This window comes from Magnolia sinica, chromosome 10 (assembly GCF_029962835.1).
Source record: "Magnolia sinica isolate HGM2019 chromosome 10, MsV1, whole genome shotgun sequence".
In the NCBI taxonomy this organism is placed as follows: domain Eukaryota; kingdom Viridiplantae; phylum Streptophyta; class Magnoliopsida; order Magnoliales; family Magnoliaceae; genus Magnolia; species Magnolia sinica.
This window is the reverse complement of record NC_080582.1, coordinates 85,324,057-85,385,004: the sequence shown is the minus strand read 5'-3', so window position 1 is coordinate 85,385,004 and position 60,948 is coordinate 85,324,057. Positions and strand designations below refer to the sequence as shown.

The 60,948-nt window shown below is 39.6% G+C and overlaps 2 protein-coding genes across 8 annotated transcripts; both read right to left on the bottom strand.

Moving 5' to 3' along the window:
• Window positions 1-714: 714 nt before the first annotated feature.
• On the bottom strand, window positions 715-31,396 carry LOC131217260 (protein TRANSPARENT TESTA 9). Of its 7 annotated transcripts, XM_058212134.1 has the most exons (21): window positions 31,032-31,384; window positions 22,973-23,024; window positions 22,810-22,886; window positions 22,595-22,728; window positions 22,402-22,498; window positions 22,167-22,224; window positions 21,386-21,494; window positions 21,147-21,270; window positions 20,718-20,907; window positions 20,273-20,601; window positions 18,956-19,044; window positions 18,800-18,870; window positions 10,391-10,501; window positions 9,917-9,979; window positions 7,015-7,152; window positions 5,748-5,853; window positions 5,595-5,666; window positions 5,410-5,456; window positions 3,750-3,909; window positions 3,164-3,330; window positions 715-1,870 (listed from the first exon to the last, which is right to left on the bottom strand). In XM_058212134.1, the coding sequence occupies exons 1-21, from the start codon at window positions 31,082-31,084 to the stop codon at window positions 1,472-1,474; spliced, it is 2,646 nt and encodes an 881-aa protein (XP_058068117.1). In that variant the 5' UTR covers window positions 31,085-31,384; the 3' UTR covers window positions 715-1,471. The 7 variants fall into 7 exon arrangements, with proteins under 7 accessions (XP_058068117.1, XP_058068115.1, XP_058068116.1 ...); XM_058212132.1 differs by having other exon boundaries at window positions 22,402-22,728; window positions 31,032-31,386; XM_058212136.1 differs by having other exon boundaries at window positions 1,727-1,870; window positions 3,164-3,353; window positions 22,402-22,728; window positions 31,032-31,396.
• Window positions 31,397-55,851: 24,455 nt separating this feature from the next.
• LOC131257587 (uncharacterized) lies at window positions 55,852-56,297 on the bottom strand. The gene has a single exon (XM_058258369.1). The coding sequence runs from the start codon at window positions 56,205-56,207 to the stop codon at window positions 56,004-56,006; it is 204 nt and encodes a 67-aa protein (XP_058114352.1). The 5' UTR covers window positions 56,208-56,297; the 3' UTR covers window positions 55,852-56,003.
• Window positions 56,298-60,948: the final 4,651 nt, after the last annotated feature.

Here is a 60,948-nt window from a genome sequence, read left to right as displayed (position 1 = left end):
CAGGTAGACCACACCACAGAAAACAGTGATATTGAAGACCCACCTTTAAAATTTTCATAAGGCCCACTGTAATGTTTATTTGCCATCCAACCTGTTGACTAGGTCACAGAGACCTGGACGAAGGGAAACACAAATATCAGGTTATCCGAAACTTTTGGCCCCCAATAAATTTTCAATGGTGGCCATTCAATCACCACTATTTACTGTGGTGTGGTCTACCTGAGATTTGGATCTGCCTAGTATTAGGCTAATACCCTAAAATGAGCTGGCAAAATGGATGGACAGCATAGATAAAACACATACATCATTGTAATGACCAGTAGGGGTCACCACTGATTCTGAGTCCCTAAACTTCCGCATAAACAATCTATGTATCATAACAATCTAACCGATCACCCACATTCATGGCACCACAACTTGTACCGAAAATCCTTGCTACCAACACCAACGTGCTATGGTAGGACATTGGTGCCATGACAAAGGTGGGCCTCACCAAGAAGATCATGGGGAACAGAAACCAAGCCGTACAGAAAATGGTCCGCTGAACATACAAGTGCGGCCCATCTAGTGGGCAGATCCACTAGATTTTTAAGAAAGCTAACCATCATGGTGTGGCCTATCTTTTTCACAGTACAAGTAGCATGATGGCAGGAAGGTTGACGTAGGTGATTAGTTCTCCATACCAAATAGTAAATGGAACAATGTACAGACTCACAACGCAAAGCATCATTCTTAATTTCTCATCCCTCCCAATTCACACGCTCTGTATATTGAATATTTCATGATCTAAATTTTACACACTTGTACTTTTTCACTGAATTGAAGAAAAAAAATAGGCGCAGAAATCTCAAATACGCTGAGAGAATCAGAGCTCAAAAGAGAAAAAGACCCCCTGCTAGGGTCTCTTATGTTAAAGAATGACCACTGAGAATAAGATACATATTACAAAATCAGGGCACAAGGAACGAAGAGATAATATACAAAGAATGGCATTGACCCACTGATGATTCAATGGCTGCAGCCCCACATCTGTTTCTGAAGGCTGCCCTATGGAACTAATAATGTGCATAAGAGCAGTCTGTACTCATATATATCAATGCAATGGCTGCTGGCAGCCCTGACCTGCCGATGTGACATTGTTGCACGTGTGAGGTCCAATCCATTCACTGGTGGGCCGTACTACGTGCCGCATGGGAATTGGATGATTTGGTCATCAGGTTGGCCACATGTATGAAAATAATGGAGAGTTAAAAAATGACAACAAGGTCGACGTTGATTGTACACAACATGTGATCACTTTTTGGGGTCAAGGCACAGGCAATGGGTCCACCTGATGAACTGTGCTGATCTAGCACACTGGCACGTGGGGTAGGTAGGGATTTGAGAGTAGCCGGAAAGGGGCTCACTAACACAAGGCAATGACACTTTCCACCCACAAAGCAACTACAGATGAGAATTCCACAAATTTGGCCTATGAAGAATGAGTTGTTCCTGACGATGCTTCTGTAACAAAGCCAGAGGGGGCTCGGGCATGCACAGGCCGATCAAGGTCAAACAAAGGCTTTAATCTCTTCTCCACCTCACTTCCCGGGCAAGAAGAGTGTATGGAATGTACAGGCTTGTCGAGATCAAGCCAAGGCCTTAGCCTCTTCTCCACCTCACTGGACTGTAAATTCATCTCCTCAAGTATCATAGACTCGGCAGACTTGCAAGATAGCTCATCCCTGAAAGCAAGGGTCCACCTCCCATCAATCAGAGCCTTCGCCTTTGCTATTCCAATGGTGCCCAACTTGGTGGGTTCCAGTAAAGGTAAGGTTGACGGTCGGATGCGCAAATGTAGCCATTTTGGATGCTTATCATCTATTCTGGGCTGATGGAGAAAAGACAAGTTATCATCAGCACAATCACAATGGCTTCTACTAGTCAGTTCCTTTAGTATGGATCATTTTTAGATTTCCATGCAAGTGTTAAAGGGTCAAAGGTCAAATGGTGAGAGCTCTCTCAAAACAATGGAAACCTAGTTTCGTTTTATTTTATTTTATTTTATTCGAAGTCATTTTACTTGTTTTTTTAGGAAAACTGTGGAAATGGTAATAGATTCCACACCCTTTTTTCTGTTTTCACAAACAAATGAAAACTTCACATCTGTGGGGGGAATCATGTAAATATGGTGTTCGAATTGCTTGATACTAAGTCCCATCAAACTATAATAGCATATCTTGAGCAAAAAGAAATTTGCAACTACCAAGAGAGAGAGAGAGAGAGAGAGAGAGAGAGAAACTGATTTTGCCATTTTGTGGGGCCCAATGATCAATTCGTTTAGTAACTTTTTTTTTTCTGGTAATCAATTAGTTTGCAACTAATGGAGACATTATTATTGAAGGAGCTTCCCATAAGGCCATTTTGTAAGCCACCTCAGCAGACCTGAGGTATTAGAAATTACCTGTTCTTAGTTCTGATATCAAGGTTGTATCCTTGAAGATGGGAGCTATTTGTTCCTATGCACCTAGAGCTGCAAAAGGCATGGCAATTCTCTTGCCAAGCAGGAGCGATGGAAGGGTTGCTTGCTTACATCTTAATCTTTGTTTTCGAGTTATGTCAATGAAATTTGTTTTTGGTTTTTTTTTTTTTTTTTTTTTTTTGGGGGTTGCTGAAATTCCAAACCTGGTTGGAACAGGACCTTCCCATTTTTACATCAACCACGATATGAGGCAGAAGGGTGGGAAAATACAACCATGCTTAATGCAGGTTGTGTTTTACGTATTGTACCCAAACCCCAAGCTTACTGAGCTTGCTGAAATTCCAAACCTGGTTGGAACGGGACCTCCCCATTTTTACATCAACCACGATATGAGGCAGAAAAGGCGGGAAAATACAACCATGCTTAATGCCGGTTGTGTATTACGTACAACCATGCTTAATGCAGGTTGTGTTTTACGTATTTTACCCAAACCCCAAGCTTATTGAGGTGATTTACCCCAAGCTTATTGAGGTGATTTGGAAGCCCCATCAACAACGACTTGGCTGTGCACCAAAATGCTACATAAGGGTCTTTTTTTTTTTTGTTGGAGTGAACAATGTTAGCTCAAGATAATTTCAGGAAGGAAAACTCCAGAAACAATGGCATTTGAAATGTAAAATTGGGAAAAAGATGTGTACGTACATTTGAGCCAGCCAATGGTGCTGCAACGCGAACAACTCCAAAGTTCTGCTTAAGGGGTAACTCTTCTGCAAGGACAACCCACCCAGATGTTCCCCTAGAGATTGCCAAAAAGCAAAGGTGACGCTCTTTCCCTCTCTCAAATGCAATTCTACAAGGCACCGCATCAACTGCAGATGACAACCATCAATCACTTTGGTTTATCAGTTTATCAGTAAAGAGAAATGTGATGGCCGCTTGAATGAGTATGACTGTAAATCATACTCCCAAAATGTACCCACATAACAAGCGTGACAGTCCTCAGGCATTCATAAGGTGGGACGTGCACACACCATGTCTATGCCCTGGCCACAAAATTCAAGCTGGTCCAGTCACCAGGTGGACCACACATTTAATAAAATGGACAGTTAAAATGGATTGATTAACCACATCCCATTTGCATGTGATTCCATGCCATGCATGGATGGTGGGACCTTCTTGATGAACAGCCACGATCATCCACACCATGAAGTAGTAACATTGCCCCATCATCTGTTGAGTTGTTAGGTAAGAAAGAAAGGCAAGAAGTCAAACACACATCAAAACTAACCTAGCTTTAGTTCGATATTGGGCTTTGGAACTAAAACATCCAGGCCAGCATTTTTCGCTCGGTAGTTTACAGGGGGCTCCAACGGAGAAGAGACGGGCGATTGATCAGGCAATGTCCCTCCACCACAGAAAATTCTAAGTTGATGATGAAGTACAAACACCTGCACATGAGAAGTGAAACCATGAGCTACAAAGTTACATGAACAGAAACTACCCATACAGATGCATATAAATTAAAGACATTCAAGTGCACTTTCAGACTGCTTGGTTTCAATCATTGAATAGAAAGAAACACATTCGCTAATTCAAACTTCAAAAGTACACTTTTACTCTCGGTATTGCAGTAAGGATGAAGTTATTGCATGGTTAGCAGGTGATTGCATGTATCTGGAATAGTCTCACCTCAAAATGGGGCAGGAACACCCTGACATCATTGAAAAAAAAGGATGAAGTTTGTGATGCTCAACATATCCTCACATTTACAGTTTGTAAAATTGGGCCCATGGTTCATTGATTGAGAATGGGACCCAATAGGCCCACTGCGGATGGACCACAACCCAAGAGTATCCTCAATGGGAGAATCCAAGACTTAAGTTTCTGGGCAGGAAAAAAGGTGGATAGGACAAGAAATACAAGTAAAATTCCATCCAGGGAAGATCCATCATATTCTCAGTATGAATCACTGGACCATAGACTGCAGCTGGACAAACTATCTTGTACATTCTTGATTGTCATACAATTCACGTATAATAACACCAGCCTGGATCATTGGGTGTGTGTGTGTGATCCAGACTGGTGTTATTATACGAATTGTCATAGACTGCAGCTGGACAAACTATCTTGTACATTCTTGATTGTCATACAATTCACGTATAATAACACCAGCCTGGATCATTGTGTGTGTGTGTGTGTGATCCAGACTGGTGTTATTATACGAATTGTCATAGACCGCAGCTGGACAAACTATCTTGTACATTCTTGATTGTCATACAATTCACGTATAATAACACCAGCCTGGATCATTGTGTGTGTGCGCGTGTGTGTGATCCAGACTGGTGTTATTATACGAATTGTATGACGAGAGAGAGAGAGAGAGAGAGAGAGAGAGAGAGAGAGAGAGATTTTCTCATAGGAACTGGCTGTATGGCCTAGATTGCATATACAACTCTCAAAGGGTTCTAACGAGAGAGATTTTCTCGTAGGAACTGGCTGTATGGCCTAGATTGCATATACAGCTCTCAAAGGGTTCTAACGAGAGAGATTTTCTCGTAGGAACTGGCAGTATGGCCTAGATTGCATATACAACTCTCAAAGGGTTCTAACGAGAGAGATTTTCTCGTAGGAACTGGCTGTATGGCCTAGATTGCATATACAGCTCTCAAAGGGTTCTAACGAGAGAGATTTTCTCGTAGGAACTGGCTGTATGGCCTAGATTGCATATACAGCTCGCAAAGGGTTCTCATGGCTCTCTCTCAATCTCAAGTGTCATACAATTCGTATAATAACACCGGTTTGGATCACTACACACACACACACACACACACACACAGAGGCAGATAGATTGTGTGTGTGTTGATTCCTCTGCAGTAAGGCCTATTTGATCTAATTTAATGCCTTTTTTATCGTGATAAGGAAAAAATCAACATGAGGTCCGACATAACCTTAACTGTCTCGTACATTCTTTCGCCTCCAGCAGAGGATGAATCGCCTGAAAAAGAAAGAAGGAAAAATAATAATTTTAAATTTAAAAAAAATAATAAAAAGAGAGAGATCTACCCATGGCAAGGCCTGATTAAAAAGTTCCATTTTGCTGTCAATACAGAGGCAAGTTGTCAGTCTAACGAACCATCTAGGGAGCAAGTGTGTGGAGGCAATAGTATGCTCTTAGGATCTTTTTGAGGAGACGAAGCTTCAATTGCTGCAATAAGAAGGTGATTCACACGTCACCCAACACATCCACATGTTCTCATCAATCAACCCTCAGAATTCATATGCGTACCTCTTTTGCATTTCTTCCATTCATCCATCATAACTGCTATAAGTAGATCACACCAGCTTCCTTTGATTTCACCAATAAGACCATTAGTGCAGTTACTGTAAGAATCCTGTGCACCAAGAAACTTACCATGTCACTCCAAACAGTGAAGTATCACTTTAACAATAAGAAAAGTAGTTTCATAGCAAAAGCATGTGCATAAATGATACTGCACGACTAAGATGTGCCAAAAGCAGCTTCTTCTGAATACTTTAAAAAATCCAAAGGTTCAGGAAAAAAAAGTTAGAAAATAAAGAAGATAAAAATAGGGCAAAAAAAAAAGATATCACATACAACACTACAACATGGTAGATGTTCTAATGTTTTCCCAAGAAAGCAAACCTCTGCAGCTTCACCTAAAAAGCCACTTCCAAGAAGGATGACTGCTATAATGAGTTTTTCGTACATGATAAAGAGATCCAAGTATGTTGCATCAGCATCCTTGGTTGACTTTAAGATTGAACACAAACCACTAGACCGGTGAAGAAAAAGTCTAATGTTTTAGGGACAGCACTTGTTACCTTGAATCGCTCTGAATATTGCCCCTTCACTATTATATTTAGACATACTAGCAAGCCTCTGGATCAGAGGGAGAATCTAGGAAGCTAGTATGAATATTCAACTGTTTGACGGACAGCATCTCTCAAAAAAAAACTGTTTGACAGACAGCAGCATGGGGTAACAATGCCCACACTACCCACAGAGAAATTTGCAGCAAATTGTGGGCTAGGCCTGCAGTAACAATGCTATCATGCATGTACAGTGCCCATAGACTCCATGCAAGGGCTTAAAACCAAAGTAGCCAAGCCAAAGGTTAGAGAATCCTCATCCAAAATAGAAGAGATGCACCAGCAATAACCAAGCCCAGGTATGCATTCCAGTGCATAGAAATGGCCTTAAATAGGCACCCAACCAATCCATCGGTGTCATGTAGGGCCACCATTTCACAAACATGCATATGGCTTGAACCCATGTGCTAAAACTAAATTGTATACATGGCACAGTTTTGTGCATGTGAGCTGCCTCGCATCACATACCTTACATGTGTACAGGGAGTTACATAACTACTATGGCTGCCACATGCAAAAACTACATATGCATTCATGTCAACTGGGCTACATACAGCTAAAGCTTGACAATAGAAATGCCACCAATCAAACTTAGATATGATATCAGCAAAGAGCTTCAATATCCACATAAAATTTGAGAAAGACACGGTTAATCATCTTACCCTGAGTAATTTAAAGTGGTGACTGTTAAATTCCTCCTCGCTGTGTGGAAGAAGCTGGCGTAGAAGCCAACCACCATCCCATAATGTCTCTGCAGATATACCTGACCTACATAAAAGACTAGCCAATGCATCGAGCACCTACAAAAAGAAAATACCTGATTGTAAGCTTCCAATTAATTGACTCCAATGTAAAGATCCATCTTTCAACCAAAATAACAATAGCTCATGCCATTCTCTTTCTAGATCAGTGTTTCGATAGGAGTCAATGGCCTTCTAGTTCCATAAACAGAACCATTTTAAGCCAAAGCATGGATGGAGAGTGCATGAATGTATACCATATAGTGGCTATATGTGCATCAAACACACATGCACGATCATAGCTGCTTATCATCTGGAATTGTGGGCTCATCCTCACCACCTGAAAGCATTGGGCCCCAGACAAGGATCATCGATCGGATTCTGATCATCAATCAGACCATTCTACACCCTCAATAACGTCAAGATCTACAATCGGGACAGTTGGATTTTTCATATCTTCAATCTGGACAGTCGGATTGTCCCAATCCTTGAAAAGGCACACAGCCACGTTGAGTGGGGTTTTTGGACTATATGTTGAGTTGGTTCGTGTTCAGCTCAAGTGGAGAATAAGTTCAGATCAAGGGTGTGCCAAGAAGGTTCTTTAAATCCTTGCATGGTCTAATAAGACAGGGGGACCCGTTGTTGCCATTTCTCTTTGTGGTGGTAGCAGATGCCTTGAACGGAACGTTGTCCAGGAGCTTAGAGGTGGGCCGCACGAGCAGGCTTAAGGTGGATAGAGGGGAACTTCAAATTTTCCATCTCCAGTTTGTTGGCAATACTCTCTAGTTTTGCAATGCAGAAGCTACCGGAAGTGGATAATTTAAGAAAGGTGATTTGTTGCTTTGAAGCAGTGTTCGGTCTTAAGGTGAATACATCCAAGTGCGAAATGCTAAGTGTTGGCACCTCTGGGAAAGAGGTTAGGGAGCTGGCGGAGGTGTTTGGGTGCCAGGCGGACCTTTCCTTTGTCATACTTGAGCCCTCCTCCTTGCATTGGCAAGCCTCCCAAACATTTGCGGGATAAGGTCATAGAGAGCGGAAAGGAAGTTATCTGCTTGGAAGTGACGGCACTTGTCTTGGTGGGAGACTAACACTCATCAAGGTGGCTTTGGCGAATCTACCATTGTACTTTTTATCCTCGTTCAGATGCATGATGGATGTCTTAGGGAAGTTGGAGCAGTTGAGGCACAACTTTTGTGGCACGGGCCGAGGAAAAGAGAAGGTTCCACCTAATGAAATGGGACAACGTTTGCAAGCCGTATAATGAAGGTGGAGCAGGCATTTAGAACTTGGAGGTGATGAATGAAGCTCTCATGGGCAAATGGCATTGGCAGTTTTATACAGAAGAAGGCAGTTTGTGGAAATCATGTCTAGAAAGTACAGCCTAGATTGGTTTAGGCACAACTTTTGTGGCACGGGCCGAGGAGAAGAAAAGGTTCCACCTAATGAAATGGGCGAAGTTTGCAAGCCTTATAATGAAGGTGGAGCAGGCATTTAGAACTTGGAGGTGATGAATGAAGCTCTCATGGGCAAATGGCATTGGCAGTTTTCTACAGAAGAAGGCGGTTTGTGGAAGTCATGTCTAGAAAGTACGGCTTAAGAGAAGGGGCTTGGTGGACAAGGGGCTCTTCTTTATATAGGGCCTCAACGTTGTGGAAAGGAGTTTCTAAGCTTAGGAATCAGTTCAAGGGGTGGATTTCTCATTTGGGGTTGGACGATGATCAGATTTTGGGATGCTGTCTGGATAGGGGATAGGGCTCTCCACGATGATTTTCCAAGGATTGATAGTCTATCCCCCGGGTCAATATCTCAGTTGTGAACTGCTTCACAACGATGGGCAGTGGTGCGATGTGGACCCTTTCTTACCGGAGAAACCCCATACATGGGGAGGAGGAAAATTTTGTTGCCTTGTCATCTAGGCTAGCAGGCATCTTGCCCTCTCCTTCATCTACAGATTCGTTGTCATGGAAGATTGAGAAGCCAGGGCTTTTCTACACTCGCTCTTTCTATGGCTTGCTCTATCAACCTTCCCCCAGTGGTGGTTGGGCACACACTACCTTACTTTGGTCCTGTAGGGCTCCCCCGTAGTATCTTGTGCTAGCTTGGCTGGTTGGTAGCAACAAGGTGCTCACCTTGGATTATTTACGGGAGAGGAACATGGCAATCACAAATGCATGTCCTCTTTGCTTGTGTAATGAGGAGTTTGTCAATCATCTTTTCCTTCATTGCCCTTTTGCGAGCGTCATATGGGATCATATTTTATGCTCTTTCGGTGTTTCCTGGGTAAATGCTGAAGTCAATCAGTAAGCTCTTTCTGGCTTGGCATGGGAGAGAGGTGGGAAAATTAGGTAAAAAGGTGTGGAGATGGGCATTATTAGTGGGCGTTTGGGTTTTATGGGGGAATGGAACAACCGTTGTTTCCACAATTTTAGTGGGGACAATGGAGGATGTTTTGAGACGAATTAAGTACTAAGTTTTTGAGTGGGCTTTGATCTCTTGGGTTATGGGGATCACTCTGTTTGAATTTTTCTTGGGGTTGTTGTCCCTCTTTGTAATTCTTTGTATTTTTTAGCCTTTTTGGAATCATCACATTTCAAAAAAACAAAAACAAAAAAGATAGTTGAATGGGTCTGATTAGCACCTAATATGCAATGTGAGGGTCCAATCCTTGATCAACCAGGTAGTCACCCAGATGCATCAACATCTTGTTAAGTAGATGAATACATGAGGAATTATAAAATCCCCAACAATAAAATGTACTTTCCAAAACCATTTGGATCATCAACAATGGAAGATAACAAGAATTTATAAAGTGACAGAAAAGGACCTGGTGTCTATGGATTTGAGGGTTTATTGTCAGTTCCCTTGAATACACCAACCCATAATGATCCTACAAAAAGGGGTGAGAAAAAAATCAAAACAACTAGAACTGAGTTCATCATCATCATCTAAGCTTTATTCCAACTAGTTGGGCTCAGCTGCATGAATTATGTTCCGCCATCCACTCTAATAAGTAGAACCAAGTAATCAAAAAATTAAAATGATGGGAGAAATATAAATTACAACTAAAAAGAACTTTAAGGGTACCAAGTGGAGGCAATTGCATGAATTTTCTACTCTTTACAAAGTACAACTTTCCAAAGAAGTGAAAAACCAGTGCAAGGCCATGGACCTTTCAGTTAATGGAAATCCTAGAATGTTCCTAAATTTTACTTTGATATTTCATTGAGGAAAGCTACGTGAAATCAAATGATCATCCCATTAGATTATGTGGCAACCGAGAGAGGTGAGATAAGTATACCTTAAGATTTTGCAGGTATATATCAAGTTCACTACTGATGTCATCTTTTGTCAGGCTACTAGCTGAGGAAAAGAGTTGCTCTTCACCAGAGCCCTCGCCCACTAAAGCTTGCTGCAGGCATAAACAGAACACACCACATTTCAATTAAACAATGCAATGTCATGGGAACTCAGCTGTCAAATACAAGAATACGATAATATAGAAGTTATTCTTTCTTTCTAAAAGTTGGTTCTCTAGAATTCAGCAGTGCATTTACCTAGACATTAAGATCAACTGAAAATTAAGCATACAATTTACCAAGATCTAAGATCAACTGAGATGCAAGATTACTGTAGAAGAAGGCGAACGGCGTCTCTCTTCATAGGGAGAGGATACAGTAGAGTCAGTAGAACCGGAGTATGGTAGAGGCATCATTGCTCTATAATGTGGCAGGATGATGCATCAATCAGGACCGTCTATCTAATGGGCTCTATCATGGATGGCCTAATATTTCAGAAATTGCATATATCAGACAGCCCTATTCACCATTTTTTCACTTACCTCCACCGTATGTATACTGTTAACCACTTCTGCTTTCTTCTATCGCTTTGATGGTCCCTCATCAGAAGGCTAGAATCATCTAATCTTTGTTTATTTTGAACTATTTTCGATCCAAAGTAGGGAAAACTAGATGGACAGCTCCCAGATGGTATGTCACCTTGTCATGTGTACAGTGGAGGAGAGATGACTCTACCATATTCCATTTCTACTGGCTCTATGGATCATCTGCCCTCTACTTACGGAAGCAACAATCTATTGTCAGCCACCCAATAAGAGACACAAAGGGAAACATCCACAAAGCCATAAATGATTTCAGGAACATACATCTTTTTTACTGGTGTCATGACGTAAACATTCTTAAAAAATCCTTTTTAACATATTTTTCAAGGAACTCCAACTGGTATGCTTTGGAGTAATTAACAGACGATAACAGCTTGGTAGACTGAAACGAAGTTGGAGTTTTTTGTTTTTTTTTTGTTGGCTTGTTAGTACACCCCACTGTCAGTTCACACTTCACTGTTAGCCACCCCCATAGGGATCGATACCAAGACCTCAGTGTTGAAACAAGGTATCTTTCACTCAGTCTACCCCTTGAGCTATGGATCAGGGTGTAAAGTTGATGGAGTTAACCTCATTCTAAACCAGAGAACTCTGCTCTTTCAAACTGATCTAATGTAGGGGCATTTTCACACCAGGCTCGAGTGGGGTTGCCTATGGTAAGCAAGGGCACACTTGGGGTGGGCGAGGCCCACGAGGGAGGTCTCGTGTTCGAGACTCCTCACCGGGGGTGATTAATGTAGGGGCATTTCACACTGGGCTCAAGTAGGGTAGCCTGTGGGATGCAGGGATACACTCGGGGTGAGTGGCTTGTGTGAGGCGGACCCATGTAATTTGGGGCCCACGAGGGGGGTTTGGCCGAGGACCTACCCATGAGATGTGGGGCCTGGGCTATGAGATAAAGGGATTAATTCACCATGCTCTAACAGTTCGAGCTTTTAAAGCAAGTGGTTAATTGTCCTGCATCATGATCCAATGTAGATAACCTATTCCTAAGTAAAGAACAGTACTCCAAGACATTTAGCAAATCCTTCAAGAATTGATGACAACTAAAGAATCTTAATTGATCCAGACAACCCAAAGTTCTCCAAGCTCAACATCAGGCCTAATCTAGTAGTCATGGATTATGCTTTCCATAACTAGGACTACAGGGTGCTAGCCACATGTATAAAGGGCAGAATTTGACACCCAAAAAATGGTTAAATGAAAATCTCCAGTGCAGTTCTAATGCCAGGATTGTACGAAGTAACACAATGCCTTGAGCACCGAAAATTGCAGAAATTGTAGGAGTGTAACACAGTAAAAGAGCTCAAGCAACTCACCAGTTGGAAGAACTATTTTGGAATAGAAAATGCTAGACTCAATGAAACATGTTGCTCAAAGTAAGAAAGATCATCCTATGATACTTCGTTGCTTTACTTGTTAGAGTCTTATGAGGGCAATGATACTTTGTCTCTCCCTACTTCTTATCTTGGTTTGCCTTTGTGTGGTAAACTCGGCCTGCACATTTATGATAGCATCATAAAAAGTGATGGGGACATCTCGCGCATACGCACACGCACGCTGCCTCACCTATGCACATACGCACGGAGTAGGAGGGCCCCACCATCGATCTGTCTCGATGATGACGTCCAGGGAGGGCCTCCTACTTAGAAGACGAAGTTTAGTTCGAAAGATTGGGCCCGATAATCAAGAAAAGCTCATCATGGGATCTCATGATCGTGGCCCACTCGTCGGATTGATTTCATATTTTAGGTTTTGTTTATTGTTATTATTTAGAACATTGTGAACGCTTTAGATTTCTCTGTTTGGTTTTTATTTTAGTTTATTTCATCGCCAAGTAATAGGTTGCGCACAAGGTGCGAGTTTTGGAGTATAGGAATTTCCTTATAAATAGGCACCCCTTATAGTTCTTTTAATTCATTGAAGTTAATAAAAAAATTCCTGCTTTATTTTTCTACTCTCTTCGTGAGTTGTGAAAGAATACAAAAGTGGGTTCGAGGCCCTCCCTTTTCAAAGGGCTACCTACCGTGGTGCAAAGCCACATCGATCCCGATTCACCCCCATCCTCCATCATCTTTTTTTCCATCTTCCCCCACCATCCGTACTTCGAATTCGTCATTTTGTTGCATCAGATTTCTTCATTACAGTAGGTTTCCAGATTTTGGCCCGCAGGTGAGCTGAAACTTCGGCGGAGCACCACGCGCAAACCGTACATCGGATCGAGCTGAGATTTGGGAGTTTTGGAGACCATCCCTAGCCGACCAGGACCAAGGTGGCCTTTTTCTGAATAATGAGCCCCACACACGTGCGGCCGGGATCACACGCACGTCCGTCTAGCCATTATTGCTGTCCACATGCGGGATCGTCTTTTGGCTCAGGTTTTTATCCTCTTTTATCCTCTCATGGCCGTTTTTCATGAATCCTAGCCCTAGATTACGTTTTCCCTAAGTTATTTGCCAATTTTCTTACCTTAGGGTTCCCCCAATTGGAATTTCTGAATCCTTTGGATTAGGGACTGATTACTATGCATGCGTGGATGATTATTTCTTATCTTTGAGTATTGTTTGGTTCATAATTTTTATTGATTCAGCCCTATCATGTGTAAGCCTAGACCTGCATAGATTCCCCTTAATTGAATGTTTGGACTTTCATGTGGGATATGGAATTTGTGTAATTGTTTCTGAACTAATGTGATCTTAAGCATGAATCTCACATATCATATTTAATTTCATGTACTGCATCAAATCTGGTATCAGAGCCTAGGGTTCTTGTAGGGGAATTCACCACATATTTAGGGTTTAGTTTGTTTGAGTCATTCATACATCCAGTCCATCATATATAGCTACTAGAAAACCGTAGCCCCTAATATATATAGCTGAATTTTCGTAACGGTGTATAGTCTCCTTCATATAGAGTCTTGTAGGGTCATTTAGTTTTTAGACGCATATAGTCGTCATAGAAAGTCCTTAGGTTGAGTTAGCCAGTGTATGCCCACACGTACGGGTCATGGTTTTGGCTTGCACCCTACACTAAACATGGAGCAACTGCTAGAGTCAATGAACAAGTTGTCCCAGCAAATCTAGTATTTGGGTAAGTGCTATGAACAATATATAGACCAACGCTTTGATTAATTTGATGCGCGCCTTACCTAACTAAAGGCCTCCGCCAGGACAAATCCTAGCATTGGGGTAGATGTCCAATCTCAGGCGAGTGGCCAGGAGGATAGACCAATGAATGGAGGTGGCTAAGGAATCAGTCATGGGCATGCACCCGTACACCCACCCCAACAGGGGCATCAAGACCACTATTTTGAGTGACACAACACGTACGGCGTTGTGGCTAGAGAGTGCCCCAGAGGCTAGTATAGAGTTACCCACTGAGGCCATTTCGGTAGTAAATGAGTTTCGTGATGTCTTTCCTGATAATCTACTAGATGAGTCTCCCCCTAGGAGGGATATAGAGCACACCAGAACATGGGACACCGTAATACCTACAGCTGAGGTTGCGTTTAATAGGCCATTCCGGTAGTAAATGAGTTTCGTGATGTCTTTCCTGATGATCTACCGAATGAGTCTCCCCCTAGGAGGGATATAGAGCACACCAGAACATAGGGCACCATAATACCTACAGCTGAGGTTGCGTTTAATAGTTCCATCGATAGGTCCACAAGTCTCAGTCCTTATGAAGTCATTACTGGTTATAAACTTGAGAAACCTATTGATCTTGTCCATATGTCACTGTCCCATAGGCCATCAGAGCCTGCAGAGTCTTTTGTGCATCACATTCATTCATGGCATCAAGAAATCAGGCAGAAGATCACTACTAATAATGAACATTACAAATTTTCTGCAGACCAGCATAAATGTTTCAAAGAATTCAATGTAAAGGACTCCGTGATGGTCCGCATCAGCCCCGAGCGGTACCCTCTAAGGGCCGTTCGTAAGTCACACGTGCGTAGCGCTGGACCCTTCAAAATTATAAAACGAAACGGTCTCAATGTGTATGAGGTAGATCTTCCACCTTCCATGGGAATTAGTTCCACATTCAATGTGGAGGATCTAGTTGCATTTCAAGGGACTATTGATGCATTGTCTAGCCTTTCGCCTAACCATCCTGATTCATCAGACCTTTCCATGATCCATGGCCCCCTCCCTACTCATTTTCTCAGCCTCTATCTCCCATACCTATCCGTCCCGACCCATCTTCCCAGTTACTACGTCCCATATCTATCCCTCCTGACCCATTTTTCCAACCTCTACCTCTCATACCTATCCGTCTCGACCCATTTTTCCAGCCTCTACCTCCCATACCTACCTGTCCTGACCCATCTTCTCGGCTTCTACGTCCTATACCCTAACTTTTTCGACCCATTTTTCCAGCCTCTACGTCCCATACCTACCCGTCCCGACCCATTTTCCCAGCCTCTACCTCCCATACCTACCCATCCCAACCCATTTTCTCAGCCTCTACGTCTCATACCTATTCTTCCTGACATTTCTTCTCAGTCACTCCCTCCTATACCTAACCTTCACACACCCAGAGAGGAAATAGAGGATATCCTGGACCATCAGATAGTTTTAACGTCGGATGGCAAGTTTCAGAAGTACCTGGTCAAGTGAAAGTCACGCCCAGCTTCAAACAACACGTGGCTCATTGCGGGGGAGCTCCAGAGACTTGATCTTGAGGTCCTGGAGTGATTTAGGAGTTTTATTTCGCCAGTGGCGAAATCTTCGCAGCCGAGGAGAATTGATGGGGACATCTCGCGCACACGCGCACGCACGCCGCCTCACCTACGCACATACGCACCGAGTAGGAAGGTCCCACCATCGATTTGTCTCGATGACAACGTCCAGGGAGGGCCTCCTACCTAGAAGACGAAGTTTAGTTCAAAAGATTGGGCCCGATAATCAAGAAAAACCCATCATGGGATCTCATGATTGTGGCCCACTCGTCGGATTGATTTCATATTTTAAGTGTTGTTTATTGCTATTATTTAGAACATTGTGAACGCTTTAGATTTTTCTGTTTGGTTTTTATTTTAGTTTACTTCATTGCCAAGTAATAAGTTGCGCACATGGTTCGAGTTTTGGGGTATAGAATTTTCCCTATAAATAGGCACCCCTTGTAGTTCTTTTGATTCATTGAAGTTAATAAAAAAAATTCTGCTTTATTTTTCTGCTCTCTTCGTGAGTTGTGGAAGAATTCAAAAGTGGGTGCGAAGCCCTCCCTTTTCGAAGGGCTAACTACCGTGGTGCAAAGCCACATCGATCCCGATTCACCCCCATCCTCCATCTTTTTTTCCATTTTCTCCCACCATCCGTACTCTTTTGTTGCATCAGATTTCTTCATTACAACAGGTTTCCAGATTTCGGCCCGCAGGCGAGCTGAAACTTCGGCGGAGCACCACGCACAAACCGTACATCGGATCAAGCTGAGATTTGGGGGTTTTAGAGACCATCCCTAGCCGACTAGGGCCAAGGTGGCCTTTTTCTGAATAGTGGGCCCCACACACGTGCGGTCGGGATCTCACACACGTCCGTCTGGCCATTGTTGCTGTCCACACACGGGATCGTCTTTTGGCTCAGGTTTTTATCCACTTTTATCCTCTCATGGCCGTTTTTCATAAATCCTAGCCCTAGATTACGTTTTCCCTAAGTTATTTGCCAATTTTCTTACCCTAGGGCTCCCCCAATTGGAATTTCTGAATCCCTTGGATTAGGGACTGATTACTATGCATGCGTGGATGATTATTTCTTATCTTTGAGTATTGTTTGGCTTATAATTTTTATTGATCCAGCCCTATCATGTGTAGGCCTGGACCCGCATAGATTCCCCTTAATTGAATGTTTGGACTTTCATGTGGGATATGGAATTTGTGTAATTGTTTCTGAACTAACGTGATCTTAAGCCTGAATCTCGCATATCATATTTAATTTCATGTCCTGCGTCAAAAAGTAGAGAGAAAGCTCTCCCCCTGAAAGAGTAAACTCCTTTCTTTGGGAGGCCGGATTACTCTCATCAAAGCCTCCCTATTGAATTTGCCCGTTTATTTCATGTCTCTTTCTCGTTGTCCCAAATCTATTATCCTCCACATTGATAAATTGAGAAGGGAATTTCTGTGGCAAGGTGGATCCCCTGGCAGAAAATTTCCCATCCTTAGAACGAGGTTTGTTCTCCCTATGATGAAGGGGGGGCAGGAATTAAGTGTTTAGATTTGGTTAATATAGCCCCTTTGGGGAAATGGGCATGGAAATTTGGAGTAGGGGGATCGAGCTTGTGAAGATCAATCATTGTTGCTAAATATGGGGTGTCCCCTATGGGATAGAGGACAAAGCCATCATCTTTATATTGTTCCTCTCCAGTGTGGAGAGTTATTGCCCGGGTAGCCAACAACGTCTTTCTTTGCATGGAATTCTCGATCGATGATGGATTTAGGACTAAATTTTGGGAGTATCCTTCGTGTGGAGACTCCCCCCTTAGATCCTCATTACCGGCCCTGGCTTCCCTCTGCCCCAAGGCTGATATCTCGGTGGCTAGTTGTTTCTCAGGGGATTTAGCTTCTGCCATTCAGGCGGAACCTGAGAGACAGTGAGATCGTTGATTTGGTTCTTCTTCTTTCCAGGCTACAGGGATTCACTCCCTCCTCTGAAAAGGAAGATTCGCTGATCTAGAAGATAGGGAGCTCGGGAGTTTTCTTGATGCAGTCCTACTCCTTTCTGTCGCAGCCTGAAGCTTCTATTTCCATTTGTCATACTAGCCTGGTCTAGGCCTATGGAGCCCCTCCGAAGGTTGGGACATTCACCTGGCTAGCAGGGAGGAATAAGATCAGCATGGTCCTGCCCAATGTCTGCCTCTGGTGTACGGGGGATACGGAATCCATCAATCATTTATTCTCCACTACCCTTTCCCCTGCTCTATTTGGGGTGCTATTCTTGCCCAAGCAGAGGTCTCTTGGGTTATGCCTCTGTCTATTGAAGGTCATTTACCGTCCTGGCATGCAGTCTATGGAGGAGAGCAGGAGAGCTGGATAGGAAAAGATGGAGACTAGCTCTCCTTGCAGCCCTTTTGTCTATCTGAGGGGAGAGAAATAATAGTTGCTTCGACAGTAAAAGGCAGCCTTCTTCCAGGGTCCTAGTTAGGGTTTTGCTGAGGGATTGGTTGTAATAGTTCTTCAGGTTGTCCAGCTAGTTGGCTGGTCCGTTGTTTTTTAGTTTTTAGTTTTGTTAGGTTTTTCTTCTTTTCTTGCTTTTTCTGTCTTTGTTATGTCTTTTCTTTTTGGCTCTGCCTAAAAAAATTGCTTCATCTTTTAAATTTACAAAAAAAAAAAAAAAAAGAAAGAAAGAAAGAAAAATCCTATGGGATAGAAAGACCAGTCATAAATGCTATTGGGAATGAAATAGGAAGAAATATTCCATGAGACTCTCTGCTTTGGGATAGTAAATGCAACTTTGAACTGATAAGAACTTTGGGCAAGTGCATGCTCCAAACCATCAAACATGATTATATTATTCACAAACAAGACCTCTCAATATTCCAAATTTGAACTGTTGCCAGCAACAAAACAGTAGGCTGATCGCAACCGGAACCATGCAACTTCATGACAGTCCTTGAATATTGAAGGCATTCAAAAGACATGATAGAAGCTTTTAACTCTTAAGGAATCTTTCCAGCTCAGCAATTGAAAGACAATATGCAGACGTCAATTTTAGAAGTTAAAGGGAGATCAGACCTCTGACATTCACCAAAAAAAACAATATTTAGAAAATTGAGAAGGGTAATCCAAAACGGCCAACAGCCAATCACACTTACCAGCAAGAGCTTCTTGTGTTGTTTTCTTTGGGGAAGAATTCCAAGTGCATCTAGCATTGACTCATCCAGTTCTACATAAACAAGAAAGATTTCAACAAACAAGATGTCAGGATGAGAAGTAAAAAGGACTAGATGTAATGATTTAAATAGTTTGACCTTTTGTTTGCAACAATGTAGCTAGCAAACTCAAAGCACCAGAAGCTTGTATGTCATCCCCACTTATGATGTATGATAGCAACACGTCCCTACAGAAAGACTGTAGATTAGGAAAACAGAAACAAATACAGATTCTCACATATTAATGTACATAGAAAAGAAACTTTCCAGTGAATGATAAGTAATTTCGGAAATGTCTAAAAGAAGTGCCCTGCTAGGACGCATGAAATTGTACATCTAAAAGCAAAATAAACCTTTAAAGGGTAAGTGACAAATTTTAACAAGTAGCCCAAAGACAAGTTCCTATGAGCAGGAATTCGAGTTATTATCAAATATTCCAGAAGCTAAGAGCAGCGATGGCAGTGATCTGGCAAGCCAAATATTTAAGAATAGAATTTCCTTAATTATTCCCTTTAAATTTTGATGAACTCAAGGATCCATCAAATGACACCCATGACAATACTTAGCAATAGAGATGGTATTATTGTAGAATTAAGAGATGGCACCTATAGCATTCATGGTCAACATGCCAGTATATAACAAAATTCTAAGATGTTTCTGGCATGCATGGATAGAGGACGGTGGTAGCATTTACAACAGCATGCTGGCGACACAAAGTTTGGAAACTTGAATCAAATTGGAATCAGTAAAAAGCATAAATGCGTAAATTTGGATATGCAGATGTTAGTTTAAGTACAGCTGGAGTGTCAATTCGTGAATTTCTCAGTAATTTGACAGCATCTTTTTTTTCTTATGTAAGTGTTTGCTTTTCAATCATTATTAGGCATGCATGTCTCAATATCAACACAACACGTTCTTTTCCCATCAAATTGTCACTTTCTCATTGGTAGGACGTGGATCATTTGGTAGTTGTCAGTGGATCACATATTTTAAGACTTAACACAGCCCTGCAACACCCTCAGTTTCCTGGAATTGTCCAATTATCTATTACTCACTTTGCTGCCAGCATGACACTAAGATAAGGTTAACAACACAAGGAAAGAACAGGTTAGAACCTAGTGCCTGAGAATGTTCTTTACCGATCATTCGCTGATGAATCTCAAATTAGAAGGAAGAGGAGAAGGATAATAAAATTCATAGAAACTTCAACCCCTGATGAATCTCAAATTGGAAGAAAAAGGAGAAGGATAATAAAATCCATAGAAACTTCAACTGAAAGTTTTTCCTTACCGAGTTACAAAATTTTATATGAATTTCCTGTGTGTGTGCACGTGCCGTATGTGTGCATGCGTCTGTTTGAGAATAAATCTAAATGTGGATGTAGACTTTCATCTGTCACAATTATAGTGATTTTACCTTAAAGACAAATGCGCACCATTATAATTGTGTTGTGAGCAAGTGTCCTCTACTGGATGATTCTGAGAAGAACAAGACAAATCCGGTATGGTAACACTTGAAGTTCCCGTGTCTGCCACACCAAGAGCATCAAGGTCCACTTGTTGGCTTTCATGAGGTAGACCATGATCAGATACACAGCCATTAGTTTTGGATTCCAACTTCGGAATGAAGGCCTCTGGAGGACAGAAAAGGGCAGCACCAATACTACTTGCCAATTCCTTGGTCTTAACCACACGCAAGATGCAGGAAATCAAGTATAAGGAAGTAGCAGCACCTATTTGCATTCCCTGGAGTAGCAAACTAGCAAATGGTTAGGAGTAAGTAGTTCATTAAAAAATTATCGGAGAATCAAGCAACAAAATGAATGTCACTGCTGGGAAACAAAAATTGTAAAGAAACTTACGTAGCTAGACTCCCTCTTCAAAGAAGGTAGAAGCAAGGGAAATACCAAAAGCTGCAAGATATTGTCTGTTATTAATCTTCCAAGATTAGGAACCCCAGAAGAAATCACATCACTAAAATAGTACAAAGTGTCTTCAATTTCATCTACTGCAGAAAGAATGGAAGAAGTTGAATCAGACGAGCCCGGGTTCCTGTCTCAGCATCCAAATGGTGTTTGTTAGTAGAAATAAAGTGCAACCACCAACCGACAAAAACATGACATAAAATAACCAATCTGATACTAACGTCGTCGTCATCATAGCCTGGTCACAGCTATTTGGGGTTAGACAATTTGATAACAAATTTAATACTATTATCTCAGGAAAACAATGTCATCGTTTGATCATTACATGGATAAGACTCCCACTATTTCCAACTCTAAGATTCTTACTTGGCAGCTTCGGCAACCCATTCATCTAAGCTGATACACTGCTTCCTGAAATTTGTAACTGAATTTGCGAAATAGTCTGATAGAGGAGGGCTTGTGACATATCTATTAACATATTCATCTCCAACTGCAAACAAAAGCATGAAAATAATAATAATAACAATAATAATAAGAGGTATGACCATAATTTCATTTCCACAAAAACAACATTTCCATAAGCAGGAAAACAAATGCAAACTTACCATGATAGACATTAAGTGTCAAAGCACGTACGGCAATGCGGACCATGTTCTCCTCATGGAAAGCAAATCGTATTGCCTTAACGTACAAGGGAAAAGAAACTACTTCATCCTGAATTCATGCATAAGCCAACTTTATATTTAGATGACACAACAGGAAAAAAAAAAAAAGCAGGTCGCAGCTCAATAGCAATATAGCATGAAATGTAAGGGGAGAAAAGCACCTATTATGTGGTCAAGACTCTTTGCCTCTTATCAGGCACATGGAATTAATATGTCAGAACTAAGCACCAATACAAAACCACCACTGGGTGGAGCAAGAAAACATGCATCATGGCCCAAGATAACTAAGGCATTTGAATTCGTGCTAATCAATCCAACCAGGCAGTCAACTGATCCAAGTTGACGTCTTGACAGGGCCAACAAGTTGTGTAAAGGTGTCATATTAATACCAACTAAATGGGAACAAGCATACCTAAATGAGAGATTCTACATGCAGCAGCCTAAAAGAATTACCCGAGAAGCCCAAAAATAATTTTTTGACTGGAAATAAGTCATGTGGGGTCTCAAGCTGGTTCTGCCAAGATTGAGAGATATAGCTCATTATCTGACCAGATTGGCTTCAAAGTGCAATGCATAGTTCTTAAAAACATCCTCTAAAAGGTATACACTACCAGCATGTATGAAATTGAGATTCAAGAAGATAACATAGTACTGGGAATCCTTATCATAAAAGATTTGAAAGGATTGATAACACAAATCAAGAGGTGTGTACTAGACATACATTTTGGGTCTTCACTAGAAGAGAAATTGTATTCTTGTTCAGCTTCCCACTTATTGCCCTTCAGAGACCAGAAAATATTTTTTAAAAAAATGCATTAGCTGTTGAGATTATGTAGAGATCGTAAATAATCAAGACCACCATATCTACAATGAAAGTAGCCAAAGACATGAAATCACAAAGAAAAGATTCTATAAGGTGAGAAAGATGAGAGAAAAAAACAGCTAGGTAAGCTAACCTTAGAAAGGATATGTAATACGACAGTAGCTCATCAATGCCAAAGTCAAAGGAATATGCTATAAGGTGGTTAATATGTTCATTACTGAAAATGTAATCTGCACAACATGTCCAAGAACAGACCATAATATTAGAGCCAAAGTAGCTACTTTGTATGCTTAAACTAGTTTCCACTCCAGTAGTCAATGACTTACATATAGCATGTTCACTTTTTAAATTCTGAATCATAATACTCATCGTCTGTAGTAACTGAAGTGAAACACTCGCAGTCTTACTAACTTTTAATATGCGCACGAACTCTCCCATGACCTGGTTCTCCATGAAGAACCTATAGGAGATCCATAATACAATCAAGATTGTGCAACTAGAGCATAAATATCAAAGAAAACAAGATTTTAAGAAATCTCACTCAAAAAAAGTTGGATCATGCTGGTCACCATATGTTATTATCTCAGCAATTGATCGCAGAGCCTCAATAACATAATCCTTCATAATGGAACATAAAGAACATGAGAACATATACTACATGGAAATTACTCAGATAAATCAATTAAAGCCAAGCAATCATTTACCTTGTTAAGATCATTTACAATAGGAACTCTTTGCAGTTGATCAGTTAGATATCTGCAACGGAAGATTCGTATTAGTCTTCAACAATCGAACAATGAGAAGGAAATGCTAACTCACACAAATGCGACGTGGCAATCAAGCCAGAATAGAAATTCTCAGCAATACACAATTGTATGACAATATCCATGAAATTCGCATTTAGAAAGAAAAGGCAAAAATCACCTGCCATTCTAAAAGAGATGTCACAATTTATGGTTGGCACAAGAATGGTAAACAATGCAACAGGCATTTAGATCCCTCAAGCTAATCCATATTCGAGAAATAGGGTTGTAAATCGGTCAGCAGACCCAATGGGGTACCCACACCCGTCCCATTTGTTAAATGGTACGGGTATGGGTCCCAAAACAAACCCGGTTGCTAAACGGGTCTGGATTTGGTTTCCTTTATATTAGGCCCAAACCGACCCAAACCCATTTTAGTAAATGGGCGGGTCTACTCTATGTTGCAAGGGACCCATCCAGACACGGTTTTAAACCGGGTAAAAATGCTTGCATACCTTGACAAGCAACATGGAAAAATGAGAAATCCACCCCATGTCCGGCTGAGAATACAAGGCACCACGGATTGCATGTGGGATTAGTGAATTAGGATGTACACGGATTGCACGTGAAAGGCTTTTGCAAGAAGTTTCTGCGCTAGGATGCTAAGTCGGGCCCACCGTGATGTTTGTGAGAAATCCACCCTGTACATCCATTTTGCCAGCTCAGTTTAGGTGATGAGGACATCACGTCACGTACACCCTTACGTACGTATTAGAGGAGGAAGCGGGCCGCACTGATTTCCCTGTGGCTAGACAAGTACCCGTGATCGTGTTGAAGACCTCATGTGCATGTGCGAGCATCTAGAAGACACTGGGAAGATGCACGTGGGCTGCTTTATGGACTGATCCAGACCATTGGATCAGAGGGACGCGACGATCGGGCCAGTGGATCGCATGGATTACATGATTGGGCCATTGATCATTAATCGTCTACATTAGTTTTAGACTTTATCATCTTTTAGGATTTAGTTTTTTATTATTTTACATTTAGACATATTATGAGTGTTTTGGTTGATTTTATTTAGACTATGATTATTTTCGTTTAGATTCACAAGACATGGGGATAATTGTAATTTTTAAAACTTCTTGAATCTATAAAAAGAGGGGGGCATGTGACCTCCCTCTCATTGGATTTTGTATTTTTTAAAAGAGAGAGAGAGAGAGAGAGAGAGAGAGAGAGAGAGAAGCTCTTGCTTTCTTCTCCCATCTTCATGCGATTTGAAGATACTTCCATACGATTTGGAAGTAAGATTGGTGCGAAGCTAATCTTCATCAACGGAGGTGCGAGGTCTCCATCTATCCCCACACCATCTTCTCTTTTCTCTCTTATCTAGGTATTTTCTTCAAGTTCTTTATTCTCTCCATCCCAGATCTTCCTCTTCTCCCAAACCCTACTTTCCCATATCCATCCACAATCCAAATCCTAACCGACCTAAACCCATCCTCCTATGCCACACGTGTGAATCTCACTTGCCTCTTTTGGTTTCCCACAATCATTATATCAAAACTCCTTTCTTCAATCCCTGAAACCCTAAACTTAAACCTAAAATTCCTAATTTTCCTACTTTCCCCAATTACCGAAACTCTAATTTTCACCCTAGGTTGTATTAGGTTTCTTATTTTGAAAGAGACTATACCCTATGTTAATTGGATGTCCTTACATCCATTAGATCCTAATTTCATTTTATTTAATGATCTTGTGTTACGATGTTGGTAGCTTAAGCTAAGATTATGCATGATGCTCTTTTGATTTTCATGATATTTGTGATGATTACAATGATGTTTGTTTTTTTGTTAAATATCTTAATTCGGCTACTTGATCTCACAAGTTAATTGGTTCATGCATCGGTCCTGCATCATTAGGACATGAGACCAAAAATAAGGCGGATAAAAAACTCAAGTGGGCCACATGAGAGGAAACAATGGGCATTGAACGACCACCGTTGAAACATTCGTATGGCCACAAAAGTTTTATATTAGTCTAAGTTTTTTGTGTTTTCAGTTCATCCAAGTGGACACGACCTTATAAACAGTTTGGATGGCATATAAACATCAAGGTGGACCCCAGGAAGGTTTCAACGGTAGGCATTTCTTTCCACACTTTTCCCTCTCGTGTGGCCCACTTGAGTTTTGGATATGCCTCATTTTTGTCTCATGGTCTAAAATGAGTTGGCAAAATGGATGGACGGGGTGGATTTCTCACAAACATCACAGTGGGCCCAACCTAACATCCCAGCGCAAGAACTTCCTGCAGAAGGCAATCTACGTCCGATTAGGATACGGAAGTTGTTTACCGGACTGCGTTAGGGCTGTACACGAGTCGAGCTAGCTCGAAAAGCTCGCTCGACTCGGCTCGAGTCAGCTTGGATTGACTCGGCTTGAATGGCCGATTTGAGTTGAGTCAAGCTAATTTTATGAAGCCCAAGTTGAGTTCGGGCCGAGTTTGAGCATGGTGCGTTTCAACTCGAAGCTCAAACTCGAGCTCGACTCGGCTCGATTAATAAATTTAAAATTTCTAATATTATATTTATATTATATTATATTATATATATATATATATATATATATATAAAATATACTTAAGTTACTTAAAGTTTTCAAAAAACAAAACAAAACATTTTAAAAAAAAAACAAAACAAAACAAAAGAAACCCTAAACCGTACCCGCACGACCGGCCTCCTTTTCCCTTTCTTCTTTACCTCTCTACTACCCCACCCAGTCGACGCCTGCCCCTCCAGCACTCCATTACTTCCAGGCTCAGCACACTGCTCGCACGACCAGCACTCCACCGGACCACCAGTCTCTATCTCTCTCTCTCACTCTCCCGATCTCTCCAAGCGAACCCGTGCCCAATCCCGACTCGGCCCGATCACTCTCTCTCCCAATCTCTCTGAGGTAGGTGTTTAATTTATTTTTTATTTATTTAACTTGTATATTTATTGTAGATTTATATCAATGTAGATTTAATGTAGATTTATTGTATATTGGGGGTTGGGTTGGGTCGGGATGGGTCGGGTTGGGGGGGTTGGGTTGGGTTGGGTCGGGTTGGGGTTTGAGATGTATGAACAAGCTCGAGCTCGACTCGACTCGAACCACTAGCTCAACTCGAACTCGACTCAACAGCTTTGGCAAACAAACCAAGCTTCAATGTTGAGCTCGAGGGCGAGCTCGAACTCGAGTATAGCATGGACGAGTCGAGCCGAGCTTGACCCACCTTGACTCAACTCGGCTCGATGTACAGCCCTAGATTGCGTGGTAGTGGAGGTCGGTGGTGTGGTGTGTTGACATCAATAACATCACCAAGATTTGTGGGGCCCACCATGATGTATGTGTTATATTCACACCGTCCATCCATTTTGCGAGATCACTTTAGGGAACATTAGAAAAAATGAGACAGATCCAAATCTCAGGTGGACCACATCACAGACAGTGACGCCCACCGTTCAAACCTTCCTCGGTCTCATCTTGATACTTATTTTCTATCCAACTTGTTCATAATGTCACAAAGACCTAGATGAAGGGAAAACACAAATATCAACTTGATCCAAAACATTAGTGGCTCCGAGAAGGTTTTAATGGTGGGCGTTCAATCACCATTGTTTCCTATGATGTGGTTCACTTGAGATTTGAATCTGCCTTATTTTTGGGCTCATGCCCTAAAATGATCTCGTAAGGTGGATGGATGGTGTGGATATAACACATACATCATGGTGGGGCCCACATGAAGAAAAGTTCATGGAGACTATCACCATGGCCAAAGTGGAGTAACTGACCAAGTAAAAAATAATCATCTCTATCATTCCGATCTTTATTGTCATTATTTGCATTCTTGTTATTATGAAAAGAAGTTAAATTTAATTTTTATTATTAATTGACATTGATTAATTTTGATATAAAATCAAGGTGACCCAAACCCGACCAGACCCGTTAAATCCATTTATAAGTGGGTCTAGTTCAAGGTCTGGATATCCCTTAACCAAACCCATTAGCCATGGAGCAAAAACCAATCTAAAATTTCAACTAACTTAATAGAAACTCCACTACAAATACCTCAAATGAGACAATATAGTATAAAAGATCATAGAGTTGGCTCCTTAGCTTACAAAATTGTCACCAAATTGAAGAAAATGAATAAAATGATAAAAATCATAGAACTCCTTCCCTCCCTCTCACTGATTTTCAGGATGAATTTGAAGCACGAAACATTACAATCAGTCGCATAAGTTATGTTGAACAGTAAGCATAGATCTTGAAAAGACCTATGAAACGAGCTATTGATTACTTAAAATTGATTAACATGCAAGAAAAATCTACCTGCAACTTACCATCAACTTCTCAAACTCATCTCACACCTTCGGAACCCATATTTGATTTGTATAGGTTTGTTTCAACTTTATACCTTTTGAAATTTATTTTTAAAATCTCTCAAAGAAAATAAACTTTATTTTTTGAAGAATAGTCTGACTAGTCCTTGACAGACTTCGACAAGTTTAGCCAGACATGTTTTTGGGCTTGCAGATTTTATCTGCATCAATAAAGGCCAAGCCCTTTAATCAATTGAGTTTCTAGTAAAGTCAAGGAGCAAACATCTCAAAGGAGGTAATCATAAGAATTATAACACTTTTTTTTTCCTTTTTTAACATCCGTCTATCTTGAAGAGAAGATACCATAAAATTATCCATTTCCTCGATGTGGAAATAATGAAACCCAATTTAACAATCTAACTCAACTTAGACCTATAGGATTGTTTTGAAAAACAAATGTTCGTGCCAGTACCATGCAAGTAATTAGTTGATAACAAGTACTAAGTGACCAGTGTCTAGTCTGATGGCTAAAATCAGAGAAGAGTAGAGCTAAAAGCTTAAACATTTGATCAAATGCAACACACACCATGTGTTTATGGAAGCTTTCACACATGTGGTGGGAGGGGGACCATCGTTTTTGTCATGTATGATCAGCCACAAGGGAAGAGGCTTGCCTTAGTGGTCTTGAACAAATTATGAACAAACAAGGCAAAGCCATTATTGACAACTCATAGGTTGAATGAAGCATGTCGACTGACAGGCTAACAAAGACCAAAAATTATGGGCACTGATTGGGTACTACCCCCACCAGGACCTAGCTAGAGACGGACAGTCCTGTCAGGCCCTCAGTGGGGCCCACCATGATATATGCGTTCTATCCAATCCATCCATCCGTTTTGAAAGATCGTCTTAGAGCATGAGCCCAAAAAGGAGGCAGATCGAAGGCTCGAGTGGACCACATCACAGGAAGCATTGGTGGATCCCCACAGTTGAAACATTCCTAGGGCCCACAATGATATTTATTTTCCATCCAACCTATTCATAAGATCTCATAGACTTGGATGACAAGAAAACATAAAAATCATCTTGATCCATAACTTTCATGGCCCCCCCGAGGTTTTTAGCAATAGGCATTCAATTCCCATTGTTTCCTGTGGTGTGGTCCACTCGAGCCTTCTATCTACCTCCTTTTTGGGCTCATGCCCTAAAATGATCTTTCAAAATGGATGGACAGCCTAGATAAAACACATATATTACAGTGGGCCCCACAAAGCCCCTAATAGGACCATCCCTCTCTAGCTAGGTCTTGGTGGGGGTTAGTACCCAATCCCCACCCAAAAATTATGCTGGCCCACTTAGGCCCATTTTATGGCCCAGCCCACTTAAGCTCATCTAAGCTCATTGTAGGACCCAGCAGGGCATAGGCCCATAGCCTACCGTAGAGTCTAATATGTGCTAAGTTTTTGGCTGATTATTTACAAATCTGGGGACCTAAATCAAGAGTCGTAATTTACTATTTTTGGGAGATATGGGGGGCTGATTTGAGGTTGTGATTGATATGATTGAAGATATGGGATTGTTTTATAGATATAATTACTTTTCAAGTTTGTTTTTTATTATTAGGCGTTTACCATATTAAAGAAGATTAGATTGGTTTGAAATAAATTGTGATTGATTTAAAATCAATATCTTAGTTTGAGGGATTTTAATTAAAGATTCATTTAGGATCTATAAGGGAGGGAGGCAGAGTAAGAGTTAGGCATTCAAATATTTTTCTAAGTGTGAGTTTTCTTATAGGTTTTGTAAGAAAAGAAGGTTGATATTTATGCCAAATTCTCCTCTTTATGTAGGAGTTGAGAACAAAGGTCATCACAAACAACTAGGGATGGCTCTCCGGGATCAATTGTGATGTGCCACATGGATCAAAAGATGTTGGCTCAGAAAAAATGAAGAGCCGCCCCATCATAGTCAAAATTTTGTCCTCGGGGATAATGATCGGATCGACATTGGATATTGCATTAGGCTAAGGATGGAAAGAAGTGCATCAATGAGGGAAACCACCTCAATAACATCTCAAAAGTTACTCCAAGTTCCTGTATAATCCAAATATCCTAGAAGCTATGGACCTCCTTGCTGGTTGGAGATTCTATTGAATATGACAAGCTCGGAATGAAGCCCTTTGGAAAACCCTATGAAAGCATGCAGTAACGGGCCTTAAGTCCTATTGCCTTGGCAGATCTGTTCACTCAAATACGAGGGTCCTTGGCCATGGGAGCTACTACCTTCAAAAGGTAAAATATGGGTCTATGTCACAAGGATCCACTGTGACAACTTCTGGCTCTCACCATTTGATCACCTAGGCCTCAATGCTACTAGTAACCCAAACCTCCTTGGATATATCTCACGCATCTTTTGTGCAAAGTGAGCCTCAAACAACAGAAATCGCCAATCACGACATTTTCTGCATCCTGAAGGCAATCCAAATGTCATTCATGAAGCAACAATTGCCATGCCCATCACATTGCATCAAAAATTTTCCTATTAAAGCAAGTTAACAGCACTTACAGTACTCTCTTGCCTAAAGTCTTTAGTGCTGATCCAATTACCAAATCAAGCCTGCTAACCATTGCAAGGTTGCTATCGATATCATTAATAACATCATGGTCAATCAACAAAGTCCCAAGTGTCACAGGGCAAATGATGAAGAGATGCTCCATTGATTCCTCTCTTTTTTTAGATTATCAATCATCATTACCTCACCCAGACATACCATTCAAACAAAAGCCTTCACCTTTTTTGGAATTGGCACTCTCCACAAGCTATGAAACAGTGCCCAAGTAGAAGAATGAACAAACTACCTTTCTACATTCTGGATGTGCTTCTGTACTCCCGATCAACAAAGTACAAGGCAAAACTTATTCAAGCATACTAACACTCTCAATTAGTGCATCCTTGACAATGGGCGACAATTTCCATATTGGATCAGCCGCACCCAAGCATGTGTTTGGATGCACCATTGAATTGAATCACAATTATCAGCCCTATGAAGTGGAAACAACTAAAATAAAAACTCCTCCATTAGCATTGCTATTGAAGCTCCAGGTTCTAAATTCCAACCTCGTCACTTCCAGTCTCAAAAGTAACACAGGTGACAGCTAGTTCAACATTTATGTTCTGTATGCTCGTCTCAAACAAACTGAAGGTCCGCAATCCACTCCAATTGCACATCCAACCGCATACTTAGGGTTTTTCATATGTTATAGTCCCCCTCCCCTCCCCTCTCTAATTCTCTCCAGATGCATTCAGATGCATTGAATTGCCCACCGTCAGTTTAAACATACCGCAACGACATCCACTGCCACTCAGAATCCCAACCATTTCGAGTCCAACTCAAAACCAACGGAATCACAATTTCCAGCCCCAATTCCTCCACTTCAACGCCAACAGAGCTAATTAAAATTTCAACTTCTCCACTTCATTAGACTAATTATCACAATCCAATTTGTCGGCGCATCCAAACACCACCAGAAATGATTGCGATCAGGGCAAAAATTATAAATTTTATCAAAAGAAAATCAGCATCTGGTACCGAATCGAAACCCTAAAATCACAACGAAAAAAAAAAACGTGAAAGATGCGGAGAGAGCGAGAGAGTACCTGAGTTCTTCCAAGGAGAAGCGATTTCTAGATCGCCAGAAAGCAAACCGCATGTTGGAGAGAGGAAATCTCAGAGCTGAGGATTGTTATACATGGCCGCCCACGGAATTGATGAAATTCCAGGGAATATTCGACGGCTGAGTTCAGATCCCGTTTTCTATGAAAAAGGTAATGAGCGACGGAGATCCGATGGTGATGGGGTGATGGGCCATTTGCAGAGAGAGAATGAAGAGAGTTTGTTCGTTCTTCTTCGTTCTTTTTCTTTCTGCTGCTGCTGCATCTGTGTTTTGTTTCTCCTTTCTTATTACCGCGCTGTCACATAAATACCGGTCGGTGTCTTGTATTGCATTTTGAGAGGATTCCTGCAAAGACATATACATCTTGATGTATTAGAATAAGGTACATCGAGACTCTTATCCGTTGGATTTGGGAGCGGATCGCCTGTGACCCCGCTCAGAGAGATATACATGTGCCCGGGTTCCAAAGAGTTGTCCGTGAAAATCCCACTCCGTCCATCTGTTTTAAAAGACCAAAATAGAACAGGATTGGAAAAATCAGACAAATTCAAAACTCAGGTGGGCCACACCAAATGAAACAATCAGAAACTAAACTTCCACCATTGAAACCTTCCTGGAGCTGATCATGATGTTTATATGTCATCCAAACCGTTTATAGGGTTATTACCACCCAGATAAACTGTAGCGACAAATATCGTCCTGATACAACACTTTTGTCACTCAAAGCTTTAAATCCCCACTGTTTGGTGTGGTAGGCCCACGTGAGTTTTGGATGCGCCTATTTTTATATTCCATCCTATTTCGTTATTGAAAAACAGATGAAACCCCCCTGGATTTGTAAGGCAAACTGCTCTTCCTTGATTTAGTATTTTTTTTTTCAATGAAACAAACCGTTGATTTATTGACAGGGCTCCTGTGGATGGAGATACCGAAAAAGATTATGAGGTAGAATATTTTAAACCATTGATTTATACCAGAGGTTATGATGATCGGACGCGGATTGCCTCCTATCCCCGCCCAGACGGTAATCCATTCGGGCAGGGCTCTGTGGGGCCCACCGTGATAAATTTATTTTATCCACGCCGTTAATCGCTTTTCTCATATCATTTTAAGGTATGATGATAAAAATGGAGAAGGTCCACAGCTCCAGTGGACCACACCAAGGGAAGTTGCAGTGATAATGACACCCACCGTTGAAACATTTCTAAGGGCCACCGTGATTTTTTTTACCATACAACTTATTCATAATGTCACGTAGACGTGGATGAAGTGAAAAAATAAATATCAGCTTGATCGGAAACTTCTCCAACTCCCAAGAAGTTTTTAATGGTGAAATTTCAATCCCCACTTTGTGGTCCACTTAAGCCATGTGCGTGCCTCATTTTTTGATTCACTTATTAAAATGATCTAATAAAAACGATGAATGGCATGGATAAAACATTTACATCATGATGGATCCCACGGAGCCCCGCCCGAACGGATTACCGTTCGGGCGGGGGTAACACGAAATCCGCGTCCATGATGATCATTCATGTTCAAGCAATGGAGCCAAAAATCAAAGGTTGAAATAATTCGGTTGGAAGTTTTTTATTATTATCCACCCAATAAAGGCGGATGGATGTGCAGTGAGGTTGATCGCCACTTTTTACTGTGGTCGCTTGGCTCATAGTATTAGGTGGATCCTTACTCTTGCTCGGGTGGTAGACTCTCACCAGTTTTAACACCCGGTTAAGGATCGATTTGCAATGCAGTAGTATTCCTTTTCGCTTATATATTTGAAAATTTTTGAAAAGAATTATTGATGTAAACAAATTTTGTGGGTTTCACCGTAATGTGTGGGTTATATCCACATTGTTCATCCATTTTGGATATCATTTTAGGGCATGAGCCCAAAAATCAGGCAAATCCAAAACTCAAGTGGACCCACCACAGAAAGCAATGGTTCCCTTCATTGGGGTATGTTAGACCTTATGAATTGGATGACAATTAAACATCATGGTGGACCCTAGGAAGATTTCAACAGTGGTGTCATTGTCTTCATTGCTTTTTTGTGATGTCGTCTATGTAAGATCTAGATATACCTCATTTTTTAGCCCCGTGCCATAAAATGATGTTGCAAAGCGGAGGATGGGGTAGATACAACACATACATGCTGTTCTCAATGGTTTCAAATGATCTTAATATGTCTATTCAATGGGGAGCAAATGAATGAAAAAATGTCATTATAATACAAACACAATGTGGAGTTATGTTTGACCTATGATATCCTATGGTAATGAGGGACAATCCCCGGCCTCTTGCAATAATTACAATTTTCTAATCCTTATGTTTGTGTTCCATCCACACGCAGTCCATCAACTGGGTTTTTTATTCAAATGGTTTCATTTCATGACGTGGTTGTAGTAGGAGCTTATATGGATCATGCTTAAGTTTTTTGTAGCTTTGAAACTACGTTTAAATAATAATAATAATAGTAATTGAAGGATGAAAATGTCACTCTATCATTGTTGTCTTTTATACGGCGAGCTCTAGTCTCGAAAGGGAAAAGTTTTTTTTAACAATGGATGTGAGCCCCACCAAAAATTGAAATTTGCCTATCCTTTAGGTGATCTAATCTGTTCACTTTAATTTAACAACCATGAACTCACAGTAGATTTTTTTATTTTTTCGTTTTCTTATTAAAGTTCTTTTTGGCCTAACATTGTGTGTTAATTCTGAATTATTTCATTTTGTGTGGCCCATCTATGATGAGTTTTGCCCTCAAACTTTAATCAATAACATAAAATTAAAACCATTTACATGTGAACTAGTTGGATTTACTTCGTGATAACCTAATGAGCCCCACATAAGATATAAATGGGTTTAAAATGTGGGGCCCATCCTGTAACGTGCTGTCCAACCATAATAATGTCCTAAGGCGTCCACATAAGATTTGCCGCAGGACATTTCGCTTAAATCACTCATAGGTGGGATACCACAAATAAATTAACCCAGGATTAGCCCATTAAGGTGGACCAGTCTAGTTATAAATCAGACCGTGTGCAGGCCATCAAGCCAGATAAGTTGTTTATGCTTGGGAACAGCTTGTATGGGCCATACAACAACAGCCGAGGAAGGTTAGAAAAGTCTAAAATTTGGGGAAACCTCAGATCTTGTTGGGCTTGTGGTCCATTGCGGACCACGAGCTTAGTAAACGCCTAGAAATTTATTATCCATGTTGTCCCAACGACACTTGTCAAACGCAACTCACCCTAGCTTCGACCTAAAGGGTAAAATTGAAATCTGACGCTTGTAAATAAAACTGACATACCAGGCTTTGCAGCCGTCGTATCTCTTCTACATTTACGGTAAAAGCCTAACGTATTTTTCTACACCCGTCCACAAAATCTGGAACCCGATTGTGAAATGATGACCATTGATTGCAAATCGGACCCATACGGTAAAACCCCGCGTCCGTTTGCCTTCAAATTTTGCACGACCCTTCATCGGGCCATGGAGCACCTATACTATAAATTTTATAGCCAGGGGACCATCAGAACCGCCCCAACAGCCAGAATGGACCCCACAAGGCCATTTATAGATCGGAACCATACAATCAAACTCCACATCCGATCGCTCCCAAATTTTACACAGCCTCTCATCAAGCCATGAGACACCTACTCACCAAATTTGGTCGCTAAAGGGGTGACAAGGTTGCCCCAGAGCAAAACGAGCCCCCCCACAAGGTCATTTGGGCCAATTGTTGAAACTTAAGGCCAATAGGCCCAATCCTAGAAAATAAAGCCCTAAGGCTCTTTCTCTCATACTCCCACCATTACCCCAACAACCAAAGAGAATGGTGAGAGTAAAGAGAGAAGAAAGGAAGGAAAGAAAGACGAAAGGAATAAGAGAGTGAAGGAGAGTGTTGTTGGAGGGGCCCAAGGAAACTTAGAACTTTGGCAAATCTCGTTCATTTCTCTCACATCCACAACTCCAAGCTCAATTCCAACCGATTGGGAAGGTAAGCACGCATCTTTTTGAAAAGCTTTTGTGTTGAGCTAGGATATGCATGTAATCCTAACATACAAGTTCCTTTGACTCAAGATCTCTATGAATCCGCCCGCGAGTTTGGCAACTCTAGATCGTTTCCTAGAGTTCTTAACGATTCATGGGTGCAGACTATTATTTTTAGATGGCTTAGTGCTAATTTTAATATGAATCTAATGATTTTGCTTGTTGGGTGATGTATTTGGGTAATCTAGAGAAACCTAGACAATACTTTATAATTTAAGTCCTCGCCAAATTAATATGGAATGATTATGGAATGTTTGATGTTTCTCAACATGATTGGATATGAATTTAATGATTACTTGTATATTCCTTGCTTGATTCTTATATGATGTTTCCTCATAACATGTTTGATGTACTAACCCTTGTGTATTTTTGTACTATGAGATATATGAAATGCTTAGCTTCTTCACTAACCCACACAACACACATGCACCTTTATTTCATAATATTGTTAGCATTATCTGAATTTTTATGTTTGAAAATATGAATACATAATATCACTTGTGTTAGTAGAAAAACCTTGATTGTTGAAGTGTTATTGAATACCATCAAACCCCCGGGTTGATTAGGAATCTGAGTTGAGAGACGGTGGTCCCGTTGGTAGGACTATCATAAGGCGAAACCCGTGGATTTGGGTGGGTGCACATGGGCAACAGTAGTTAGACTGCATGAGTTGCTAATACCCAATGTCGTCTGTCAAGTACTTGCCTGAACTCGTGCGGTCTAGTCTACTTACTGACCAACTATGTTTGTTAACTCTGTCTGCTCACCCCTGTATGGAACTTGGAACATCCTTCAACCATTGAAGCTCGTTGATAATCAATTGAAACTGATCCACTGACTCGAGAGCCGGGCATGGTGGAATGGGACACTGTGTTCGAACTGTCGGCCTACGCTAGGGTGACGAGCCTTCCCGTAGTAACCGTAAGCGATTCCCCTGCTCAGCACTCCTCATGTGCTTGAAGTAGGGGACGAGGAATCCGATGGGATCAAGGATTGCGGGGTCTTGGCCTCGCGCGTTAAAGAGTCTTGGCCTCGTAGCTAGTTGAGAGCATTGATACGTGGGGTGTACTAGTTTCCCCAATTTGATAGTTAAACGGAACTAATTAAAAACACGGCTAATATGATCACAATTGCATCGCACTAGTTAGGTTGGCGACTTGGCAGTTGAGGTCGCAACGGGGGAGTGTTGGTCATACACGATCGTTATACGGAATCGCTCGAGGGAGTGTTGTTGCGAGGTCATACATCATATCATTTATCATACACTTGCATTAACAAGATTAATTAGGTGTTTATGAATGTTTGCATTTCATTAAATTCATAATACAATTGATGTTTGTTATAACTTAAGACTAATAGCACCCACTGAGTTGATCACTCACTCCCACTCTGGGACGGTATTTTAAAACACTAACCACATTCTCCAGTAGTTGTAGGTGACGCAGAGTACGAGGAGCCTGACGGTGTAAGTCTTAATGAGGAGGACAAGCTGTCCTACTTCCAGCTGATGAGCAGTTCTCCATTGGCTTAGTAGACGGATTTTGAATCGTTGGGTATTGGACTCAGCACATCATTTTTTTTTGAGATATTTTTTTGTAATTTTATTGGGCAACGCCTTATGCGACCTATTGTTATATTTTTGGACTTTTATACATTCAGTTATTTCCATTCCACTAGACTAGTGATGATTATAACTCATGCTACAGGTAATTTCATACTGCGCATTAGACCTAATTAAACGCAAAACAGTAAAAGTGATGCCCCGGAACTTAGGAGTCGAGTGTATGCATAACCTCCAATTTTCAGGGTGTTACACATCCGCATGAGGGTTATTTGATTGTTTCATTATTTCTTCCTCGGTTATTTTAAGGGATGGGAGAATGGTATTTTTTTTGCTCCCTTACATCTTCCTTCCTCCTTCATTAGTTTCCTTTATAGTTATTTTTTATATATATTTTTATTTACTACGAATGGTGAGAATTTGTGAAAGGAAATGTGGTGTGGAAGAATAATGTAATGGATGAATTTGTATAATGAAAGGATATTGTAATTGATGAATGTTGTAACAAAAGAATGTTGTAATATATGAATTTTGTAATGAAATAATGTTGTAATGAATGATTATGATGATTGTTAGAATGGGTGAATGTTGTAATTGATGACTATTGTAATGGAAGAATTTTTATAATGAAAGAATGTTGAGATAGAAGTTTGTCGTGTGATGGATAATCAATATTTATCATGAATCGTTGATATAGAGTGTTGATCATTAATATTTAGTTAAGGACCGTTGATACTAAGAGTGGATCGCTAATATTAGAAGTGAAATGTTGATATTCAGCCAAGTACCATTGACATTCAATTGGTCCTGGAAGTCAACGGTCTTTAACTAAATATTAACAGTCCTCCACAGAATATTAATAGCCCTTAACAGAATATCAATGTTCTTTGGTAGAATATTAGCGGTCATCAACTGAATATCAACAATCCTAAACTTAATATCAGTGGTCCACTTTAATAATATATGTAGTCCTTATTGAATGTCAATAGTTCTCTGTTAATATTTGTAGTTCACAATGAAGGGAACTACCGTTACAACTATAAAAGGAACTATTACACCTTCCTCCCTTTTACAAACATCAACTAATCATAAAAAAAAAAAGAAAGAAAAAAGAGCGTAAAGTGACAATGTGCCAACATTTTGAACTTATCCATATTTTAAATGACTTCATTGGGTTGTCTTGAAGTAAATATATCTCGTTCGTGTAAGATTTTTTAATTTTATGTCATTGGCCCAAGTTTAATAACAAAACTCATCACAAGTGGACCATATACAAGTAAATATTTCATAATTAACTCGCGATGTTAGTGTATTTATAGACTACAAAGAACTTCAAACAAATAATAGAAAAAACTTTTTTTTAGTTTTGCGTATGTCCGATTAAAATAAATGGACCATATCAACCAATGGGTAGATCAAAATTCAGTTTTTACCAAGGTAACATCCTTTTTATGTTTAAGATGAGAGCCCTCGCACCATTACAATGGAAGAGCATTTTTATCTTAAAAAAATGAAAATATAATTGTAGGGCTGAAAAATCTTAATTACCATCCATACGTGCTCGTGCTACATCCAAATCACGGCATGAGAAACCCATCACTTTTCCATCGGTCAAATGGACCATTTGTCATCCAAACCTACTCACAAGGTCTTAAAGATCCGGTAAAAAACAAATATAAGGTTGATTGAAAACCTTTGTGCCCCAAAAAGTTTTCAATGGTAAGCATTGAATCCACGGTTTCATATGGTGTAGTCTACAGGAGCTTTGGATATAATTCAATTTTAATCCCATGATTTAAAATGAGCTGAAAAACTAGATGTACTGCATGGATAAAACACATGCACCACGGTGGGCCCGCTGTTTGCAGAATGGTAAAGGGTGGAGAGCGCCGCACCATACATTCCGCGTTCGTGAGAGCCGTACATTTAAAGATGCCGAGATCCAGAGCTAAAATCCCGAAGAACGGAAACGGATTGGCTACTCCCCTGCCACCAGCCAATGGCTGGTGGTCGGTGCTCTGTGGGCCCACCATGATGTATGTGTTTCATCCATTCCGTCCATCTATTTTTCTAGATCATTTTATTTTATGAGAAAAAAAATGAGATATATACCAAACTCAAGTAGACCACATTGCAGGAAACAGTGTTGAGTGAATTTCGACCATTAAAACTTTTTGGGGGCATAAAAGTTTTGGATCAAGCTGATATTTGTTTTTTCCTTTCATCTGGGTCTGTATGACTTAATCAACATATTGGATGTAAAATAAACAGTACAGTGGGCCTTAGGAGGATTTTAATGGTGGATATCCAATCACAATTGTCTTCTTATGGTGTGGTCCACTTGAGATTTATGTTGTTATCAATTTTTGAAATAAAACTAAAATGATCTGTAAAAATGAATGAACGGAATGGATGAAGCACATACGTCATGGTGAGGCCCACATAGCACCGACCATCAGCCATGGTGCTGGTGGCAGGGGGAGTAGCCAATCCGTTCCCCCAAAGAACGACCCGTACTCAAAGATGTAATCGAGCAAAACGTATAACACCTGAAGTACCGTATTTTGATTGGAATTCGGGTGTCTTTGTAGCAAGGGCGGTTGGAGCGGAATCCTCTGCAACCCATGCAACATCTGCTGTATGCAGCATACAAAACATCCTGGCAAGTTAGTGCCACCATGTTGTATAAATGAAATCCAATCCATCCATCCATTAGGTGAGATTCTGAATGGTAGACCATGGGCAAATAATCATCTGTATATGGATGAAGGTAAGATGCGAAGATCAGCCTCATCGAATAGTCATACGCCAAAAGGAGTGAATTTAGAGGCTTTAGACTTAATTTTAGGTTGTTTCCATTGGTGTGATCAATTTTAATTTTTTATTAGGACAATATTTTATATAGATGATTTTCATTAAGGTTATCCCATGATGGACGGATTGGATTTAGTCCATATGAAATCTTCGGCTCCACACACCGCGTTGTAGAATAAACTTGTTCTAATAATGGTTGTACAGGAACCGACTTGCTTTGTATGGTTGTACACTAGTCATGAATTCCGACAAGTGGGGCCCATGAGTCGGGAATCCATACCATTCGGTTCGTCGAGTCCCGATGTAACATGCCTACCAAAACTCCAGCCACAAATATTTAGAACCTTCTACTAAGGAACGAGAATCAACGTTCTATTTTTATTCTCAGCCGTCTATATGTGGGCCATAAATTCAATATTTTTTAAAATTAATGTTAACTCTTGATTTCAAAATTTGATCACATGTGATATATAGAGGTATGTTAAAATTGATGTAAGGATCAATTTCAATTGGATAACTTCAACCCCAAGCATCAAAATATACAAATATATTATGCTTAATATTACACAACCGTGATATGAGAAGATCAATCACCTCTTATTTCACTCGTAAAATGTTGTTTAATATAATTAGGTTATTATCGAAAAGTGGGGTTTGTCATTTTAAGGTGGGTTCCACCTTATATTTCATACAAATGAACTTTTCAATACAAAAGTTTAACAACAATAGTAAAAGACTTTTGGTCATTTGCATCTAGTAATTATAAAATCCATTTTTTGAAAGAAAAATTGATTGTACAAGTATTTGTCTAATGAATAAGCGTAGGTTTGGATTACTGCTAAGGATTATAGCTATTAAATGACATGCACTATTAATGTAAAAATTTAATTATGCTAAGAAATATAAAAGATAATTGATAAATTTAATTTATTTGGTTAGGTTGACATAAGACTCTTTGTTTCATGGAGCTAATTCACTATTTATAGACTTTGTTAAGATAGTTATTTAGATGCATCTTTACATGTCTCGTCCGACAGATGTAATAACTACTTCAATACTACTCCTACCTTTCAAACTATTTTTTGACACCTGTCTTGGTAACTACTTATCGCTTGTTATAGATCAGACTTAAGGTTGGCTTCGAACCAGAACTGCCAGGCTAGCCCTATTCAAAATGTTGACATTGACTCGACTGAGCCGGTACATTGGCAGCCTATCGGTGAATATGTACAAAAAAAGAAAATTCATCTAGGTTGGACCCATATAAGTGGGTCGGGTCAAGTTGGGTTCAACCCAAGTGCAACTCATTGCTTGAACGGGTCACGTTTCTAGCCCAAGCCCAACCTGCTACCCATTAGCTTGGCCCGAAGCCACCCAAAAAAGTGTGTCCAGCCCAGTCATCTGCGGGTTCAACAATCCAAACTGTTTATATGGCGTTTTTTTTTTTTTTTTTTTTGGAGTTAGCCTGTAGGATAGAACTTGTGTGAACATTAAGTTGGGCAGCCTGTATTAGTTGGGCTAAAATGAAATGAGCCCAGCCACATCTAAAAATCAATAAAGTAATATATGCCAGACCCAACCCCACCCATCGGCTAAGTAATTGGTGCAAGGCTGCAAGCTCCATCTAAAGCCAGGCCGGGCCTACTGGGCTGGGTGGGCGGTGTTGCCACCCTCAAAGACAGGCTATATGGATTTACCTGTACGCTCCATTGCACTTGGTCACATTGCAATATCTGCATGAATGGACAATCCCAGCTTTCCTAAGGTGTTTTGCATGGTTTGACTAACCATCGGAGTCGACTTGACCAAGTGAACTCGGTTCTGTTAGTAAACGAGGCATGCTTGGATTTTCAGTCGACCTTGATTCAAACCCAACTCGGGCAAGTAAAAACAATTTTCCCGGACTCAACTCGAAGCCGAGCCGGTGTAAGTTGCGAAGTAAAAAAAAATCATAATTAGGCCTGGCAATACGCTGGGCCCAGGCTTAGATTTTGAACTTGTAAGAAGGTCTTGGCCTAGGCCTATTCAAAATTTTGATTTTGCTGGGCACATTCCTGCAGTCCTGGTCCATTGCAGCCTTGGCCTGATTGTGAGGCTCTCTGGTAGAAAATTAGATTGGCCAATTAGACAGTCAGGATCACATCTCTTGTCATGTATGTGGTGGAGATTGCATCGAACATGACTCAATGACTCGAGATGACCGGTGTCCTGCCCAGACCACACAAGAGGTGGGGAGTGGATTCAGTTATGGCGGGTGACATCGAGTTCCGTCAGGCCATGTTGTGGCTTCATTTCATTGACTTATCAGACATGGTCAAGTACATACTCACCCAACAACCTTTTGAAAGTTAGTGGGCTCTTTCCTTACAAGCCTCTAGTAGATCAATAAATAGCGCCATGTCCTAGTTTGATGGAAATAGGTGTTATTTCGGCATGACTAAATGGACTTCCTAAGGCATGTTTCTCTAGAACCAGATTTGATGAGGCCTTAACATGTAGAGATTTGATTGGGCCAATTGCTGCGGTTAGAAATGAACATACAAATCATGTTTCAAAGTAGTTTAGGAACAATCAAATCTCACCATATCAGGCCCACTCAATGTTTGTCAGGCTCACCAAATCTGACTCCCTCCCTCCCATCATCAACATGGAAGTGGATTCCATGAGGCCCAAACATGTTAAGGCCACCACTGTCAAATAGGAGCCTGACAGGGTCTCATAGTGTTCACCCAGCTCATGAGAGTATATTTAAAAATGGTTCAACCAATGTCACCCCAGCTCAGGGTCTCATAATGTTCACCCTCATGAGAAACCACCCGTCAGCTCATGTTAGGACATGCAGCAGACCCAAAATTTAAGTGAGTCACATGACAAGAAATACGTGATGAAGATAGGTAGAGTCTGCCATGATGTTTGTAGGAATCCATCCTATCTACTTAGTTTCGTCAGCTACAATTAGAACATTAGCTTAGAAATAGACAGACTGAAATTCAAGTGGGTCATATCGTAGGAAAAAGTGGAAAGAGAAATGGCTACTGTTGAAACCTTCCTAGTACCGTGCCATCTAAATCATTCGAGAGGTCGGTCGTTCCCCTACACACACACACACACACACACACACCCCACCGTGATGTGGGCCCCATAGTGATGTGTTGTTACCATGGGAACTTCCCATTAGGTCGAGCTGTGTGGGCCCCACTGTGATCTGTTGTTACCCTACCGAGATGTGGTTCACAGATCTAGACCATCCATTGTGTGTGTCCCACTTGGATGAGGGGTCAGACCAAGTTTCAGCCACATCCAAAACTCAGGTGGTCCACCAAGTACTTTTATATGTTTTAGGCATGTCTTCACATGATTTTAGATGGCATGACCCACCCAAGTTCTAGATATAGCTGATTTTTGGATGTCCCATAACGTAAAGGGGACCCATCAAATGCACGGTGTTGATGTTCAACACACATCACGGTGGGGCCCACACAGCTCGACCTCATGGGAAGTTCCCATGAGGTCATCCCTATGGAACCATTCCCCCCCCCCCCCCACACACACACACATATAATATAATAATAATAATAATAAAATTCTTAACAGAAACTTCTCTGGCTCCACGAATGTCTCCATGGTGGACGTTCACTCTCCACCGTTTCTTGCCTTATGTACCACTTGGGTTCTGGATTTGACTTATTTTTGTGCATGTGGTCTTACTGTGTTTTCCAAGCTATGATCCTTCCACATTTGTAGTAGATGATTTATGATGGAGAAAATTGAGTTTACACCTCTTTAAACAAGGCTACCAGCCCTAGGAAGAAGTTTCGGAATCATACTATAACTAAAACTCCTAGAAATTGCAAGTGATTTCCATTAGTGTGCTGGTTTTAAGCCAAAAATAGTGTCTTATTTGGCTGAAATATGTTCTCTTAATTTTTCTAAGCACTTTTCATGTTGAACACAACCTATAAAGCAAAGCGTTACAATCAAACTCAAAATTTACTAAAAATAGTAAAAACAAAAATAAAGTGAGAATTCAACTGTCAATATGATGGAATCTCGCAAATTTGGCATGAAAGCCAGGTTGGGTAGCTAAAGCAGCTCGTCCTACCCCCAAAATCATATATAGTATGTCCGATAACTTATTTCAGTTTGTGAGATACGGCTGTTTTAAGTTCTGATTGCCCGAATTACTTTTGTTGTTGACCAGACATTTTCTAATCCATCTTAGCCATGAAAATGCCTGCCACCTGCTCTACATCAATTTACAATTAAAATTTTCTTGTAAGATTTCTATTAGATAGGTCCCACATGATCATTAAATTTGGATATGACTGTTGAATTATTTAAAATGAATATGTAGGTACACCCTATAATAATTATGATCATTTTAGATATATAACAACTATTATAATTGATTGATTATATCCAATGAACAGTCTATCTAATTCTGGAAAGGTTCAATTGATTAATGTTGATTGATTAATGTCCCTTAATTCTATATAAATTGAAGACATCCATTCAACATAAAATTGCAGAGTGGCTTTCTTTAATATAGTATTTGCCCCAAGTGTAGATTGAATTCGAGTCTACTTATCTTGATTACTGACGATTTGTCCCTACGATCCAACGAGCCCCAATTTCCAGGATTACCAAGAATTTGTCCCTATGATCTAATGAAGCCCAATTTCTTATAATCCATTTACCGCGAGCAGTTTTGGTGATCAATCCCAAACACTCTTACAACGAATCTGACAGAGAGTAGATTGTATTATATTTATATGGTGACAGAAAAACAACCTGAAAAACTAGTATGAAAATGGATTTTAGAAAGCTCAATTTGGCAAAGAATTTTGTTTTTGTTGATGGCAAAGCTTGTACCTAGCCCTCAACGTGCATAGACATCCATGAGTGGGGCTGTTGACGGACCGGTATGATAGCTTGGACCCAAGTCAAGCCTAACCTTGGGCTCGGCACCCTCTTCTGTGCAAGATCTAGGTTGTTTGTTTAGTGCGCCTTACCTCTGGGATGCAACCCCAATCTGGCCTAATTAATAAACATACTTAAATTTTAAGCTTGTGCCTTGCCCTCGAGCTTCGTATTTCTGCCCAAGCTCGCCCGAAATAGGCCAAGCTAGAAGGCTCGACCTATCGACAGCATGAGTCAAGAGATGCTTGGGTTGGGTCTTGTGTCTATTCTGAATAGACACAAGCTTCCTCATGTCACGGCTCGACCGAGGTCTGGTTCACATTGGGAAAATTTTAAGGCTCCTTCGCAGTGACAATGTGTTAATGCAAAGTGTGCCAAAATGCTACACATGTGTGCCAATGGTGCGACAAGATTTGTTATAACATCTTTTAGTAGGAAAAGCATTTTCAAAGGTTAAAAGGACAACTTTTTAAAATGAATTTTAAAATGAAAATTTTGAAAGGAAATAAAAATCCAAAGAAATCTTTTCTAAAATTTGAAAAAGACACCTTCAATTTTTTATTTTTATAAACCACCCCACTACATTGTAAATTTGAAAATATTCAAAAGTAACATATATAATCATTTCTTTAAAAATTATAATCATCCAACCATAAAAAAATGAGGGTAAATTTATGGATGAATCATATCATTTGATTTAATTAATGTGATTTTCACATTCAGGCCCATGAAATGTATGTGTGAATCTAGTGGATGGTACAGCTTGATTAGACTGACCAACTGTCCCAATGCAACCAGGAGCACTATAACTAACAGGATGTAAAGAGGAGAATTTCTCTATATATTTTATTTAAATGAAGAGGCTCTTTTATAAAGATGGTACAAGCCTAAAACAGAATAAATATAATTTTAAAAAATATTACAAAATTTAATCAATTAAAATATTATTTATAAATCAAGAATCTATTTACATATTGTACAATCTAATATATTATTTATCTCAAGATCAGCAATGTGCATTGTTAACTAAGGGCCATTTAAATGCACATTTGAAAAGTGTATCGGAGGCCTAAAAATCATTTGATCTAAATAACAAATGATAGTTTATCTTGTTTGTTGCGATGCACTTTCCAAACCCCAGCTACTTTCCCGCTCATCGAAATATGTGCTAAAACATCGAAAAAAGCAGGTTTTTTTAAAATCTTCTATTTAGAAAACCCCCCTTGAGGAAGTGCGTCCAAACGGGCCATGGCCGGTCAATTTTCAGGTCAGGCTCAGGCTCAATTTTAGCCTAACCTTGCCTTACCAGACTTTATATGCACAATGCCTTATATCCTACAAAGACGCGTTCTAATCCGTGCATCTTGAATGTAGACTGGTGATTCCTGTCCTCTAGATGTTTATATCTTGTGCATGTCTGGTCTACTTTATCAACAGATAGATTAGGAACATTCAAGTGGGAAATAAGGATTTTATTAATTTTCAGGCGGCCTAGGCCCAGCAAAAGTTTCAGCCTCAGGCATAGTAGGCCCATGATGCTAAGCTCATGTTGGGCTTGAGCTTTGAGCCGGCTCAACCCATGGACCTTAAGTGCCGGGCTGGGCAGCCCCGGCTCAAACCTGACCCATTGCCATCCTTACTATTAACCAACTAATATACCAACATTCAAGTTGGAACCTCAGCTCTCATGAGAGATCACCAGCCGAAAGATAAACAAGCTCTCAACATAGACCAAACCTAGGCCCATGTATGGTTTCAGACATGGCATCTCATTCTGACTCTGAGTCGGAGGTGAATGTGGGGACAGATGAGTCCGAGTCGTCAATCTATGGTCCAGCTTCTTCCCGTTGACATGATCATATAACTATTCGCAAGCACCCCGAGCACAGATGTGATGACGACGTAACACATTTCAGGAATTATTGCTGTGGTATAACCAGTTTCTCCGCCCAAGGACAAGCCCATTGCAAGCTTAACAGAAGATGAATAATTCAGATCCTGAAATGTGAAATATGGTTCCATCGTAGTTTACGCCTCGGGTTTTCCATTGGTGGTGTTATTACAAAAAATGTTGATTTTATATAAAATATATATTTTAAAATAAATATAATATAATATAACATATAAAGTGTTTGAAAAACACCTTTTGGAGGTTTTTAAGAATAGCCCCACATGGGAAAGGGAAGAGAAGAAAAAGTGGTTTAAATGAAAACAGTGGAATATTTATAATATTTACTTACCTAGTCCAAGGACTATGGACCTTGCGTGCACGGGCTCGGTCTCGGTCTCGGGCTCGGTGCGAGGGCGTGGGCATGTGAGGCAGTGTGGTTGTAGAGGCGCTAGTGACGCACTTTGTACTTCGCACGCCCGCATCGTGTTGTTCCCTTGAGCGAACCGGAGCGAGTCGCGGTGCGACTAAGTAGCTAAGGCAGATAGATGACTAGACGAAAATCTAGAGGACTGAATGAGAGTCCCTCTGAATATATAGAGGCCGAAAATATAGCTGTTGCACAAATGTGTAACAGCTATAAACTTGATTGCAGGAGTTATGCAGAAACTGCTGCATGGCTAGCCCAACAGCTAGAAAACGGCTAGTTGCTGTCTCACAACAGTCAGCATGCAGCAGATTAATGGCCATGCACAACAGTCAGAAAACGACCATAAAATGACTAGTTTTCTCTAACAGCTAGAAAACGGTCATGGGATTTAATTCCCTAGACCATAACCCCCAGCCACCATAGCCTATAAAAGGAGGGCCTGGATGGGTTTCCACACAATCTCACAACCCAATCCAGCACTACCATACAAATTGAGACAACTCACTACTCCTTCTCTATACTTCAGTAATTCCAGCAAGATAGCAACGGTTAAACCTTTGCAAGAAGAATAGACCAACGATGTGGTCTAGAATGGTTCAACTGAACCAGTGGCTGAAGACTTGACCAGTACAGTAGTCTAAATCACAATTTTCTTCTTTTTCTTTCTTCTGGGATTTTTTCTTTATTGTATTTCTACCAATCTAAGTGTAATAGAGTTCTAATAGGTGGGCCTTTGTGTTTGTTGAACGTAGACCCATACCAGGCTCATCGTATCCTAGAAGCAATTTGTCTGTAACCTATCAGCATACTCAATTCACTTGAGTAGGGGCAAATAACGCTTTAAGGACATCGTTTCAGACGTGCTTCAGCCTGTCCATATTTCAGATTTATTTGTAATTTTCAGTTTCCACATTATACATAAATTATATTAATCTGTATAACTTCCAACAATCTTAAAGCGTTATTTGATGGAAGCTGACGATGTTTCATCCATCAAGTTGATGAATCAGAACTTGATACATCTTGATCGGTTCGATGGAACCAAATTTATAAGATGGCAAGACAAGTTGAAATTTCTCCTTATGGCGCTGAAGATCTGTTACATATTAGATCCAAATCTGCAAGCACTACCTGAAGCATTCGACATAGACACACCTGAACAGGTGGCTGCCCGCACCAAACGAGCTGAAGACGAACTCTTGTGTCGAGGACACGTTCTGAACGTACTCTCCGACCGCCTGTACGATCTGTACCAACAGACGTCATCAGTAAAGGAGATCTGGGCCGCTTTGGAGTTCAAATATAAGGCTGAAGAAGAAGGTACAAATAAGTTTCTCATCGCCAGGTATTTTCACTTCAGCATGGTAGATAATAAACCACTATTGTCCCAAATCTAAGAACTGCAATTAATAGTAAACAAAATCAAAGCGATAAAAATTGATCTTTCCGAATCATTCCAAGTTGGGGTTATAATAGCTAAATTGCCACCGATGTGAAAAGACTATAGAAAGAAGCTGCTGCATAAAACTAAAGACTACACATTGGAACAAATCCAGAAACACCTTAGAATTGAGGAAGAATCCCGTAACCGCGACAGAAAGAATGATAACGGGAATGCCTCGTCCAAGGTATATGTAGTAGAGAGCACTAATAACAAGAATTCCCAGAAGGACGATTCTTTGAAACCTAATAAAGGGAAATTCAAGAAAAACGCCCAAAAGAAGAACAGAAAGTTTAAAGGCCCATGCCATATCTGTGGGAAAACTAGGCACTATGCTTGAGTATACCGATATTGCAAGTTTAAAAAAGAGGCAAGTACAGTAAAAGAAGGCAATATTGTGGTTATGATTACTGAGGTGAATACCATCCAAGGTAAAGTTTCAGATTGGTGGTATGATACTGCCACTACAGTACATGTGTACTACGACAAATCAGCCTTCAAAACCTATGAGGAATTGACCGATGGTTAAGAAGTCCAAATGAGTAATGAAGTCCGATCGAAGGTCGTTGGCAAAGGAACTGTAAAACTGATATTCACTTCTGGAAAGAAAGTGATTCTGACTAATGTACTGCACGTCCCAGACATGAGGCGAAACTTAGTTTCTGGGAATTTTCTGGAAAAACCAGGCATAAGGGTGGTGTACGAGTTAGGTAAACTGATTCTGTCTAAAAATGAGAATTTTATCGGAAAGAGATATGCTTGTAACGGGATGGTTAAGTTTTCTCTGAATGAAAGTAGCACTTCTGCGTATATAGTTGAATCCGTTGAACTATGGCATGATAGACTAGCCCATATAGGGTATAATACCTTGAAGTTTATGACTAAGAATGGTTTAATCTCATACACAGATAATGAAACTGAAAAATGTGAAATATGTATACGATGCAAAATGACGAAGAAACCTTTTCCAAGTGTTGAAAAATCATCTCAAGTATTGGATCTTGTGCACAGTGACATCTGTGAGTTAAACTGCATTCTTACTCGTGGAGGTAAATGGTACTTCATAACATTTATAGATGATTGCTCTAGATATGTGTATGTGTACCTATTAAAAAGTAAAGATGAAGTATTAAACATGTTTAAAATATATAAAACAGAAGTAGAAAATCAATTAAATGAGAAGATAAAAAATTCTCCGTAGTGATAGAGGAGGAGAATACTTCTCAAATGAATTCGATAACTTATGTGAAGAACATGAACTGATACATCAGTGTACAGCACCATACACACCTCAACAAAATGGAATAGCTGAAAGGAAGAATAAAACATTAGTAGAGATTGTCAACTCAATGCTGATGAGAGCAAAGTTGCCACTAAGTCTATGGGGTGAGGCACTGCTTGCAGTATGCCATATAATAACCAGAATTTCGTTTAAAAAATATAAAATATCTCCATATGAAATATGGAGAGGTAGAAAACTTAACCTAGGATATCTAAAAGTGTGGATGTGTCTTGCATATTACAGAACTCCTTATAAAAAAAGAACTAAGTTAAGACCAAGAGCTATTAAGTGCGTCTTCGTACGGTATGCACAAAATAGTAAAGCTTATAGACTTCTAGATATAGAGTCTAATACACTAACAGAATCAAGAGACGTTGAGTTCTTTGAGAACTTACTATTTTTGGAGTCAAAGGATAATAAAATTCAAACTCCTAATAGAGAACCAGATAGCACAGTTCCACAAACAGTGGAAGCTCCTATTGAACCTCGCAGGAGTCAAAGGATAAGAATAGAGAAGAGTCTAGGAGATGACTACATAGACTCACAACACGTCGGTTTCCATCTTGTAGAAGGAGAGAAAAAATGGTATAAGAAAAATACCTATAGTGATGATAGACTCACAACGCGTCGGTTTCCATCTTGTAGAAGGAGATAGAAACAATGGTATAAGAAAAATACCTATAGTGATGACTATAGAAGATGATCCTAAAACATATAAAGAGGCTGTATCCTCTAGAGACTCAACTTTCTAGAAGATATAAACGATGAAATAGAATCCATACTGTCAAATCAAACATGGGAACTAGTAAACTTACCTCCAGGTTCTAGACCTATAGGTTATAAGTGGGTATTTAGGAAGAAATATCACACTGATGGGATTATCTAAATCTTCAAAGCTCGACTAGTAGCTAAGGATTTTAGACAAAAAGAAGGGATAGATTACTTTGACACATATTCTCCTGTAGCTAGAATAACATCCATTTGGATATTATTTGCACTAACTTCCATACATCATCTTCACATTCACCAAATGGATGTAAAGACTACATTCCTGAATGGTAACTTCAATGAAGAGGTATACATGGAACAACCTGAAGGATTCGTTCTACCAAAAAATGAAAACAAAGTATGTAGATTAGTCAAATCTTTGTATAGATTAAAACAAGCTCCAAAACAATGGCATGAGAAGTTTCATTCAAAAATACTATCTCATAATTTCATGCATAATGTAGCTGACAAATACATATTTTCTAAAGTAGATGGTAGTTGTATTGTTATTATTTGTCTATATGTTGATGACATGTTAATAATAAGTAATAAAATGGAAGGTGTGACTGAAACAAAGAGGTTTCTATCTTTCGTATTTAAAATGAAGGATCTTGGACAAGTTGATACTATCCTAGGTATTAAAGTTAGAAAACATTGTGGGGGTTATGTTTTGTGTCAATCTCATTATATTGAGAAGATACTAAACAAGTTTAACCATCTAAATATAAAGGAAGCAAAGACCCCATTTGATCCAAGTATCAAGTTAAAAGAAAATACTGGAAGAACAGTTGCACAATTAGAATATGCGAGTGCTATAGGGAGTCTTATATATGCTATGCAATGTACTAGACCTGATATCGTATATACTGTGAGTAGACTTAGTAGGTTTACTAGTAACCCTAGTACTGAACACTGGAATGCAATCAGTAGAGTACTTGGTTATTTAAAAACAACCAAAGACTTAAGACTATTTTATTCAGAGTTTCCTGCCATATTGGAAGGATATACTGATGCAAGCTGGATATCGAGTGTAGGGGACAACAAGTCTACTACAGGGTGAGTATTCACCCCAGGAGGTGCAACTGTATCTTGGAGATTTAAGAAATAGACTTGCATAACGTACTCGATTATGGAGTCTGAATTTATAGCCCTGACTGCAAAAGGTAAAGAGGCTGAGTGGCTAAGGGATCTTCTATTAGAAATTTCTTTCTATGTGAAGCCTATATTGATTGTGTCACTACATTGTGATAGTAAAGCCACATTAGCTAGAGCCTATAGTGGCACATATAATGGTAAGTCTAGACATATCAGTCTTCGACATGATTATGTCAGACAATTGATTCGAGATGGAATCATTGCTATTTTCTATGTGAAATTCAGCAATAACCTGATAGATCATTTCATTAAACCTCTACCGAGAGAGGTAGTAAAGGCTACATCTAGAGGGATGGGGTTGAAACTCTTCAACCAAAGTTCCACCAGTGATGAAAACCCAACCTAAAATCAGAAAATCTCTAATTTTGGGTTTAATGGGTAAGAACAAGTCACTGATATGTGGAAAGTTTTCAGCACTAAATTTTATAACCTCATCCATAATAGATAAGTGTTGAGCATTACGATAGAGGGTTGAGTCTTATAACTCTTAATGAAATCTAGTCTAAAGGACAAGTTTCTTATAGTAACGGAGATACTGGAAGGATTTCACCTATATGAACGTAGAGATGGTGCCGTCTCTCGTGAGAGTTAGGAGTTTTCTCTCGGGATCGTTCACGAATTAGGATAAGCACATGATCATTAATTGTGCTAAGTAAGATTGTGGGAACTCTAATAAATACATAGCGAATATGTGTGTGGTTTCTCCAACTCTGTTATCTAGGAATAACTGGTTCAACGCTACGGTTACCAATCATTTTGATAGAGTTTTAAGATACTTACACTAAGGAAAGATTAAAATCGAAAGATATCTTTCTTTATGCATATAAGCTTATTATTCTGGAAGAAATGTTTAACCGAGAAAATATATTTTTATAAAAATCAAGTGGGCGATTGTTACAAAAAATGTTGATTTTATATAAAATATATATTTTAAAATAAATATAATATAATATATAAAGTGTTTGAAAAACACCTTTTAGGGGTTTTTAAGAATAGTCCCACATGGGAAAGGAAAGAGAAGAAAAAGTGGTTTAAATGAAAACAGTGGAGTATTATAATATTTACTTACCTAGTCCAAGGACTATGGACCTTGCGTGTTCCAGTGCATAGCACTATAACACCCGCGCGCACGCGCTCGCGCTCGGGCTTAGTGCGAGGGCGTGGGCATGTGAGGTAGTGTGGCTGTAGAGGTGCTAGTGACGCACTTCGCACGTTCGCATCGTGTCGCAGAGGGTCGCTCCTTCGCGACCTTGAGCGAACCGGAGTGAGACGTGTGTGAGTCGTGGTGCGACTAAGTGGCTAAGGTAAATAGATAGCTGGACGAAAATTTAGAGGACTGAATGAGAGTCCCTCTGAATATATAGAGGCTGGAAATATAGCTGTTGCACAAATGTGTAACATGTATGAACTTAATTGTAGAAGTTATGCAGAAACTACTACATGGCTAGCCTAACAGCTAGAAAACGGCTAGTTGCTGTCTCACAACAGTCAGCATGCAGCAAATTAATGGCCATGCACAACAGTCAGAAAATGACCATAAAACGGCTAGTTTTCTCTAACATCTAGAAAACGGTCATGAGATTTAATTCCCTAGACCATAACCCCAAGCCATTATAACATATAAAAGGAGGGCCTGGATGGGTCTCCACACAATCTCACAACCCAATCCAACACTACCATACGAATTGAGACAGCTGACTACTCCTCTCTCTATACTCCAGTAATTCCAACAAGATAGCAATGGTTAAACCTTTGCAAGAAGAACAGACCAACGGTGTGGTCTAGAACGGTTCAACTGAACCAGTGGTTGAAGACTTGACCAGTGCAGTGGTCTAAATTACAATTTTCTTCTTTTTCTTTCTTCTGGGATTTTTTTTATTGTATTTCTGCCATTCTAAGTGTAATAGAGTTCCAATAGGTGGGCCTTCGTGTTTGCTGAACGCAGACCCACACCAAGCTCGTCGTATCCTAGAAGCAATTTGCCTGTAACCTATCAGCATACTCAATTCACTTGAGTAGGGGCAAATAATGCTTTAAGGACAACATTTCAGATGCGCTTCAGCTTGTCCATATTTCAGATTTATTTGTAATTTTTGGTTTCCACATTATACAGAAATTATATTAATCTGTATAACTTCCAACAGGTGTAAGAGCTATACGGTATGTGGACGCTATATTGGCCTATAAAATACCATTTTGCTGGTCTACAATAGCCAAAATATGAGCCCAAATATCGATCAATAACCGTTTGTATTGTTTTAAATAATCAAACTTCTAAATTATTTATATCATTTGAGTTCATTTAAATAAGAGAAGTGATCTAATGTTCTCAAAGCACAATAAGTTATAATGCTCTTGGGCATTGGTTTGCATGGACAGTTCAATTAATTGATCTTATCAAGTCTAGAACACAGAAATGGACAAGTCGGATTATCCAACATATCCTTGATTTGGCCTTATTTTCTAAGGTCATCACTTTTCCAAGCCATGGATGAATGATTATGATTGCCTAACAAAAGTGATTCTTTAAAATCTTAAACACTCCAACAAATAAATGAATCAACTTGTTGATTAGACCTATTTTTATATAAAATCAAGACCGTCCATATTAAAGGCCATTGATCAAATGGTTATTGTTGGTTAGGTTTGTGTGATGTTTGCATGATCGTCACATGAAATGGGCATTGGAGCTAATGAACAGTCTAGATCAATAGATTGGACTCTCTATGTGTCCCAATGTCATTAGCAGCATTATAATTTCTGATGCGCAGGAAGCATTAGAGCATTTCTCCTTAATTGCTCCCCAACTGGTAGATAAAACAAATTTACTTATCCATCACCTAGCCTAACATTGCTTATGCAGTCAATATGGCTTGATCATGCAAGCACCATGCTCTCATCACATTGATGCAATGTTTAGCATTCTCCATTATGTCAAGTATGCTCTTGGCATGTGTATCCTCTATTGGAGTGATAAAAGTCCCTTGATATATATTGATACACCACACTCTGACAGTTTAAGCTTTTAGAGTAAAGGGTTGTTTGACATGGTATTAAAGTGGAAGGTCCCTTGCTAATATATTATTCTCCGGACTATTTATGGTGTGAGTGTCCCTCCACCCCTATCAGTACGTTCCCGTGTTGGAGTGATAAAAGTCCATCGATATAGGTTGATACACCACATTTTGATAGCTTAAACTTTTAGAATAAATGGTTGTTTGACATCCTCATCATTTTTTTTAAATTTTATAAAATCATGGCCATCATTACCGCCACGCCCATTGCAATGCAAATTAGGCTGGTTCCACTACAAATTGTTAGTTTACATCAGGCGGTTGTACATTTCTTGGTGGCAATATTGTTTTTTAAAAAAGCAAGAAGCACATACTGTATTACTAGTATTGTGCGTTTCTCCATCGAAACCAAGTGCCATTTCATGGGTCATGTCAGGAGTGAAGTCCTACATTATTTTGTGAGAGTGTACCATGCTATCTATATCACATATAATTTTATATTTTGTGAGAGCGTACCAAGCATATTGCGATTGAGGTAGATTGTTAATTTGTTGGTGAAAAGTAAGAGCAGCCAGTAAATGTCTTTACTAAATCTGTTCACGGGTTATGTTACTCTTATATGATTTCCTACATTATTTCCTAAATTCTATATATATGAGTCAAGCTTGAGGGGGCCATTAGGGTGAATGAGTGTTTGTAATCCTTTAGACCACCATATTAATTTTACATTATTAATAGAAAAAAATTCCAAATGAAGGGAGTGGAAATTCCACCTTTCAATAGATAAGGCATATCTTCTATCATCCCTAGGAGAACGTTTGAAGCTTTCAGCATATTTTTATTATTTGGATATTGGAGAGTACCCCCAATATTTTTATCTTCTGAACTTTCTTGTCGACATAAAAAAGCTATCTTATCTTGGGATATTACCTTCTTCCAATGTTTTCCACATAAGTGGGCCCAAAAAGGGTCCTTCCTTTCAAACCACTTTGGAATATGCTTTGCTACTTTCAGAAGAAATTAATGCATGTGACTATACAATCCACTGGAATGCATCCATCAATCTTTAAATTAAAAAAAATGATATAAAAAAATACAAAAATGCCACAAATTATCAAAACCCAAAAAAACCCTTCAATCCACCTTTCAATCCCTTCCCATCCAAAACCCACTTGTCAAAAACAATAGCTAACCAAATTCCAATCTGGGACCAAGCCAAACACACCATCTATGGAATTTCTTTTATAAAACTTGGTAATCCTCATGCTCTGCTTCTTTCTACCCAGCAAGAAATGAATTGCTCAGAGAAATCAAAGACACATTTAAAATTGAATCACATCTTTTCAAGTTCATCCTTCAATCTCAAACATTCCAAAAATTGGCAAAAGAAAATTCATTTATTCTCAATATTTTAATTATGAAGATAACAAAAAATGTCACAAATAGTCTAATCCATATATATATATATATATATATATATATAACCATCAATCCACCTTCAAATCCGTTACCATACAAAACCCACTTGCCAAAAACCATATCCAACTAAATCCCAATCTGAGACCCAGCCAAACACACCATCTTTCTCTACCCACATACACATATACACATACATACATGAAAATGGTGTCATGGGTAGGACACCAAACGTCTGGAACACATGGTACAAAAGTACTTCCTTTTGGTCTTGAAACATAGAGGGAGGAAACAAAGCGTCCATTGGCTCTCAACGTCAGTGGCCTGCACCAGCCCACCACAGTACGGACACGATCCTGGCGCTGGCTGCCTGCCCACGACCTTCTCTTCCTCGTCGCAAATGAATACCAAACACATCTCTCTCTCCCTGACGTCTTCTTCTCGCAGTCTGGATGAAATGTTTTTTTGAATTTCAACTCTTTGAACGGGAATGAAGTTTGGTGCACTGTCCTAACACATTGGTATTTTATAGAAAAGTGGTAAAAGGTGTCTCGCGAGGATGAATTTGACACGCAAGCTGCGCATCAAGCGTTGTACGCAGCACTAAAATCTTATACACGTAGCATCTATTTGTTAGCTTTTCGGTTTGTTTTTAGTTACGCCCGTGTGACATTATCAATACGACGGCTTCATTTAAACCGATCAACTTTGACCCCGTACGCCAATATGAACTGATACATCTAAAAAGATGAATTAATTACTTAATCATTTATGGAATTTAATAATGATTGGACGATGATCAAAAGATGAGTTCTTTTTTTAAAAATAGAATATTTTTGCCTTCCCTGAGAAATGACTTTTAAAAAACAAAAAACTTTTGAAAAATTTGCAACCAAACACTTGAAGCAATAATAAGAATGCATCTCTTATAAAAACTAAACTATTGATATTGAATAAAGAGTAAATACAACATATGATCATAAACTTGGATTATAAATAAATATTATAGCTAAAAATTATTATTACTGGATTATCACTGCCCCAAAGATAAGCTGGGATGAATGAAATTGATAAGGTAGATTTGATTTGTTGGTTTTGAGATTTGATTACATTTTGATTGGTGTTTCTTCTATCGGTGAGATTCCTTTGCTATGCATAGAGTTCTGTTGTAGTTTATTCTTTTATATCCTTCTTCCATTATTACAACTGTTACATTAGTCGAAAAGCCTATTTCTAAATTCTTTTTTCTGTTACGTTTCTTCTTCCTAATTGTTCTTTCCTTGACTAAACTTTGTTTTCAGTTTTCAGTCACTCGATCAATCATTGGCAACATCTCTTTCGTCGATCATGGTCATACATCAATTGTATCTCTTTAGTCGGTCGCTCGCTTGCGCTCCACTTGACCACTCTCCATATCTTTTCGTTTTAACCGCTCGACCAAGCTTTTCAGCCGCATTCCCTTTCCTGGCTTCCCTCGGCTGCTCGATTTACTTTTGGACACATCTTGGTCGCTTTTTCTACTTCTGTACGACTATCGACATCTTACTTCACTTCATCGACCAAGGTTTTTGTTTTGATTACCTTCTTGGTCGACCTTCTGTATGCCTCTCGACCACTTGCTTTGTTTTTGAATTTCTTTCAAGTAATTCCTATCTTGTTATCCTCTCAGTCGTGGTTTTGTAAAAAATACTTTAAGCATCCTTGAAAATCTTTAACATATTATTTCTTTCCCTTGCTATAACATGTATAATTTCCATTAGATTTCCTAAGAATAATAAAAAATAGGGTATACCAATATTGATTCCAATATAACCATCGGAATTGTACGGACCATTGTTGAAAATAAACAGTCCTATGATTCAATTCTTTGAATAATCCTATTATCTAATTCATAAATATTAATTTGCTTATAGAAATAAGACCTTCAATATTTTTCATTTTGATTGTCCATTAAATGTCCATGCATAGAACATCCTATGGTCAGATAATCAAATACTCTTTATTTTGGTTCATGATACATTTACACTAATTACTATAATTTGGGCAGTTATATTTGACTACTTGTATGCCATGTGTGCAATTTCTAACTGGCATTAATTGTTAGTGCATCATCCATCACACTCTCTCAAGGTATCAACATTTTTCTCATGTGGGCCATCCGAGTCTCACATGACAATTCAGCTAGCATGGTGAAGATATTTGCCCTAATGTGTCTGAGACTTCCATGGAGCTAACTGTGATGTCTGTCTGAAATCCATTCATTCCATATTCAGCCCAAAATCATACAACACTAAGTACACTACACCACCGGAGGTAATGGGGATTGAACGCCCAACATTGTGAACTTTTTGTGCCCGGGGAAGTTTTAAATCGGGCAAGTATGTGTTTTTGGCTTGATCTCGACGCAAATCACCTTAAAATGGGTTGGATGGCATACAAATATCACAGGGTATTTAATAGGTGTTTCTATCCCACTATTTCCTGTAATGTGGCTCACTTAAACCTACCTTAAATTTAGGATCTTATCTTAACATGAGTTGGCAGAACTAATGGATAAAATGAACTTTACATAGGCATCACACTGGACTCCACAAAACGTTTAAGTCATAGGAGCTTTCTTGAGTAAGTGTTACATGTAATTGGCATCAGTCTAAATTGTCCATTCCTTTTGTATCTTTTTTTTTTCACACACACTCACACCCCCTACACTCACACTACAGTGCAGTTTCAACACAATGGCTACTCGAACCCATGACCTTGTGTTGAAACTCTGGTGAGTCTATCACCGAGGCATGAGAAAGGACCCGACTTTTCGTATCTATATGGCTTGCCAGTTGATTGGGAAGACCTATTGGGTCTTTTGGCACCGTTGATTTTTGTGATTCAAAATTTTAAAGTCGTTTGGTAGTAGGAATTCAGAGGTATTTAGAAGTTAGGTATTTAAATATACACAGTTTTGTTATATTTTGAAATCTCTCACTTAGAGCAATTATTTGGAATGAAGTGCTTTTTTAGCTCAATTTTAAAAATAAGAGAGTTGCACATGTAACAAAAGTATTGCAAGGTTGTTAATTTATTGTACACGTGACAAGCTGATGATACTTTAAAATAATCAAATTATTGCTTGCATCATTAAAATTATATTAATAGAATGATCTCAAAGTTCAAACATTGACCATGTACATCAATGGTTAAAAAACATTGGTGAGTTAATCATTTGTAATTCTATACTTGTGGGCCACTTGAAGCTTAAAAGTTTATCATTTTTCACCTCTATATATATATATATATTAACGGGCTTATCACAATTATTCCATTAAATATATCACACACACAAACACACATTGAATATTAAAGATGATGTTGTAATTAAATTCAAATTAGTGTACAATATATGGCAGAATTTCAATGCATTTTTATTTTTTAATTCCAGTGCATTAAGGTTGCAAGCTACCAAACACAACTCGGAATTGAGAATGACCTTGATTTGCGATTTATAACCTAATGCATTCCAAACACAAGCTCCCAACGCCCTAACTTCCTCCAGTTTCCATAACATCCATTGCCTAAAGCTATATAAGGCCCACAACAATGTACATTAAAAAATCACTCAGGTTTCACTAACTCACATTAATATGACAATCCAAAATGATACACACACACACACACACACACACACACACACACACACACTCTTAATTGAGTTGGATCATGGGAAACAACATGTAACCAACCATTCAAACTTCTTTAAAGTTCATGGTGATGTTTATATGCCATCTTATTCGGTAATTCCAAACAAGATTAAGAGAAAGCACCAACATCAGCTTGTATGATACTTATTTGGCTCCTAGGATGGTTTCAATGCCGGGCATCTAATGTTTATTAGGGTCTGTTTGGGAGAGCGAATTCAGAACCCTCTGATTTGAAACTCTATGGATTTGAAATCTTCCCATTTTGTTTGGCACCCTAGATTGGGAATCAACTTTAATCCAAAAGTAGCTATGCATAGTATATTCACGGGGGTTTGAATTTAATTACTAAATCAACTTTAATATCTCTAATTTGTGACATATGTAATGTTTGACACAATGGTTATAATAAGCTTGCTAAAATATATGCTTTGCCTGAAAATGATGAAATTCCAAGTCTTAGATGGGCCACAAGCACAAGATCATGTCTGAGTGACTAACCAATGATTTACATGGATAATGTTTGGACGGCATTGATCAACATATTAAATTAATTATAGTAATGCAATTGATAATCTAATTGTTTTGGGATATCATTAGTGGACCATGTGCCCAATAGTTTAATAGTCTATTGATACACATATTACACATGCAACTCTTGGAAGAATTTTAGATGTAATCCAAGCTCTCAACGTGCATTTCAAACTCAGGGGATTTGAAACCTTGCAAACCAATAAAGGGAGTTCAAAATCCCTTCAAATCCCTCCAAATCTATGGAGAAAATGAGTGTTTGGCGTGTGGTATTGGCAATGATTAGGTGGGATGGAATTCAAAAAATGTAATGATTACATGTGATGGGGATTGTCCCCTATTACCATGGGATACCATGGGACAAGCCTAACTCTATAGTATATTTGTGTCAGGGTGGAATTCACTCTTTGGTTTGTTCTCCATTGACTAGATATACCCACCATCATTGGGAACCATTGATAATAACACACACACACACACACATATATATTACATCCACACCATTCATCTGTTTTGCAATCTTATTTTATGACTAAGGACATGTTTAGCCTGTCAAATTCCATGGTAATTCATGGGATGAGATTGCATTCCGGCCATCATTGCTGGATCAGGGGTTGCCCTGGTATTGCTGAAAACATGAATCTCCAGCGATCCTGTTTGGATGACCCAGTGATTTCAGAGTTCCATGGGTGTCGCGTTTGGATGGCCCAAGTGATTCCAGAATTCTATAGGAGTCATGCGTGGTCACCTTTGCGTTGTTGGTGGATTCATTCGAAAACAAGGTAGATGATGGAAACGGATTGGCTACTCCCCATGCCATCAACCTGGTGGCCCGTGGTCGGTGCTCTGTGTGCCCCACCATGATGAATGTGTTTCATCCATTCAGTTCATTCATTTTTACAGATCATTTTAGGGTTTCATCCCAAAAATGAGAGGGA

Coding starts and splice junctions, on each gene's coding strand:
- LOC131217260 (XM_058212132.1), bottom strand. CDS start 31,084: ATGCGGTTTGCTTTCTGGCGATCTAGAAATCGCTTCTCCTTGGAAGAA. Junction 19,045..20,272: donor GGTGCGCATTTGTCTTTAAG/GTAAAATCACTA, acceptor GTCTTTCTGTAG/GGACGTGTTGCTATCATACA. Junction 5,667..5,747: donor ATGGAAGAAATGCAAAAGAG/GTACGCATATGA, acceptor TTCTTATTGCAG/CAATTGAAGCTTCGTCTCCT.
- LOC131257587 (XM_058258369.1), bottom strand. CDS start 56,207: ATGTGTTTGGTATTCATTTGCGACGAGGAAGAGAAGGTCGTGGGCAGG.